The 72,089-nt window shown below is 44.2% G+C and overlaps 2 protein-coding genes across 10 annotated transcripts; one reads left to right on the top strand and one right to left on the bottom strand.

Annotated features, from left to right (window-relative positions):
• The first annotated feature begins 22,825 nt into the window (after positions 1-22,825).
• LOC127294530 (uncharacterized) lies at positions 22,826-49,792 on the top strand. 7 transcript variants are annotated; one of them, XR_007846721.1, is made up of 9 exons: positions 22,826-23,214; positions 23,561-23,677; positions 23,890-23,976; positions 24,430-24,666; positions 25,401-25,506; positions 25,624-25,828; positions 25,909-25,989; positions 29,313-29,413; positions 29,446-29,764. XR_007846721.1 is itself a non-coding variant. In XM_071818962.1 (9 exons), the coding sequence occupies exons 1-8, from the start codon at positions 22,928-22,930 to the stop codon at positions 47,450-47,452; spliced, it is 1,284 nt and encodes a 427-aa protein (XP_071675063.1). In that variant the 5' UTR covers positions 22,828-22,927; the 3' UTR covers positions 47,453-47,476; positions 49,532-49,792. The 7 variants fall into 7 exon arrangements, 5 of the variants coding, with proteins under 5 accessions (XP_051180330.1, XP_051180327.1, XP_051180328.1 ...); XR_007846720.2 differs by having other exon boundaries at positions 22,827-23,214; positions 25,909-26,036; XM_071818962.1 differs by lacking the exons at positions 23,561-23,677; positions 23,890-23,976; positions 24,430-24,666; ... (3 more) ...; positions 29,313-29,413; positions 29,446-29,764 and adding exons at positions 44,395-44,475; positions 44,684-44,773; positions 45,435-45,608; ... (3 more) ...; positions 47,349-47,476; positions 49,532-49,792 and having other exon boundaries at positions 22,828-23,214.
• Positions 36,032-39,662, bottom strand: LOC127294531 (uncharacterized). Of its 3 annotated transcripts, none has more exons than XM_051324372.1 (4): positions 39,102-39,662; positions 38,136-38,216; positions 37,577-37,632; positions 36,032-36,415 (listed from the first exon to the last, which is right to left on the bottom strand). In XM_051324372.1, the coding sequence occupies exons 1-4, from the start codon at positions 39,198-39,200 to the stop codon at positions 36,262-36,264; spliced, it is 390 nt and encodes a 129-aa protein (XP_051180332.1). In that variant the 5' UTR covers positions 39,201-39,662; the 3' UTR covers positions 36,032-36,261. The 3 variants fall into 3 exon arrangements, with proteins under 3 accessions (XP_051180332.1, XP_051180333.1, XP_051180334.1); XM_051324373.2 differs by having other exon boundaries at positions 38,136-38,213; positions 39,102-39,656; XM_051324374.2 differs by lacking the exon at positions 38,136-38,216 and having other exon boundaries at positions 39,102-39,661.
• Positions 49,793-72,089: the final 22,297 nt, after the last annotated feature.

Genomic DNA, 72,089 nt, shown 5'->3' with positions numbered 1-72,089 from the left:
CCGGTAGGGTGCCGGAACAGAGACTTCTATCCCCCGAATTGGAGTTTCGCGATGGCGGCGGCGGCCCTGGAGTCTTTATGGAGTTTCGTCAATTGGTATCGAGTTTTTAGGTCGAAAGGGCTTATATAGGCGAAGAGGCGGCGCAGGAGGGGCGACAGGGTGGCCCCACACCAGGCCGGCGCGGCCAGGGTGTAGCCCGCGCGGCCCACATGTGTGGTGGCCCCTGGCTCTCCTCCGACTCTCCTTCGGTGTTCTGGATGCTTCCGGGAAAAATAGGATCTTTGGCGTTGATTTCGTCCAATTCCGAGAATATTGCCCGAACAGCCTTTCTGGAACCAAAAACAGCAGAAAACAGGAACTGGCACTGTGGCATCTTGTTAATAGGTTAGTTCCAGAAAACGCATAAAAACATTATAAAGTGCAAGCAAAACATGTAAGTATTGTCATAAAACAAGCATGGAACATTAGAAATTATGGATACGTTGGAGACGTATCAGAGGGTATGGGTGAACCAATTCTCGAATCGAACAAGTTCAAACATATTTAACATACAAACTAGAGAACAAATTTGAAAACAAATAAATTATAAATTAGTTCTTGGCCTTCTTGTTAGAAGGCCCCGCCTCGTCGTCCTCACGGACGCGCCTCCTCCTTGTCACCTCCTCCTCCGAAGAGGTACTGCCGGACGACGCGTCCATCGAGCTTGAGTTCCAGTTGGATGACTGGTCAGTTGGGTCTTCGTCGTCGCCGGTGAACGGACAACGACGCTCCGCCTGCGCCCTCGCCTGGGCCCTTGCCTCCTTCCTTTCCGCCGCCGCATCGTCCGCCGCCTCCAGCGCCTCCCGCCGTGCCGACTTGGTGTCGGAGTCCTCCTCCTCCTCCTATCTGTCGATGGCAACGACGCCTCTCTCCTCCTCGACCTCCCTCGGCGGAGACATAGGGTCGCTGGGCGTCACAGCCCTATCCCACCAATGCCACCATCCCGGCGGCTTCCCCTCGCTGTCCACGTCTGACGGCAATGACAAGTTGTTCATGGTGGCTAGCCGGTGTTGGAGAAGAAGAAGAAGTATGGCCGCCGGTTGGACGTGAATTACAATAGGCACAAGGGTTATATTCAGCGGGGATTAATGGCAGCACGTATAACGAAGAGGCCTACGGTTGCTATTCCGCGGCGGTTCGACGCTCCATTCCGGCCGTTGGCGGGTTGATAGACACGGTTGCCACTCCGGCGGTTGACCTCCCGGCAGTTGTTGTGCTTTAATTCGCGCCGATCGAGCCAGGGTTGCTGCCAGGCAGGCCTGTGGGGGAAGCGAGCGTACGCTCGGTGCGACCGCGCAGCGTCCGTGGAGACGCAAATGTGTCGCATATTTGCGCCGCTTTTGCGTCGCCGCGGACGCCCCGGACACGATGTGTCGCCCCGCTGGAGCAGGGTGCAGGCGCATTTCTGGTCTGCGCGGACGCAAACGGTCGTGCATCGTCCGTTTGCGTCGCCCCGTTGGAGATGACCTGACTCCAGTCTGGTCTAGGTCTAGGCGACCAGGCCAGGAGCTCCCTAGATATGATCTTGGTTGTTTATTCGTTTATGCGTAGAAATTTTTATGTTTTCTATGCTACGAATCTCTACAAAAGTTAGCCGTTTTGGGCAAAAGTTGGGCCCGTCAGTTCCTGGACCGGTTGGACAGACCGGGGGACCGACGGCTCCGGTACATGCACCAGTAGACTAGGCCAAAATCGAGGGAGCCCGGAAAGCCGCCTGTGGCTGGCCATTCCACATGAAGGTAGACCGAGGAGGAGACCGGCAGCCACCGATACCAGGGCCGGTTGACCGGACCAAAGGAGGAGGCTAAAAGCCACCAAGGGTTGACCGGTCGGTCCTCCCATCGGTAGACCGAGCCACGGACCGGGAGCCCAAACTCAGATCAAAAGGCATTTTCTCGAAAGTATTATACCTCTCAACTCTTTTTGGTGTGATATTGATGCGGTAGGATGTGTACACTTGTCAATGGTAACATGTCCATCAAGTTCATCGAGACTGCCCCTCTTAATAGTGAGGTGTTTCCTATTGACTCAAACATAAATAAGAGATGGACAATGAAGAACACAGACACATCTCCACTTCACCGAATGGGCGGGGGGGGGGGGGGGGTGGACTAAAATCTGTGTATACACTTGTAGAAACTATTTGTTCACACTTTATCTCTGGTGTCATCATTAACCAATGTAACGGTTAAGGCTGAAACACCCTTACAACCTTGCCGTCCCCACCAGCACGGGCACGCTGCCCAAGCTTATGACCCATCCTCTTGGCACCCTTCGGTGGCGGGAAGGATGATATGGCGGGCGAACTCGATGGCCTCGAGGTGAGACAACCACTCTTTACCCACGGCGACTCTAGAGAGGAGAGAGAGAATGGCCTACATATAGTTGGCTGGGAGCGGTAAGTGGGTCGTCGACATTATGCCGGCCTCGGTAGACGAGCCAGCTCTTGGGTTGAGGTGCCGAAGCTTGGTAGAGGGGTCGAAAGTTTGAAAAAAAGGAGGATCATGGCAGACCAACTGGGCGTGTGCGTGATCGAGACGACAAATTTGATATCTGAAATTGGTTTTGGCGTTGAAGTTGCCTTGTTATGAATTACGTCGAGACTTGATTATGTAGCTTTGTAATTTTCTTGTACTATATACTGATTCTAGTGCGTGGAGATCCGTGCAGCCAGGATCTTTTGGTAAGATATGATGTTGTGTGCGTTCAGATGGATAGCCAGTAGCCATGCAGTCCTATGTGTTGTGCGAAACAAACGGGCCAGGACAAAGAGCCTCTTTTAACTCTGAGGGAGAGAGTGGAAGGTGTCGCTCCTTCTTTCTGGCTGCATGTGGGCCTACACTAATCAACGTGTCCATGCATGCTAGTTGATCGAACGTATATATGAATGTATATATGAAACTTAATTAAGCAAATTTCGGCGGCGTTGAGAAACATTACTCCTACATCGTCCCTCCGTAGTAGCAATGCTTGCAAGTTGCTCGATGTTGTTTGAGAATTGAGATGGAGTATCGACGAGACAAGGCCGCGCCGGATGGCATGCAGCGAGGTCACCATGAATGAAGCACTCCTACATTAACTTGCTCGATCGTTTCCCTGGAGAATAAAAACATCCGTCCTCTAGTCAATTCGGTCAATCCGATGGATGTGTATATTGTTCCCTTGATGATTTCTTTTCTCTATCTATCAAAGGAGTACTGTACTATACTTTTCAGTCTACGCAGCAGCAGCTACGGTCTGGCTGCCAGTAGCAGTAGAGGTACCCCAGTCGCACCCATCGTACGAGTCGACCGCAGTCGCATCTCTCGCTCTTCTCACGTGACTCCAGTCTGGTCTGGGTCTAGGCGGCCAGGCCAGGAGCTCCCTCTCCTCTCCTCTCCGCTCCTCTGACTGCCTAAAGCTAGGCCGAAAGGAACGTTTTTTCAATTCGCAAGAACGCAAGAGAGAGGGAGAGGGGGAAGAAGCAGCAGAGGGAAAAGGAAAAAGAACTGTACTGTAGCAGCGGAGACGCCTAGGTGCTCCGGCCGGAATATTTCCACAATCTGAAGCTGCTCGCCGCCGGTGGTGTCTCCGGGGACGGCGACTGAAGCAGCGCGGCCCTTGCTCTTCCTGCGCCAGGCAACGCAAGCACTGCGTCGTCCCCGGCCAAGGCTTCTCCAACTCAAGGTACACCCTACACTCTCCTCGATCACTGCACTCATCGCGGTTTTGCTGCCGCTCTATTGAGTTTAATGCGTCCCCCCTATCAATATTTCCGACGTTCCAGAGCCGCCGACAGGGTGCTCATCTCGGATGCAATGATCGAAGCTGCGCCCAACCTCCGTCGCTGCTAGCTCCTGATACGGGCCAACCAAATCCTGCAAGGGTTAAGGTATGATCTTCTCGATCGATCACTGCGTCAGACCCGCCGCTCGACTCATCTCCTCCATGTTACCCGTTGCGCAACAAAGTTGCCGGTTTTAGACTTCACCAGCACGGCGTTAAGCGGGACGGGAAACCTCTCAAATCATCTCTAATCGTTCAGTTCTGATAGCTAATGTAGACCAATGTCCCAATTAATCATGTGTTATGGTGGGATAACAATTAGCGGTTTCAAATCACTAGTCTACTTCCACACCTCTCCATCAAACGGTTCTGGATCCGGGCCTTCAATGCCTGGTTACTTTGTTTATTCAGGAAAAAAATTGTCCTTTCTTGCTTTTAACTGAGTCCATGTCAAATTTCCTTCTTATTTCTATTTTTTTATTTTGTAATTCACGCACTTGAACTTAATTTGCCGCCAATGTTATGCTTCTTGATAGCAGATGCCATTTTTATTACGTTTTCTGGTCCATTCTAACATACTGTGTTATCTTGAGTTGATGGTAATTTTATTTTTCAGATCTTTCCACGTCTAGGAGGCACCGGTGCTGTTTTCAGACACTAAAATCCCAGCGGCGCCTTACATTCGCCGCTGCTCTTGCTACGTCAAGAAACTCCTGCCCACCCAAGGTACAGTCGTCTCGATCACTGCGTCGGGGCGCTCTATTGATGTCCCCCTTTCTGCAACTCCATACAGTTTGTTTAATGCACAACAAAGTTGTCATTTTTTAGACTTCATTAGCACGTTGTTACTGTCACATAGTTAATGTCTACCAATATCTCAATTATATAATGTCTTATGATGCGACACTTAGCGCTCTGAAACCATTAATCTTATATTCTTATTACATACTTCTCCATGACAGAGTTGATGTCTTGGCCTTATTACTCCAACACTGATTCACAATTTGTTTCTTATGTGCTATTTTATTTATTGAGAAAAAATGTCTATTCCTGCTAAACTGAATTAATGCCATCTTATTCCTATTTTTGTACTTCATGCAGTTCAAATCTACTGTCCATGTTATGCTTCTTGATAGTAGATGACATTTTTTTATCACCCTTTCTAGTTCATTTTAAGATACTGAATTATTTTGAGTTAGTGAATAGTTACATACAAGGTTTGCTAGTAGTGGGTAGTTACAGAATACTAACAATTTAGAATAAACTAACATGCTTAAAACACTTAACTTGCTGGCTACATTAATTACATTTTTGGTGCAGTTATGATGATTGAATGATTATGATCTGCTAATAAATTGAGTTGCACTAGATTAACAACAAGATGTTTTACGTTTCTATGGATTTTTTTGCATATTTTTCTTTTTATGGCAGTCACAGGCTTTAGTATATAATAGACTAGCATGGTGTAAAATATATCCTACCGCTGCTTCAGCTTACAATTGTTTTACTACGTAGTGTATGGATCAGGGAGAGCATGCTGGGTGTTCTCGGGGAAAAGTAGAACACAAGATGAAGTCATTTCTCTCTGATGCTCTTCAGTCTTGGACTATTAATGATATTATGGATGACGACCTTCAGAAAAAAAAGGTTATTTCTTCTCTATTCTATAGGTGTTCTGTATTTGGATGACATTTTAGTGTGATTACATAAAACAATAAATAAACACCATATTGACATGATATTTTTAAACTAATTCAGGTTTTGCCCATACCTTCTAAATTCCAATCAGCACAAGAATACTTTGATGTACATTCACAGCTGATTGTTGAAGACGTTAGAGCAACCCTGAAATCGTCAGTCCTTGATATTAGGAAAACTCAGGTTCTCCATGTTTCTTCTGTACAAGAAATTGGCGGATCTATTCTTTTTCTAGATATTAATCTCACGAAAGCAAGATCCAATGACGAAGAGTGCCTTCATATTGCAAATGATTTCGATATGTTTATCCTTAGCTGTGAGTATCCTATAGGCTCAAACTTTACTGAAGAAACCTGTTGCCTTGGAATGGCCATGGATGTTGGCGAGGATACATATTACCAGAGAAGTTTCAAGGTCTTGCTATCAAAAAGCAAAATTCAGCCTAAAAAGTTGAAATTTGTCACTTTCCTGACTAACTTGAGAGTCAAAGTAAAAATATCCTCTGCTCTGTCTTTTGACGATAATCAAAGTGATGCTATTGAAGCAATTCTGAAGCTGCAAAAGATGGTAAGTTGCCCTTTTCAGATTGACTAGAAAGGTTTTTACTTGTTTTATATTTATGTATTTTGTAAATTTTATTGTACAAGTAATTGTTTGATATTGTTTTCTTTTATATTTGTTGCCCCCACACTATGCAATTCAAGACAATGTTAGATAAACATCATATATAGAAAATGATTTTAGCACAACAAAAAACGTCTTAAGGAAATATTTTGACTGGCGTGTTTGCGTGGCTTATTAATTACGTGCTTCTATATTTTTGTTTCTGTGCATTAATTATATGTTCTTTGAGAACCCTTCTCCGGCGAGTATTCCGCTCCCGTATTCTTCTCGAGTTGGTCCCTCCCCATCGTCTTAAAGCCCGTCCCAAGGCGAGTCCCTCCATCCACGGGTTCACGGAGTTAGGGTTTTGTTTCATCGCATCTGTGATCACCGATCTGAGGTGTGCTCCCATCATGACGACGTGTTTGAGTTCATTATGTTGTTTGGATAAGAAGCAAGAACCTTTTATTTTATAACAAATAAGTGAGTACTGCGATGATGACTTGATTGGTGTTTGTCTTCACATCAACAACTTTTGGGTAATTTTGCACAAAACACTCAGTCTAAAAGTTTATGGCTTGCACCTAACCCTTTTGTTCTCTTCCTTCTTCTGCCTTATCACTTTTGTATGCAGTTGCAATTTTACTTGAAACAAAATTGCTAATTTTATTTTTGTTCCGTATTTTAATTTAAGGATGAATTCATGAAAACATTGAGCATCTACTTTCCATGTAAAATTACAAGTTTAGCATTTCGGAACTTATACACACTTCTGCAAGTGTCCTGATTTATATTCATCCTATGTTAGCAAGCCACGGTTGATAACTTGATACTTCTCCATGAGCTTGTCCTTTTTGCATGCAAGTGTCCTGATTTGGAATTGGGTGTACGCGAGGTTATGTATTTTAGCTGTTTGTATCTATTATATGCTAAAAGCGCAATACGAAAAAATACATGTATTGTGCTTTTAGTATATAATAGATTGTATGTTTGCTGAAATTGTAAATTTTTGTTCTGTACACTTTCGGTACAAGATCATTTTTTTTAATTTTTTTTATAGTATAGTTCTTAATATTCTATTCTCATTGTTGTTTCATTTGCAGATCAACAAAAGATGTAGACATTGTGAAAAAGATGTTAGTTTGTCAAATGATATACCTGAAGACTTGCACACTATAGAGTCTATTGTTTCTAGGGTCATTTGTACTCACCTAAGTCAAGCTCAAATCGTGTGGACTCCTCCCGGTAGTGGGCATGATGTTATGATTTGTCACATAGTCAAAGCAGTAGTTAATCATGGTGATAGAGTGTTGATATGCTTGCCCACAGCAGCTAGTATCTGGGATTTCTTAGAAAATGTTGATAAAAGTTCAAATCTTGGTGATATTCTTGTTCTAAACAAAAATAGTGAATTAAAGAACAATAATACATTTGGGAAAGCTTTTTTGGGAAATAGATCCCATGAACTATATTGCTGCTTGTCATTTTGGAAGAGCTGGGTGAAAGAGATGCATTGTCTACTGGATTTGAGTGGGTATCATGCAAACTGTTCACAATCTGATGAATGCACAATATGCAGCAATGAGGGATTAATTAAGTTCTCATTAAGTTCCTTTGCAGAGAGATTTGAGAATATTGTGGGGCTTCTTAAAAGTTGCTTCAAATGCATTGTAAAGGAGCTTTCAGTGATATCCTTATCCGATTGTGATGCCAGGAAGGCAAATGAGTTGTTGGATGTCATACATCGCTTTGATCATCAGCTGCACAATCAAAGTTTGAATGACGAAACTGTCCAAGCAACTTTTGGTCTTCTTGATGTTCATGATGAAACCTTTGATGATGCCACTGCAAAGAAGTTGAATGCAACAAGGATAGACTGTCTACAATTGTTAGATACTCTCTTGACCTCCTTGAAATTGCCTCAGCTGAACAGTAGAGAGGAAGTAGATAAATTCTGCATTACTCACTCACGTGTCATAGTTTCGACTCCCGATTGTGCATCGCAATTGCATGGGTTGGATATGAAGCCATTCCAGGTCTTGATAGTAGGCCATGCAGGGTTAATCAATGAAATTGAACTACTTATTCCTGTTAACCTTCCACTGGTGCATGCTGTTCTATTAGGTGATGATCAGCATCGACAACCAGAACTTAAAAGCAAGGTATCTATCAAATCAATACGATCTTGTGTGGATTTATGATGTACTAGTAGAATATGTTAATGCAATGAATGTCAATTCAACATGAATGCATTGACTAGTGAAATAAAGTTTGACATATTGCACTGAACCTGAACATGGCGTTTTGATGACCTGCAGGGTGAAAGGTTTACATAACAACCATTTTTAATTATCTTCTGTCTAACTGAACCTAATGTCATTCATGTTCCCTAGATGTTAAATTTCGAGAATTTCTGTCACTAGTTTGGCTTTTGGTCATTTTTATGTTTTTTTACTAATAGACTTTTATTTGATAATTGTTAGCTTTGCGAAAAATCTGGATATGGAACAAGCTTGTTTGAAAGATTACGATCTCGATCTTCTAAACTATGTATGCTCAAGACACAACACACAATGGATCCTTTGGTTAGTGATTTTCCAAACAAAATTTTTTATGGTGGGAGAATTGTGGATAGTAAATCTGTCAAGTCACCTGAATACAACAAAATATTCAGAAAGGCAAGGTATCCCCAATATTGTTTTCTGGAAATTCCTGTTTTGAACAGTCCAGGATATGTTGGAAACATTACTTCCCAGTCTGCTGCTATTATGGCGCTTCTTGAAAGTATTTATGCAGGTACACATTTTTATACTTTCTAAGAGCACTATTATCTCTTAAAGATCATATATGTCAGGTATTAGAAAATGTGGATTCATGTGATTACGATTTACAGTCTACCCTTAACTAGTTTGTTACTTGCCTTGGTACAATTTTGATGGTGGTTGGTATGTACAGAGAGATACCACAACCAAAATTTATATAAAAAACATTTAAATGTAGCCAGTTAGCATTTAACAGCATCTCCCAAGCTTGTCTACCCATAGCCTTCATGCATCACCTACATGCCAGCCCTAGACCTTCTTCATGGGCCTAGTCAGGTCGCCAGTGATCTTTCCAGCATATTTGTATGCCATAGTTATCTGGTTAGGAGATAAGATTGCCAAATAAGGGTAAGATCCCTGATGTTCGGAAATATAGGACTAGTTCTATGGGTCCCAATATACACCTCCCAGTATAAAAGAAAACCATTTAGCTCGGCTCAGCCAGGGAATGAATCAAGCTAGTTATTTTACTTTTTTCTTGGAATACTTCTAGTTACCCCAGAAGGATCCAAGGATTTACCTTGAATAATACTAATTAATTGTATTTGTGTAGACGTGCTTGAGTTGGTTGGTATTTAGGATTTATACTGTCTATACATCATAGATGCTTAAACTTTTTAAGTAATAAAGCGCACTTTATCGATTTTTTTTACCATATTTAATAAATAATGGTATGTGCCACGAGTTTACTCTTAACTTTCTTGTTGTATTGTAGATATGAATGTTCCTGTTGGTAGAAGGCTCAAAGTCGGTGTTATATGCTTCTCAATCAATGATGCAGATGCTGTAAGAAGCCAGTTGAAATCAAAGCATAAACTACATGATAGCATTATTTTGGAAGTGAAGTCCATTGATAGCTTGCAGCTCGAACGGTTTGATTTGATGATACTATCAACCGCCATTCAAGACTATAATGAGTTTAAGATTGTTAAGGATAACAGTATAAATGTGGCACTTACATCTTCAAGGTATTACATGCGTCTAAATTTGATAGTAAATATAAAATTGTTCTCCATGTATTAACAATTTTTTCTTAGGCATTTGTGTTGGATAGTTGGGAAAAGTGAAGATTTGATGTCTATTAAGGGCATTTGGAGAAAAATAGTTCGTGATGCTCAGGAGCGGGTTTTATTTAGAAATCTAGATGAAAAATTATTCTCTGAGGCCGTAAAGATACTGGAACTGAATGACGAGGATAGTTGTATTGATAAGTTTGCATTTCCAGAAGAAAAATTGTTCAGGGTAAGTTTACATCTTGATGTCAAACCTCTTATTTAGTCATTACTTTAGGCTATTGTTTGAAGTAGTACCAGCCTAGTTCGTGGAGCGTTGCATCTCACCTATGGTTAACTTTATTTGATAAATGGTCGGATGTGTTGCTTTTTTGTGTTGTCTAACATATTTCATGTACTTATAATAGTAGATAGAGTGCAATACTTTGTTGTGTATGTTATGTGCCACACAGAAGAGCTAAGTTTTGAACTTCTACTCTGGTTGTTCAAATCATCATAAATACAAAAGGTGGTATGATCGTGCAATTTGGATGTGAAGTACACATAGAAGTTAGAGAACTATCTTTTATGCCCTTGTTAACATGTGTCTATTGCAACTATTATTCAATATTTCTGTCAACTGATAGTGTTTCAACTTTTCCAGCAGTGAATAATTAAGATGAATCAACTTAACTATATTCCTTATAACCAAAAATCCCCAATTTTTTTTCCGGAGGGACAATCTCTGATCAGAATAGTTTTTTGTGTAGTCAATTAAGGAATAATATAGGGATGCCAATCTTTTGCAGGTCGGTCAAGAAATTACATGGGTGGGAAGGCCGCACAAAACTAAATTTATTTTGGCTCATGTTCGAGATCAAAAGGGCGACTGTGGTACATGATAATATCACCTATATCATATAGTTATTTCAAGTTTTTGTTTTCATATTTTAACCTTGTTCTTGTTTACACCTAGATTCTTGCACAGTTCAAACAAGTCTAGGCACAGTTGAATCAATAAATAAACATCAGCATGCAAGTTTGGTGCCACCACAAGACTTCAACTGGAAGTTGTCTGCACAAGATTTAGAAGATCGATACCATAAAAAGGTTGGTGTAAAGTTAAGTGAGGAGGAGGATAACAAAAAGAAAGGAATACAGAGGCTTATAACTAACTTAGATATCTTAGAAGAACATGGCGTGAAAGGCAGTAACGGAGTTGAGTCTGAGGTGAGATTTGCTTAATATCTAATTCTTATTCAGTCGTGTAACAGTATGAATACCCTCTGAAAAATAGTCCCATAGTGTTCCTGAACTTTTGGGATATACACTTGCATATAACCGGGCTGTCGTAGAACTTATTGGATTATTTTTGTCTAGGTAGGACAACCATAATTATCTAGCATTTCCTTGTGCATCTCTACAGAGATTGCACACTGTTCGCAAACATGATGGAACATCAAGAAGCTTGTAGTGTAGGAGATATTCGCCGATCTTGGTAGGTGACATGGTGAAGAGGATAGATTTTGTCTTTAAGGTTGCATCCTCCTGAAATCCAATGCTACCAGAATCAAGTCATGGTTGTAATTAGTAGATCAGAATTTTCGTGGGAGTACATCTACATTGTCAAAGAAAGTTGTTAAAGAGTGAAGTAGAGAACGGTGGGTAGTTTGACAATGATACTAAAGAGGATTTAATACATTGGATTTGTTAGTTAACGAGTATATATGCTTACTGTTCAATGGCACTGCTTAGTGAAATTGGGATTTGTAATCTCAGATTGAATGCTATTTCTTTGCTACCAGTTTGTTTCATGTTCCACATTTTGTCATCTCATTACATGTAGCTAACTGTTGCATATTCTTGTACTTGTAGGATCGCATTTTTAAGATCTCATCTTACAGTCGGCTCGAGCTGAAGGAAGTAAAAACCAACATGGATTTCCTGATGAGTGGGAATATAATGCCATGCCATTTCCGTTTGTCACGGAACTACTTTTACCTGCAGCCAGGGGAGGTGTATCAGTATGACGAGAAACGCCCTTACATCCATAGGAAGTCTCGATTGCCAGTATCTCACGCTGTTATGATGGTTGGTGGTGGGAAACTGCCATTGCCCCATGCCATTCATGACCGTCCTCAGTCCCGGGTTCATACAATAATTCAAAACAGCGAGGGGGAGACATTTGGAATTGGGGGTAGGGGGAAGGTTCTTACGCGTTCTTTGAAAGGGCTCTACCATGTCAGGATTTGAGGACAAACAAACTTCCAAGTCCAGGTTTGTTTGTTTACCACTAGTTGATATGTTTGTTCCTTGCATATGCCTCATTTTCTACTTGTTTGCTCAATATGTTACTGTAAGAATGATATAATGATACACATCATCTAGATACTCTCTAATTTCTTCATCACTACACATTTTTTAAATAGCTTACATGGTCCTGTCTTTGCATGCATTTTCCATCTTTTTTAAAATATACCAACTCCTTGATGTTATTGTGATTCAACATCTTCAATGCATGACCTAAATATTTTATACATAATGGAAGAGGTTAATTGCGTCCCACCTGGCATGATGGCACAATACCTGAACAGATTCAATTTTTTGTATGCATGAAACACTGATCCATTAGGATCAAACTTCACAAAAAAAAATGATCTCCATGCTTAGCTGAATCGACAACCGGTTCAGAAGTAGAGTTGTTATGACCATGGTTGTACAAATAAGATTCCATCAGAATGCCAAATTCTTCTCCGGATGTCTCAAAATGTGGCCAACGTATATGCATTTTAAGTTTTTATCAGCACCCACGCTTGTAGGCTTGTAGCCCTCTTGGAAATGTTTTGCTTTCCAAGAGGCTTGTATTCTTTTTCTATGCAATGAAAAGAAACGCAATGTCATTGCCTTTTCTCAAAAAAAAAATGTTTTGCTTGAATAGAAATCACCATCCACTTCTAGAACCTTCGGTTGTTCCATATGACCTCCTCTAACTTACCATACGAATTCAATTTTAACATCCATGTGGTGGATTTCAAGATAAAATTGAACTATTAATGCACCAATTAATCGAATGCAGACATATTTTGCAAGGGAGAGAAAGTTTGCCCATAGTCAATTCCTTCGCCTTGTGTGTGACCTTTAGCAACTAGCCTAGCTTTATTTAAAAAAAGAATTAAACCAGAAGCATTTAGCTTTCTTTGGAATATCTATTTACATTCTGTTGGTTTGTGGTTGCCTGGTTGATAAAAAGAATTCGAAAACTGTTCTTGTTCATTGATATTATTTCATCCTTCAGAGCTTTCTTTTGTAGTTTTGATTCCGTGTAATTAATTGCAGCATTATAGGTTGTAGGCTCTTACTCTAGATCGGTGACTCTTAGACTATACGCCAAGAAAAACATTTCTAGCTTCCACTAGCTTATCCTTTTCGGGGTCATAAACACGATAACCTTTTTTTTTTTAATCTTATGCAATAGCCAGTAAAAACTACATGAGTGCTTGTAGGTTTCAGTTTTGTGCGGTGCTCATTCTGCACCCTTATATGTGTTTTACAGCCCCATACACCTAAATGCCAGACTGAAGGTTTCTGTCCTGTTCATAGCTCACTTTTATGGATTTACATGGGACACTGTTCAATGAAGAAACTGCGGAAACCAAAGCTTCGCCTGAATAGAATAATGAAAGATCTGAGTAAGTCATCATGGACCTAACCATATGCAGAACAGTTATGTTCCTTTGCCAGCAACATCATTTTGTTGGAGTGCATGGGATTGTTTCGTGAATAGTTCCATGCTCTTTAAAAAAATCATCTATTATAAAATAAAACACGAATAGAGAAAAGAAAGGCGGCGACTAGGGTTCCCCACCCTAGCCACTGCCGCCATCTTCCCCGTCTTCGCTGTCTCTGACCGTGAATCGACGCCTCCTCTGCTTACCGCTCCTGCGGCGGGAGGGGGTGGGGACCTCAGACCTGCCCTCGGTGCTGCAGTAGGGTCCCCAAAGTTAGAGAATGGTCAACCGGCAGCGACGTTATGGTGGCTATTGCGACGCTGTGTGTGACAAGAATAAGATATAGCCGCCTCCTCATCCACCTCGTTGACGGTGATATCGCCGGCGGCGTTGAGGAGGGCAGGGATTCGTCTAGCCGCTGCTTCCCTGGAGTGGTGGATCTCGTTCAGTCTACGCGTGTTACATGTTTGGTGTCGAAGGGTTCGGGTCAATTGAGGAGTTCAATGGCGATGACTTCCTCTCGGGGATGCTGGTCCTTAGGGGCACGTGCACAAAGACTTCCCGGCTGTCATCAGCAACGTCAGGCCGACTCTGGTAAGGTAGCAGCGACAGCGGTGCGGTCGGCGGCTCGTTCTGGCGGCGGTAGTGGTCGTTAGGCAGTTCAAGAACCTCGATGTAAGTTTGTTATGTTTAGGATGCTTTGTGCTTCTTCTGAACTTATATTATAGATCCGAATTCTTCTTGCAAAAAAAATCATCTAGTAATATTTCTTAAGTGTATTCTCCTCCTTAGAGAGACCTTAGAACTTCAACCGTTCTCCACTTCAGTTTTATATACTTTTAACATATCAGAAGCTTCTGACTTGTTCTTTATAAGATGAACATAAGTGTATCTCGTAAAGTCAGCAATGAGTCATACAAAAATTAACTCTTTTCCTTTAGTGGGAGGTGTTAGTCACCACAAATGTCTTAGGGACAGGTATTCGTCATCTAACCCGTGATACAACCCTCACATGTGCCTTAGTCCTCCCACTAAAAATGTAATATTCTAGAGCTAACAAACCTCTTAATTCTATATTTAAAAGTATGGCCGAGAAGTAAATGAAATAAATAAGATGTACGATATGCATCACTAACAGCTAGGTTCCTCATTGCACAGTTATTTTCACCAAGTAGAAAACTAGTGTTTGAATCTTCACATATAATATCTAGAACGCTTTCGCAAAAAAAATAAAAAAAATATCTAGAACGTATAGGTCACCCTTCTTAGAAACAGTATGGACTATCTTTTCATCATGAAAGAATTTAACCCTTCCTTTTGCAATCAAAATATTAAAACCTTCATCATGTAGTTGGTTTATAGAAAACAAATGCCTTCTCATGCTTGGTGAAACTAAATTTATGTTTTAGAATTCGATTTTGGATTAGCATGGAAGTGAAACAGATACTAGATTCAATATGTGATGTAGAGCCAGAATCTGTAACACAACTAGTTGGAAAAGTACCTATAAACATAGCTTCAGTAAAATTTAAGCATCTAGATGCATTATACCATCATAACAATGATCATCCCGATGCATGTCTTCAGATTAGTTTTGATTTATTTTCTTCGAATAAGGGATCACCCCAGCCTCTGCATTGATTGAAGAAAGAAGCCTCTGGTTAGTTTTGATTTGTCTCCTTGTGCTTATTTTCATGCTTCTTCCTGTTCTTGCAATCAACTCTACAGTGTCCATGATCGCCACCACTGGCATCTGAATATTCTCAAGCATTCCTTTCGTTCCTCCCTTGCCTCTCCAAGGTGTATCAGAGTTTTTTGGTACCCTGTCCCTTCCAAGTATTTCCGAGCCTCTTGAAGCTGCAAGTGGTAGCGCATATTAAGGCATATTAACACGAGGCTCATGAATATCTCCCTGATGCTCAAGTGGATCTGGAAACTGTACCAGGGGGCTGAGGGTCTGTGGGCAGACCTAATCAGAGCCAAGTACCTTCGTGGGAATGATCTTTTCTCTCCCGTGGTTCCTACCAAGGGCTCCCAGTTCTGGAATGCCATCCAAAAGATAAAGTGGTACTTCAAACTGGGGGCAAGGCACAATGTCGCAGATGGGAGACGGACATACTTCTGGCTGGATTGGTGGACTGGGAGGGGCCCGTTAAGGGACCTCTTCCCACGCCTCTTCCAATGCTGCGATAGCCCGTTTGCGACGGTTGCTGGGGTTCGGGACGCCAATGGGTGGCGCATCCGTTTCAGGAGGACCTTTGGACTTGCTGAAACGGTGGAATGGGAGAATTTGTGTAGGATCTTCGACCTCCACCCCTACACCACTGGGGAGGACGAGGTGAGGTGGTCCCTAGAGGCCTCGGGAGAGTTCTCCACTAGGTCAATCTATGGACGACTAACGCATGGGGCGGTAGTAACTCACTTCAAGGAGGTCTGGAAGACAAGGGTTCCTCCGAGGATTAGGGTTTTCCTTTGGCAACTTATTAGGAACAGATTGCCTTCCGGAGTTCAGGTGGCCAAACGTAAGGGTCCTACCAATGGTGCCTGTGCTCTCTGCGGGGGGCAGGAGGACTGCGACCACATCTTCTTCTCATGCCACCTTGCGAAGCTTATGTGGGCGGGAGCTAGGGAGCTCCTGCAATGTGATTGGAACCCAGCCGGGGCTGGTCAGTTCATTGGTCTCGTCCAGAATCTATCGGGGTCCTTGCGTAGGCTAGCTTGGTTCACCTTTGCGGCTCAATGTTGGGCGCTTTGGAACATTAGAAACAAACTAGCTATGGAAGGAAAAACAATCAACAACCCCGCTGATGCCTTCTTTCACATGCTTACCTATATGCAGAGGTGGAGGGTCTTCGTCAAGCCAAGGGACCGAGAGATGCTGGACGCGCTGATGGGCGAGGTTAGGAGCCTGCAGTCGAGACTTCGAGCAGGAGCCTGAGACCTGGACGTAGCGGGAGGAGCCTGCTGCTGTATCTTCCTTGGTATCTGATGTAATAGTCGAGTTGGACTCGTTGTGGGGAGGTTGGATGTGCGGTTTGTATGTCCTACTGCGTGGTGTCGGGCTTGAGAGCCGGTGTGTTTGACTTGTATTCGATGAAACTCGTGGTTGCCTTATGGCTTTATATATAAAGCCGGGCCGTCTGGCCTTATGTTTAAAAAAATATTAAGGCATCGTCCATAATGACAAAATGGGACTTCATAACTTTCCTGTGAATTAGGCAAATAGTTTGACACAACCATGACTTATCATTCTTCAGAAAAGGGGATACCCTAAATTTTTAATTGCTCAGCGATGGCACAAAGTTCACTTAGATGATCATTAACAGACTTATCTTCACTTTGATAAGAGAAACCTCACCAAAAACATGCTCCAGAAGCATATGTAAAGTTGTAGGTGCACTGTGATGGATCTCGTATTCAACAGCATAATGGTTGGTCACAGAGACAAGATAAACATGTTTGCTTTCCTATTACTATCTCTACTCCAGTTTTCATTATCATCAAGAAATGTACTTCTTATGGTCAATACTAGCATCATCATCTGACTTTCCCTTCAATTGCCGGCTTATTCCTCTTATGTGCGAGAGCTGATATTATATAAAAAAGTTGCAGGTTGAAGGCGCAATTGCTGCTGAAGCTGAAGAGAAATTCTGAAGAATCGTCAATTTCCTGCCAGAAGTGAATATCTTGAGAATGTGTTGGGAAGCAAATTCCTAGCCAGGAGAACACAAGTCATTTTTTTGTGTAATCAGCTGATCTCGTAGAGATAATTGTAGTATCGTGCACTGGTTATTTGATTCGCCATCCTGGTGACCCAGACAGAAGAACTGTAGTAATAGCAGGTTACTAGATTAGCCAGGCTGCGTCTCAAAGCATGTTGCATGCCGGCAACTTTAAGCTGCTGCCGAGATGGAATTGAAGGGATGGTAGCTGTTTTGATTGAGAGGTCAAAAACATTATTATAATTTCCTATATCAAAGCTGAAGCCATTTGCTCAAACCAGATCAATTCGGGTACTGTTTATGGGATCTTTTTGTCCAATCCAGCATTGCCACGATGTTGCCGTTCACTCCTCATCGCGCGTTGCCACGATGTTGCTCTTCACTGTTCATCACGCGCGGTAACGGTAGGTAGATCGAGTTCTTTTCTCCTTTTTTCTTTCCGTACAAATTTCACGATTACCCGTTTCTCCGGGTCACCCTCAGTCATTTAGTTCCGGTCATTGTATCTTTTTCGCATTATTTCATGCCTCGTTTGACCTGTTGTTTACGGGTTTCTTAGTTCCGGTCATTGTATCTTTTTCGCATTGTTCCATGCCTCGTTTGACCTGTTGTTTACGGGTTTCCGGTATGGCAGTAGCGCTTCGTGTGACTATATTTTCCTCGCCTGGGCTCGTGGCCTCTCTCGAAAGACCCCGTGGCGGTATCTCATCTCCTCTCGATCTCTCCCATGCACCGCTCCTCGATGAGCTCCAATGGCGCCGCACCTCTAGCAGATTCCCCCTGCCGACCTACTAACCCCCTCCCCCCCAATCGCGACACCGTTCTAGAACCCTAGCGTGACCTCTCCTGTCGGCGCCCCTCCAGCGCTGGATGGACTTTGTCTGCTCCCGTTTGCAAGCGGTAAAGTTCAGCGAGGCTTGGCCATCCCAGCTCCAACAACCATTCTTCCGGCACATCCACACGCGTGCATCTCCAGGCGCGCAGCCGGCCAAGGAGGAGACTGCTGTGAAGAGAAGTAGGACATCCATTTCTGATTGTTATTCAGGCTGGTCTTGATTTTGATCCCTGATTTTTCTTGATGTCAGTGTAGATTTTCGGTCTGGGTTTCGCCTCGTTTCCCGTGCTTCCCACCGCGTGCGAAACATTAGCGACGCGGCGCAAGATTTTGGTGCGAGCTGGGCTTCGGCGCGAGATTCGGCCGGTCCTCTCGGGCCAACTTTTGGCATGCTTTAAAATCGCGCGATGCAAATTTTTGGTGCGCTGGGCTTCCAAACGTCGGGTTTTTCGCCCAATTAATGCGAGAAAATAAATTGTTGGCAACCAATCAGGCCTTGTTACTTCTTTCTTCGTCATTGCAAAGAGAATCACATGTTTTCTTTTTACTCCCATCATCTTTTTAAACATATGGCTCGAAAGCCCGATTTTGAATTAACAAAGCTATCAACCGGCTAGACGTACAACGGTAGCAACAACAGATAAGAAAAAAACAGCGAAATACTGGGGTTACCAGCTTACGATACACCAAAAGAAGCAACAAAGAAGAAGAGAAACAAGCTACAAAACACTAGCTAACTAGGCAGAGAGCTTGAATCCGTCGATGGAAGCGCTGTCTTCTGTTGCAAGGGCACGGCGCCGAAAACTGCTCCGAACTAACAGATCTCCCAAGCTTAAGCAAAGCGCACCCATGGCCGTCAGAGCGTGGTTATCTTCCTGTCTCGAGATACTAAAGAGGGAGGACTTGATGGAGACGCCTCCAAGGAGGAGAGCGGCACCCAAGGGCGTCGCCGTCACCTGCACCGGCCGAGGCCTTGCCGGGCTTTCGCCCTAGCCCAACCACCACCCCTCAAGACGCAGCCTTGACACTTATCCTACGACACATTGCTCCCACGCCGTAAGGAAGAAACCACCGGCATCGCCTGCGGCATGACGCCGGCCTAGGAAACCACCCATGGGTATCTAGGAGGCCGCCCAAACTAGACCGAACATCGTGTATATGTAGCCACGGAGACAATGGCGACGACAAGCACAAAAAAGGTGGAGAGGGTGTGCCTAAAGCCAAAGAAGAGAACTTTGCGCCAACGGAGAAGCGCGCAAGTTAAGCCTGGCGGCGTGGTCCAACTACGAAAAAGGAGGGACATTTGGTGATGCCTCCAAGAAGGGACACGGCGTCGAGGACGTCGTCATCACCCGCAGCGGCCAAGGCCTTGCACAGCTTTCGCCGATGTCCCCCCATAACCCGAGGCCGGCCACCACCATGAGACTGCAGAGTGGGAAACAGAGCCGGCACCGCCGGCAACATTACAACCAGTCTTGCCAGCCCAGGGGACGCAGTGACCTAGACCCCGGGTCAACTACGCCAAGCTCAACGCCGACACAGCCGCGCACCGCCAAAATTGCCGCAGCAACCATAGCATGTACAAGCCGTCCATGCCACCTCGGAGAAGCCCCTGCCGTCCATGGCGAAGCACAGCGCCCCGCCAAGCATATGGCGAGGCGGCGACAAGAGCCGGATGCTAACACCGCCACCACCGCATCGCCCGCGCGCGACCGCGGCTGGCAACCATCAAGCATCAGCAAGCGCCGCCCACCCCTGGAGCAGCGTCACACCACTGCCTGGAGCCCTAGCCCCGGCAGCCAAGGCATAGCCCCAACTGTGCCTGAGGCGACACGGACCCAACCGTGCTGCCAGCCTGACTCCACCAACGCAGGGACCAGCAGCCTGAGCCAGGAGCTTATCCCGAGCAAATCCAGGCCCGACACCCACCACCACGACGGGAGGGCGGAGCCAGATCTGCAGGGGTCGGCGGCTACGGTTGATTCCGGCCAGAGACGATGCCGGAGCTGCACCGGGAGCCCGCAGCAGGCCTGGGCCACCGGAGACGGCGCGGAGGAGACGCTGTGGGCTAGGGTCCGCCCCCTGCATCGCCTGGAGGGGACGACGCGAGGGCGTTTTTTCCGAACAGCTGAACATTACTCCCATCATCTCGGGAAGGATGTGGCAGATTACAACTCTTAATCTGAAAGTCATCAGCACAAGTTCGATCAAGTTCATAGCAAGAAAAAACTTTCATATTATGTCTATTTGGTGTCGTAGATGTTGATTGTCAAACATTACATCGTTTGACTTTACTTGGGGGTGGTGTTTTGGAACATGGGAGCATATGCTCCCTATATTTTGAAATGCATCTTACACATATTTCAAATTTTTAAAAAATTGAAACAAAAAATTTGCACCTACATCTTCACGTGCTACGCACTCATAAAGTCGTTTCATAAAAAATGAACTTATCATGTGACGTGTGTAAAAAAGACAAATTTCAGTGCTGAAAACAATGCTTTTCACATATATTATGGAGATATACATGTAGAATTTTTTGTCAAAATTTTTCCACACTTCGAAATATGTTTTGTTGGTAGAGGGAGCATACGCACCCGGGAGCCGAATTGAATTTCCACACTTTTCCTACTAAACAGCTAGCTGTTTTGCAATTGGTAAACAGACAATTCTTAAAAAAACTTTATATGTTCGGATGCCGGCAACTTTATTAAGCTGCTGCTGAGATGGAACTACAGGGCTGCTAGCAGATTTGATTGATGTAGGTAAAAAACATGAACTAATTACGTACTGGAAAATAATTGGAAGAATATTTTCACAAGTGATCGAGTTAGGGTCGGCTCTGCCTGTTGTTTAGCTGGGCTAGTCGTCAGGTCGGAAGAAGTGGGCGTTTTGTTTTTCTTCTGCAGGCGGCGTAATGAGTTTGTTCGACCGAGTGCGTGTGGGTGTCGGTGTCCGTATTTGACTCTGGAACCGGCTTTGGAATCGGTGCTTGAGTTTACAAGTAGTAGTGCGTACTCGTCTAGATCGAAACCTCTGGTCGACGTGAAGAAAACAGATCCATGGAGCACACCCGTCGCCATCGTCCATGCGGCGTGGGCCAAACACCAGCTTCTTCCAGCAGCCACAGCCAGAGTCCAAGGTAGCAACCTACCCCTCTCCCTCCGCCGGCTCTCATTGCACCAATGCACCATCTTGTTTGACTGATTGCTACCTTGTTTTGTAAAAAAGAGGTCCCCAGAATAATGTACTGTAGTAGTTCAAACTTAAACTAGAATCACGGCAAAAGATATGGAGGAAAAAACTGAACTACTAACTACTAGTAATCTAGTAAACCTTGTCGCTATTGCTTCCTGGCGCTAGGTACTCCCTTCTTCTTAAATACAATACCACTTTGTTCTTATTTTTTTGAGGTAAAATTTGACTAAGAGCATCTCCAGTTATATCCTCGAAAACGTTTTCTAAAGGGATTGGAGGGACGCCGGACAAACTACATTCTCCAGTCGCAGTTTTCTAATGTTATTTTCGTTCGGCACGTCTTTAAATTGTGTCTGGCGTGCTGGGAACGTCCTTGATACATAGGGGCTCATTGTCGCCTCCACGCCCTACTCCGCCCCGCACCCTACTCCGCCCCACGCAAGCCCATCATTGTCGCCTCCAGGGCCGCCCCATTCTTCGTGCGCGCCGGCGGGGATGGGCTGGCAGCGGAACATCACCTTCTCTAGACGCTCGAACGCCACGGAAACCATCGGCGATGGCCACGGCGAGAGCGACAACATGCGCGACGACTCGTCTGGAGCGATGACATTGGCGGCGGTGTGACGCGGCGGGAACTCTGCCTCCATCTAGGCGACGTCGAGACTGCGGGGCTTGCACCATCACTGCTTGTAGCCGTCGGGGACTTGTCCGCGTCGGAACGTGCTCTCACGGCGCTCTGCCCCATGAGCAGCTTGCCAAGAGGAGCCGGGCCCTCCTCCGCACGCACTGGGCAAGAATGGAGCCATGCCGAGGGGAGCTGCGGCAAAGCTTGGATGGCCTTGCCACAGTGCACGATTTAGAGATGTGCCCACCAAGTGTTTGTGGTAAGTCACATAGAGAAAACTGCAAGTGTTCTTTTGGCATGGGGGCAGCGATTGAAAAACAACGTCCCACAACGTCCCCCAAATATGAAAAGCGTCCGACGCTCACGTTCCCCCAATATGAAAAGCGTCCGACGCTCCCCCCAAACGTGCCAGGACATGCTTCGGACGTCGTTTGGAGTCTCCGACTGAATATGCATTGCATGTCCTTCAAACTATATCATCGGATGCACATTTTAATGAACGGTATATTTTGAATGACATATAACTTATATTTGGTTGAATAAATCATTAGTCAAAATCTGACAGAAAAAAATAAAAGAACAGTTTGACCTTGTATTGATAGACGGATGGGAGCATGAGAAAGCAAGAGGATAGAAACGACTGACTAGAAAATGATAAACAAAATGTACAAATTGAAGTTCAATCTAAAACAATTACTATACAACCGACTAGAAAAAAAATAGAGACAAGCGGGTGCATCCATCCAAAGCTGTTGGAGTGGATGAGACACGCTGGATTATAAATAAACAAAGAAGAGAAACCCAGAAGAGTGAGACTCACACACAAAATTCCCCAAACAACACTAGGACTAGGCTAGGCTAGGCCCCCCTCTCGCCGCCGGCTGCCCTCGCCCTCTCGCCATGGACAGCGACGGCGACCCCCACCCTCACACTCCTAACCCTGCCGAGGAGAAAGCGAGGAAGAAGTCGATCAAGAGAGCGAGGAAGAGAGAGCTCCAGAAGCTGAAGCTCCAGCAGGGACCCAGTGAGCTACACAAGGAGGATCCCCAAATCTCCCCTCCCGGTGCCCTCCTTCAAACTCCTGCTCTCCGTCTGGCGGCCTTTCTCAAGATAAAGCAGGGACCCAGTGAGCTGCACAAGGAGGGCCGCCCTGAAACTTCTGGTCCTGCCATCGGGGAGCAAGCGGGGTAGGTCTTCCGGTAGTAAATTAATTAGCTTGCACGTGTGTGCGGGGGGTTTTAAAAAAGGATGTGATTTGTACCCATGTTAATCTTTCCTCGCATATCGAGTAGAGATTAGAATGCCATATTACCAAGGATCTCTGGTCATGCTCTGTTCCTTGACCCTGTCTTTCTAGGGAAGATGTTTGATTAGGGGCAGTCTCCAGCTGGCTCTCTTTGGTCTGAGCGAAAAAAATTCTGCACACTGAGAGAGGAATTTATATGCAATGCTACTTTATTATTTTAAAGAAGATAGTATTTACTTTTCCGTACTTCCATATCCATAGTTACTGACCAACAATGTTCTGATCAGGGTTGAGGATAATGCTGGCAAGGTGAGTGGCAGTGAGGGTCCTAAAGTTACAGATCTACCTGAATTCAAGGTGCTAGCACTCAATGAGGGACATCCTAAACCTGAATTGACTGATAGGTATGATATCATTGTTTAGTTATTTGGCGGGGCTTGCTTTGTTGAAATGGCAAATGCTGATTAGGGCCTGTTGTATTCTTTCATGCATTCTTCATATCATGCAAATATGTTTGATTCATCAACTTCATGAAAATTGCTGAAGAAGATTATGTATATCAAATAAACGGTAACTTTAGAATAAACACTGATTGTTCTCATATTTGTTTCTCTAGCTCCAAGGAAGGTGACACTGCCAACAGCGAGACTGAGTCAGAAGTTGTTGTGGAGGAGGAGCCCAAAGATGAATCAGATTGTGATTCGTACGTATGATGTTGATTCTGTTAATATGGTTGTTTATTTTGTTGTTGGCAATTTGTGACTCGAAAATGCATTAATATCGCAAGAAGGATCAAAGCTGTAAATTTTGACCTGTATACTTGGATCAAATATGCAAAAAAAAAAAGAACATCATGCCATAAACTGTTGGCATTCTAAGTTTATCCAATCAAGTGCTATTAGCACATAGCCAATTAGATATAAGCCCATCAAGTGCAGAATCTTGATCTAGCTCATAGCACCGGCAGGAAATAAGCCAACATGTGTTACTATTCATTTGCAGTAATGGTGCTTTGTTTTGTTTTATAGAGAGATGTTCACTAGCTCAATTATATTTAACAAATTTCAGTGTGCATGGCATAACCCTTTGTTTTATATGGCCTTTAGGCTCTGATTTTTTTGCTTGCTTTTAACCATATAGACATGCTTTCATTTAGGGAGGAGGAGTGGCGTAAATTCAGAGAGTACAAAAAGAGAATGTTTGATAAGGATTTTGCTCCTCAGAGTGCCACTCAAGCTGCTGCTTCTGATAAGAACTCAGCTGTTGAGAATGTCACTGAATATTCTGGAGTTGCCGAGTGGGCTGACCGATCATACTTAACATGGCAGAAGTCTTTGCTAGTTTGTTCAGAGGCTCAGCATACTATGGTGGCACCTTCAAGTGATGAACCACCGTTAAGTTTCCAATCATCTACTCTATGTTTTTTTCTCATCGTGTTATTTTCCTCTCCATTGCTTGACACCATCTGCCATTTCTTTCTCTACTTGTTACCAGTTTGTACAATCACGGTCATGTTTTGTACTCTTCATAGCGTTTCTTCTAATACAATCCAATGTGCATTCAGATGTGTCTTCTAGAAAAAGAAAATTGAAAAAAAAGCATTTTGATCTATATTTCTTATTTGGCACAATATCAATAATATTGTATGAGTTTCTGACTCCTCATTTCCTCTACACCATAGTGTTATCCTCACCACTGTTTTTCTAAGATACACATTCTCTAATCAGGCACACATTTTCTAACTAGGCAGTATATCTATGAGGTTATACCAGCCTTAAAACTACATATTGGTGTTTGCAACTTTGCACCACACCAGGGGCGGAGCCAGAAACAACCCAAGTGTGGTGCTAATACAGGCTTAGTGGTGATAATTACCTAGCATTTCATGTTTGTAACCTTGAAACGGAGGAATAACTTGTTGCAGTGTAGCTGCTCGGTCGGTGCTACAGCACCGGTAGCACCAAGCGTAGCTCCGCCACTGCACCACACATATATTTTAGTTGTTTTACTCCTCCAATACACAGTGTGGTTCTTAACTTGTGTAGACTATTGTTGATAACTTCATCATCATATTCTGTTTTGTATTTGATCTGGAAATGGCAGATTCTAAATTGCTTGTAAATACAGGTCTGAAGTATCTGATGAAGATATTATTCAAAATGGAGAAAAATGGATGAGTGACGAGGTGATGGTGGCTTTCAATGAATACATTAAAAGAACTGATAAACTCAGGGTCTGTATTATATTGTGTATTTTAATTATTTTAATTGCAAGTAAGTATCCTTTTACAGCATTGTAAGCCACTAACAATGTTGTTGTTTTTGTTGTTGTTGCTGTTGTCTTTCTTTAGGAACTTGAGTACTGTTTCGAGAAACTTTGCCATCAATGTTTTAACGTAGAATGTTATTTCAAGATTTTCCACCACTTCAATTTCACTGTGAAGACGAAGCACCCTAGTTCAGATGATTGGAAATCGATAACATACTTTGCTGAGTTGAAGGAGATATTTGGGGAAAAGTATTATTTCTGTTGCCCATTGGAATCAAGTGAAAATGGTATTAACTCTTATCTAAACGAAGGATCTAAGAATAACTGCAACTTTGTAATACAATCTTCTGAGTTCAATTTTTTTCAGGTCGATGTTATGCTTGCAGGAATCAAGGGGTGTATGATCTGATGCATCCAGCTACAGGTGGATTTGAGAGGGGTTTACCGGGTACTGTATTCCCTTATATGTAGGTGGTTATTGTATTCTGTTAGAAGGTAACGCTATGATGCTTTTCAAGTATCGGTAATTAGCTATAATATTTCTAGCTAAGCAAAAACTATCTCATTGGAGTAAGGAGGATGGATAGATGTCAAAATCAATCAATAAAAATAAAATGTAAGGTATAGTGAATTAATTCGTAAAAAAAGACTCGTGAAATACCTTCATCGCACACATCGAAGCTTGGTGTTCTGTGAACTTGCATGCATGTGGCTTTGGCAAGGATGAAATCATTTGTAAGTCATAGATTGAAGTCAAATAAAATTGCTACCTTTTTTATCTAATGTAGCAAGACTCGGGAGAACCACCGAAGGCAACAATTCTTTGATTCTCTCTCTCTTGAGCAGTTTGTAGGCAGTATATTGAACCGCTTGCACATAGATCGGTGTCTGTGTAGTGGTCGTTGATGGGACGTGGGACATGTCTTTACGTATCTGCTAATTTAGGAAGTGCGCTTGAAGGCAGTGGCATGAGTAGATAGAGGAAGAGGAAATAGATAAGAGCCGAATGGGAACGGGTTTTCCCTGTAAATTTTGGAGATCGCTGGACTGGTCACACATCTTAGATCGAATGACTATCACTAATTAGGGTGATATGGAAGCATTTAGTAGCAACAAATAATATTTAGCTGCTCTTAGTCGGGTTTATCTATATCTATATCAAGAGTAGCGTGTTCATCTTTAAAGCCCCTCGCCCCTCCCATGTTGCTGCATGAATGGTAAGAGATATCTAAGGGCGCCTTTTGTTTTGAGCAAAAGAAAAGATTACTATCTCAGCATGTAGCTGCCACTTGATTTTTTTTCCGTAATAAGTAGTCATGGATATTTGTAGGAAGAACAATCTTATCTGTGGCATGAAAATAGTAAATGCAGTAGACAAATGAGCATTGTTGCTCTTTATATAGGTGCTCAGAATGGACCCATGGATAGCGTGTGGGCCAACTAAGCACCGCGTCCTTACATATACTCACAAAATTTGTTACTAACAAAATATTAACTCAACAATATGGTATAATCTTAACATAGCACTAAAAAAAGTTAAGGATCTTATAAACATGTGATGTGTTATTCACATTTGCAATGCTGATCACACAGCAAACCACACCTAAATTCTAGGAATCTAATCACCAAGCAAAGGCATCAGGGGGCTTCGCGTATGGTCTGCGGGATAAAAGATTTTCCATTTGCCTTTATAGACACACGCTGTAGGCATTACAAAGAAGGAACACCAGAAGATTACATCAGTACTAAAACAACAGAGAATGGGAGCAGCACAAAACTGAAGCCTGAAATGGGTCATAGAGATGATTTGCTCGGGGACGCTGGTCCTTAGGGGCACGTGCACAAAGACTTCCCGGCTGTCATCAGCAGCGTCAGGCCGACTCTGGTAAGGTAGCAGCGACAGCGGTGCGGTCGGCAGCTCATTCTGGCGGCGGTAGTGGTCGTTAGGTAGTGTTGAAGAACCTTGATGTAAGTTTATTATGTTTGGGATGCTTTGTACTTCTTCCGAACTTATATTATAGATCTGGATTCTTCTTGCAAAAAAATCATCTAGTAATATTTCTTAAGTGTATTCTCCTCCTCAGAGAGACCTTAGAACTTCAATTGTTCTCCACTTCAGTTTTATATACTTTTAACATATCAGAAGCTGCTTCTGACTTGTTCTTTATAAGGTGAACATAAGTGTATCTCGTAAAGCCAGCAATGAGTCATACAAAAATTAACTCTTATCCTTTAGTGGGAGGTGTTAGTGACCACAAATGTCTTAGGGACAGGTATTCGTCATCTTTCCCGTGATAGAATTAAGGTGTATCAGAGTTTTTTGGTACCCTGTCCCTGCCAAGTATTTCCAAGCCTCTTGAAGCTGCAAGTGGTAGCGCATATTGAGGCATCGTCCATAGTGATAAAATGGGACTTCATAACTTTCCTGTGAATTAGGCAAATAGTTTGACACAACCATGACTTATCATTCTTCAGAAAAGGGGGTACCCTAATTTTTTTTTTTTGAAACGGGGGCAAAAGTTTTGCCCCATTCGATTAATTAAGGAGAAGAGTTTGACAAGAAAGTCCGAACAAACAAGAAAAAGTACAAGGACTACTCTCGCGGCATGATTTGACCCAAGCGTTTAGCACCGGCGATAACCCACAAGCGGGCCTCTCTCTTAATCTTATCTAGGATTACATCGTGGTTGGCATACTTGTTGTTGAAAACCCTTGCGTTGCGCTCATTCCAAAGCTCCCAAGTGACAAGAAGAGTTAGCGAAGAGATGGCTTTGCGGTTCGGCAAGTGGGAGCTTGTCATGTTGCGCCACCAAAGCTCGATGGATAGGCCGGCCCACCCATTCGGGGTAATGTCCGTGTTATGCAACCACTCCGCCACTTTGTCCCAAAGACGCGTAGTGAACCTACAATGGATGAAGAGGTGTGCCGCCGTCTCGAATGTTTGCTTGCAAAGGGGACAAAGGCCGCAATTTGGCCACCCACGCTTTTGAAGGCGATCGGCGGTCCAAATGCGGTTTTGGGCAAGGAGCCAAGCAAATAATTTGGTTTTGGGAGGTGCCCAAGTCTTCCAAACCGACTTGTGGAGATAGAAAGCGGAGCCGATGAATTGCACCTCATAAGCCGATTTAGCAGAGTAATGCCCATTGCCGTGAGATTCCAAGTAATGTCATCATCCAATGCGTCATGAAGTTGCACCCCTTGACAAAGAGTCCAAAGGTCGAGGAATTGCGAGAAGTGTGCCATGGTGAAGTCGTTGCCCAACTTGATCATGTTGACCCAAGCATTTCCATTTAGAGCAAGATTGACATTCCACCTTTTGCGCTTAGATGCGTCAAAGATTACCATGGTGAAGTCGTTGCCCAACTTGATCATGTTAACTTTCCTGTGAATTAGGCAAATAGTTTGACACAACCATGACTTATCATTCTTCAGAAAAGGGGGTACCCTAAATTTTTAATTGCTCAGCGATGGCACAAAGTTCATTTAGATGATCATTGACAGACTTATCTTCACTTTGATAAGAGAAACCTCACCAAAAACATGCTCCAGAAGCATATGTAAAGTTGTAGGTGCACTGTGATGGACATAATGGTTGGTCACAGAGACAAGATAAACATGTCTGCTTTCCTATTACTATCTCTACTCCAGTTTTCATTATCATCAAGAAATGTACTTCTTATGGTCAATACTAGCATCATCATCTGACATTCCTTTCAATTGCCGGCTTATTCCTCTTATACGTGAGACCTGATATTATATAAAAAGTTGCAGGTTGAAGGCACAATTGCTGCTGAAGCTGAAGAGGAATTCTGAAGACTCCTCAATTTCCTGCCAGAAGTGTAGGAGGTAGATGGATATCTTGAGAATGTGTTTTTTTTTTTTGAGAGGATCTTGAGAATGTGTTGGGAAGCAAATTGCTAGCCAGGAGAACACCAGCCATTTTTTTGTGTAACCAGCTGATCTCGTAGAGATAATTGTAGTATCGTGCACTGGTTATTTGATTCGCCATGCTGGTGAGCCAGACAGAAGAACTGTAGTAATAGCAGGTTACTAGGTTAGGTTAGCCAGGCTGAGTAGAAACGTAAGTATCCTCAAAGCATGTTGGATGCTGGCAACTTTAAGCTGCTGCCGAGATGGAATTGAGGGGATGGTAGCTGTTTTGATTGAGAGGTCAAAAACATTATCATTACCTATATCAAAGCTAAAGCCATTTGCTGAAACCACATCAAGCCGGGTACTGTTGTTTATGGGATCCTTTTGTCCACTCCAGCGTTGCCACGATTGGGATCCTTTTGTCCACTCCAGCGTTGCCACGATGTTGCTTTGCACTCTTCATCACGCGCGGTAACGGTAGATCGAGTCCTTCTCCTTTTTCTCTCCGTGCATATTTCACGATTACCCGTTCCTTCCAGTCACCACATGTTGTTTAATTCCGGTTGATGTACCTTTTCCGCATTGTTCCATGTGTCGTTGTTTGCGGTATGGCGGTAGCGCTCCGTGTGACTTTGAGTGAATATTTTCCTCTCTTGGGCTCGTGGCCTCTCTTGAAATACCCCGTGGCGGCATCTCTTCTCCTCTCGATCTCTCCCATGCACCGCTTCTCGATGAGCTCCAATGACACCGTTCCTCTCGGGCCAATTTTTTGCCTACTTTAAACATCATGCGATGCAAGATTTTGGTCCCGGTGGATGTGAAAAAATGGATTATTAGCAACCAATTAGACCTGTTGTCTTAGAGCATCTCTAGCAGAGCACGTAAACACGCGAACTAAAAATACTGAGTTCAAAAATTGCTGGCACAGAACACACCGTAAACGAAAACTGTAAAACAACATATTCCTTAAATATACCATTAAGGCCCACCTGTCATTTTTTTTCCTTTTTCCCTCATTTTCTTTTTTGCTCGGCCATCTTCTTCCCCGTGGCTTCTTCCTCCGGAGCTCGCCCCGACCGCCACTAGCGAGCCACGCCCGCCCCGCCCCTGCCGTGCCTGCCACGCCCCGCTGCGCCCCACCCTGCCCCCTGCCCCTTGCCCCTGCCGCCCACGCCTTCTGCCCGCGCCCCGCACCCGCCAATGCTGCGCCCCACACCCTCCATGCCGCCGCACCCTGGCCTGCCGCGCCGCCCTGCCGCGCTTCGACCCGCCCCGCCCTACCCGCCTCACCCCACGCCGCCGCGCCCTGCCCATGCCCCTCCTCGCCCCGGCCAGCCCCTGCCCCTCCTCGCCCCGGCCAGCCCCGCCCTGGCCTGCCCTGCTCCAGCGAACTCGATCCTGCCCCGCCCCGCCCGCGGACGCCTCCAAGGCCGCCCCGCCCGCGCTCAGCGAACTCGTGGCCGGATTTTGCCTAATTTTGGTCGTATTTCGGGAGTCCTCCGGCGGAACTGCAGTGCTTGCGAGCTGAAGTTTCAGCCCGCCAAAACGCCACTAGGAATACAGGTTTGCCTTCGGTTCGACTTTCCAGCCCCTACAAATAGGGGGCGGAGTTTATTTTTCGGGCTTGGCCTGTAAATTTTTTTCGGTTTCGTCCCGTTTACAGATCTGCGCCGATTTTCAAACCGAACCCGTAAACTGGTGGTTATTTTTCGATTTTGCCCAGTTTACAGCTAGAGATGCTCTTATTACTTCTTTCGTCGTCATTGGAAAGAGGATCACATGTTTTTTTTTTACTCCCATCGTCTCGGAAAGGATGTGGCAGATTATAACTCTTAATCTGAAAGTCAATCAGCACAAGTTCGATCAAGTTTATATAGCAAGAAAAAACTTTCATATTATGTCTATTTTAGATAATAGGCAAAGATTTGCCCGACTTTAAATTAATAAAGCCACGAAGGTATCAAGGATTCAGATACAAACTGCTGGGCATTACAGCTTGGCCACACACTAAGAGGCACACACGACTAAAAGTTTCAGGATGACAAGGTAAGGTGCAACACAAGAACACAGCAAGGCCTCCATGAAGTCCTGACCGTCCCAGGGACCCGCACCGTGGCACGGACTACTCCATCACGTCGACATTGGCTTGAGCGACGCGTACATCTCCCTTAGCTCGCGTGCCATCCAGTTTATGCCCTCCTTTTCTCTTGACTTGCATTTTAGGCTCCACAGCTGCAAAAAAATGATGATTTTGTAAATAATGTCAGCTGGGTTAGCAATAGTTTTCTTTTCAATGGCAAGTTTATTGCGCACATTCCACAACGCCCAAGACTGGGCAAGGAAAAGGATCCACAACAGTCTTCTGGGGTAACCCGAGAAGCTAGAAAGGATGGCGTGAAATTGGGCGAAGTTGGCGGGGCGCCAGTTGCACCCGAGCAGCTGGCGCGTGACTGCCCACGTGAAGCTCGCCAAGGAGCAGGAGAAGAAAATGTGGCTAGCATCCTCCGGCGCACCGCACAGAGGACATTGACCATTGGACGGACCGTGGCGAGAAAGGATCTGCAACCCCGAGGGCAGTTTATCGAGCGCTAACTGCCATGAGAAGATTTTGATTTTTAGCGGAACCGTGGCATCCCACATGTCTTTAAAGTGGGCAATAGTCGTGCCCTTCGAAAGCATAGAGTACATGGATTTCACTGAGTAGGATCCGGTTTGTTCCAGGTGCCAGGAGATCTTGTCTTGACCAGTGGTGAGATTCACCTCAGCCAAGATACTTTGGAGCTCGTCCCACAGCCGCAGACCCTCCGGATCAAGTGAGCGGCGAAAACGGACTTGCAGGGAGTTTTGATAGAGCGCGTCAGCGACCGAAATAGACTGGTTGTCGCAGATGGCAAATAACAGAGGGAAGGACTCTAGGAGGGGGCCCCTCCCGCACCACCAGTCCCTCCAGAAGTTGGTTCTATTGCCATTCCGCACCTCGTGCTTTGCGCCAACCTTGAAAAGATGTTTAATTTTGTGAAGGCTTTTCCAGAAAGGGAAACCTCCATGACCTGATCCCGCAAACAGGTCGGAGGCGTCAGCATACTTAGCACGGATGATACGGGCCCAGATCGTGTCCTCTTCCTGATAGAGCCTCCAAATCCATTTAAGCAGCAGCGCCAAATTCATCTTTTTGGTATTGAGCAACCCTAGACCTCCATCTTCCTTGGGTCTACACACAGTTGGCCAGTTAACAAGGTGGTACTTCCTCTTTGGTCCCGCTCCTTCCCAAAAGAACTTAGAGCGGTGAGAATCGAACCTCGCATGAATCCCGTCATGGAGGAGGAACAAACCCATCGCAAACATTGGGAGATTATCTAGGCACACATTAGAAAGAATGAGTCGTCCCCCTGACGACATCAACCTTCCCAGCCAAGGTTCAATTTTGATGGCGAGTTTCCGCACCAAAAAGAGCCACTGTTCCAGGGTTAGCTTTCTGTCGGAGATAGGAAGGCCCAGGTAAATGAAGGGGAAGGTGCCAACCTTGCAGTTTAGCTTGTTAGCAATAGAAGATCGCTCTTCGAACCGCTGACCCAGCACAAAGACCTCGCTTTTGTGGTAATTGATCTTGAGCCCAGACATATCCTCAAAGCACATCAAGAGGAATTTAAGATTGGCAATATCCTCATCCGAACCCTGGATGAGGATGAGCGTGTCGTCTGCGTACTGAAGGTGGGAGATACCCCCGGGCAAAAGGTGCGGAACCAGACCGTGAATGTGTCCGGCCTTGGTACCAGCAGAGAGAATACCAGACAGGGCCTCGCCAATGAAGTTGAAAAGCAGCGGTGAGAGGGGGTCTCCCTGGCGAACCCCTCTCCTATTTCTGAAAAATGGCCCCACTTCACCATTAATCGAGATAGCAGTTTGTCCCCCAGAGACAAGTTGGGTAATCCTATGGATGTAGCCTTCGTCGAAACTTTTGCAACGTAGAACTTCCCCCAAGAAGACCCAGTTCACTCTATCGTAGGCCTTTTCGAAGTCAAGTTTGAGAAGCACCCCATTATGCTTTCTCTTCCTCAGATCGTGGATAATTTCCAACAGCGCCAGCGGGTCGTCGAGGATGTTTCTTCCTTTGACAAAGGCAATTTGATTGGGGGATAGAATCCTATGAGCAATCGGATCCAACCTAGAGGCATAGGCTTTGGAGATGATCTTAAAGATTACGTTGATCAAGGCAATCGGTCTGTATTGTGTGATTTGGTCTGCGCCCGGAACTTTCGGAATAAGCGAAAGGATTCCAAAGTTGAGCCTAGAGATGTCGATGCGCTCCAGCACAAAGTCATTGAGAATGTCCAAAACACCAAATTTGACCTGCGGCCAGAATTTCTCGAAGAAAGCAACAGGAAAGCCGTCCGGGCCCGGGGCAGTGTCAGTCTTCATGTCTTTAACAATGGCTTCGAGTTCAGCCTCAGAGAATGTGAAAGCCAGGTTCACATTCTCCTCCTCTGAGACCCGACTGTACCTATCCCAGGTATCCGGCGCCAGCCCACACACCCTTGGGGCTGACGAGCCAAGCAGGTTCCTGTAGAAATCATACACGTGTTGCTGGATGAGCTTCGGGTCCGTGATTGTCCCGCTGTCCGAGATTAACGCTGAAATATTGCATTTCCTTCTTCTGCCATTGGCGATGGCGTGAAAGTAGGCTGTGTTCGCGTCACCCTGCAGAGCCCACCTGACTCTGCCACGCTGCCTCCAGTGCTCCTCTTCAATCTTATAAATATGCAGCAGCTGCTCTTCTAGGTGATATCTAGATGCCCAGGCGTCTTCGTCAAGACCAGAGGTGTCAGCCAGCACATCGAGCTGGGCAATCTGAGTCAAGAGTGCGTTCTTTGTAGCCTTGGTGTCCCTACCAAGGTTCTGGTTCCAGCCCCTCAAGTACTGTCTTAGTCCCGTCGACATGAAGGACCACCAGTCAATGATGTCGCGGCCGCCCACCTTGGACATCAACCTGGCCCAGGTTAGCTGGATCAGCGGGATAAAGTCGGGGCGCTCGAACCAGCTAGTCTCGAAGAAGAAGCGGTTGGAACGGAAGGGGAAGCCCTCCCCGGTGTCAAAGACAAGCGGCGTGTGATCAGAACCAAGGCTGGTCTCGGCAGACAGAGAGCAAAGTGGGAAAATGGCTTCGAAGGATGCAGAGACAAACACGCGATCAAGGGCAGAGCGGACATGGTTGAGCTGATGATCAGACCAGGTAAATCGCGCCCCCGTGCGCGGAATTTCCCTTAGGGCCCATGAAGCAATACTATTGTTGAAGAGATCGATAAGCGTCCAGTTAAGATTGTCATTGTTCTTATCTTCGGCAGCTCTGATGAGGTTAAAGTCCCCTCCCATGAGAATCGGAAGGGCACAGTTGGCGATTTTGTCCGTAATCTCGACCAGGAACCCCCTGGAGCGAGCGTGGTCCGTAGGACCGTAGATACCAATGACCTCCAGCTTTTTCTTGGTAGCACGATGAAGAATAGATAGGCTAAGGAAGAATTGACCCCTGTCCATTCTCCCCACCTCAAACATACTGTCCCTAACTCCCAAAAGCATGCCTCCCGATTGGCCGTTCGCCGGGAGCCAGGACCAGAAGAATTTCTCGCCAACTTCAAGGCTGGCAAGCTCGGCGTCCGTGAAGTCTTGTTTAATGGTTTCTTGCAAAAGAACCAGATCAATGTGGTGAAGCCTGAGGTAGTCTTTGAGCAGGGTTCGCCTCCCCCTTCGGCCGAACCCCCTGATATTCCAGAAGAGGGCCCTCATTGGCGAACCAGGCTAAGCGCCCGTGCTTGGCGGGTTATCGGCCGGTGCCCACAGGGGTAGGTCTGCGAGCGATTCTCCTCTTCTTGGGAGCAAGCTTCTTTGTTTTGCCAGGGCCCGAGCTTGGTTCCCCCTCGGAACCTCCCTCTGGACAAGTACCTTCCTCCCTTTGGTTAGTACTTGCCCGCGCTGCCTCTTCCTTGGCTTTAGCCGCCTCCTCTTCAATCTTTCGTCTGGCTGCAAGCAGTTCAGCTTGGGCGCGTTCACGAGCTTGGAGCAGAGCCACCGCTTGGGCAGGTGACCCCTCCGAGGATTTGAACAGGATACAACTATCTCACTACAAGAAATATGTTGACTTGCGGCCCTCCATTTTTGTCACTAAATCGTCATTATTTTTCATCTATGACGATTCTATGACGAAAAATTGATCGTCAAAAACGGAGCGTCAGGAATCAACTACCATGACCTTTTATTTGAGATCGTCATATTCGTCTATGACGATATTAGATCGTCATATAGGCTATGACAATCCAATATCGTCATGGACGATCTAGCCACGCCACATCAGATCCTACGTGGCCAATCCGACGTGGCAAAATTATGACGAAATCCAATCGTCGTAGATTAAAATCAGCCCGGTCCATTTAGGTGGTCTACATGGGCCAAGCCCATTCATTCTAGCCTTTGTTGCTTGGGTTTTGGCCTTTTTCAATCCATTTGTATTTTGAGAGTTAAGCCTTTTTACAAACTTTTCTGGTCAATTTGCCTTCCGGGCCTTAGCAATTTTACAGCGTACGATTCATTTTTTATTGGGCTGGTCACACCAGTCATCTGCTCAATAACTAAACAACAGATAATTTAATCAAAACTGAAAAATACACAAAATTATTTTGAAAAGAGACATAATTAACACACAGTTCATATCACATGTACAAGCCAAATGTAGAACGAAATGTAAACCCAGCGCATGACCACAATCCTAGGCAACATCCATCATCGGCAGAAGACAAAGGATGTCCTTCCGGCCGGCTAGAACTCAGCTCCAAACCTCCAGGTCTCCTTTATGCTGCTACATCATCAGGACCTCTTCCGTCCACCAGCGACATGGCAACATGCCAGACTTCTCCCCATGTGCACCGTTCCGTCCAGCATCACATCGCAACAGGTGGCTACTTACCAACACCAGTCCAAGAAAGCTTCCACCGTAGGCTATTACATCCATCCTGCAAGACGATGACCAACCAAAGGTGAAGCCAACAATCAAAACCATTTAGGAAACAAACTGGCCGCAATAACAGTTTCACAGTTCACAACATTAATGCTTCCAAACAAAAAAAATGCATCAGATTGCAATACATATCTGCCTCTATCTACTACAAGTGAAATGAGAATATGACCACAAGTGCAATAAAAGAGTGGCACCCATGTAGATAGTATAGCCAGATAACATCAGGCAACCAATAAATTCGAAAAAAGAGAACTGAAGTACAATATTTTCCATTTACACAGATCATTATGACTTAACAAAGTAAAAGGAAGGTGCTCTTAGATCCTGCTACTAGGATGTGTTCTCAGTTTTTGCTAAAACAGACAACATTCTAACATACAGCAAACTCCATTGCACCAAGTGTTTGCAACGTGCATGTGCATAGTAGATAGTACATGCTTATTATTTACGAGGACAAACATTATATGCTCTCACAAGTTACCACATCAGTTAGTCTGATAGAGATCCAGTTTACATGACTGCCAGCAACTAGTATCAGTTCATCTCGTGAATAAAAGCCAGTAGCTAGAAATGTGCAATTTAGTCAAATGAAGATCTATCTAGAATCATATAGGGAAACACCACAATTTTTTTTAGAATTAACTACAAAGAGAGAGGAAGGGGAGAGGCGAGGGAGCATATGATCTCATTTATGACATTGGCGAGCTCATGTGGCTGCACTCACTGCTTCGCTAACACCAGCACAGCATCTCAATGCACGATTTTAACAAACTGAGTCCACATTTCAGATTTCACATGCTACATAAGATAAACTGCAGTTTTATACTAGATTCTTGCTTGGTAGGGGTCTTCGGTTTCAATAATATTGCCACATAAGAGATACAAATTAAGTGTAGAAACACCAAGTTACATACGCTACATCACTTTTAACCGGCCCTCAAATATACACACATGTACCACAGTACAGGAAATGCATGACTTGCACGTTACAAAATACCAGCCAAATTAGCATAAAAGGAACACAATACGACATCAAACACTTCATTTTAAACAGAAACAGATGGAATCACAAACAAGAGGATTCACATGACAAGACCATAGCAGTTCAAACAAAACGAGCGTGTATAGAAGCAAAGGCGGAGAAAACAACGCTTACCACTTGGTGGAACTTGAACAAAGCTTCTCAACCTTAGTGACGTAGGGAGGTTTCTCCTATAATGCAAACAGCAAAGTTAAGTACAGGACATCAAAAGGACAAAGAGCACAAAGAGCAAATCACCAAAATGTGTATGTACAGCAGTACAGGTGCATCATCTATTCAATCTAAAGCTACAGATATGCGGGAATTTGAACAAGGTGACACGATTGCAAAATTCCAATTGAAACCGCAAAGTAATTACAGAGTAGAAATAACAGTAGCAAACTAGCTTCAAAAAACTAGGCATATTAAGCTCAGTAACTTCAAAAAAACAGAGAATGTTCTAGACAGTAATCAAGACCACGGACATAATTGTTTAAAGCAGCCACATTATTATGTACAACACAAAGTAGATACTGTCCACATATAACCTACTGATGGGCATTGTCTAGATATTTCATACACTACTTGAAGGTTGCGGCAAGCACAAGAAATTAGAGCAGACCGCAACTGTCTTGAATAAATTTTGGCTTGGATGAAGATACAGGCTTAAGAAAACTAGCTAAAGAAAACAGACCTCATAAGATCTGTTTGCTATGTCGAGACGCATATCCCTGTGTCTATCATGAATCTCGACACCACCATAGAAAATAGACTGCTTCAAGAGCAAAAGGGTATGCAAATAGAGTTAGTCCTAAAAATAATAGCAAAGATAAGGCAATAAATTCTGCACTTTTATATTCAAATACTGCTCACTCTACAAGTTGAACATTCATGTAATACGAAACAAGAGGCACTTCGGAGAACCTATTCTCTTATGATAAGATCTGCAATTTCAGAATGTGATGTGCTGACTAAAATCAAAATCAAAACTAGACTTGAGGTACTTTATGAAAATAGCAATCAAGATGGAAAGCTAACTAAGGAGTAAGTGCATGGTCCATTAGGATTAACTACTGACAATCTGGTTCAGCAAGGTTCTATAATGTTTAATAAGTAGAAAGGTGTACTAGTAAGATCGTTTAGTTTCTTTGTGGTCGAGGTACTAATAACTGATAATTAAAACAACAATTGGCAGGTCTCTGATTCTGAAGTACGTAGTTTGTTTTAGTCTCATAAATCTAAAGAGAATGAATTGTAGAACTATAGTAACGACAAAGTAAGGACATATATATGAATCAAATGGATTATTATTTAGGATTATGAGGTAGTTTGGTTCAGTAACAGAGTTTGGGCCTGGACAAGACCATTCCATTTAGGATTCAGACAAAAATGGGAGCAACCCAAACAAACGGAAAGCTACTTAGTTTCATATCTCCTAACTGGGAAATCATGAGATCTAGTGTTGTAAATTATCACTCAGAAAAAGTTCACTCGCATTACGCAGATGGGATCTAGGCATATGAGTTCTAGGATGGTAAAACGGGAACAAGATCAGGCCCATTGTTACTGAGATCTAGGTATGTGAAATGAACGCACCAGCAGGAAAGATCTACCGAAACAGACGATAATAGAGGAAGAACAGCAGGTCATACGTGGTCACCTCGGCAGCGGAGAAGTCGTCTTCGACAGCGAAGCCGCTTGGGACGCGGATCTCGAGCAGGCAGATGTGGCCAAAGAGGGTAGGTAGCCAGGTAGCCATTACAAGCTCGGTGTCCAGTTCTTGAGGTACTCCAGGGGCGATGGGTGAACAGGCTGTTGGCTGATGATCTGCAAGTCGAGCTTCCGCCCGTGAATGGACCTCGATCAGGTCTTGGGCTGCCTGCAGAAAGAGAGATTGGGATATAGAAATTAATGGGAGAGAAAGAGAGGGGAGAAGGGAAATAGAGAGGACAGGGGCGGCCAGATCCAGCGGCAGAGAGCTTGGGGTCGCGGGTCACGATGGCCTCCAGATCTGACGCCGCGGCGCCACGGCGGCGGCCTTGGCGGGTTAGCTGCGGTAGAAAGAAGTACGGGAATGAAATCGAATGGGTGAAGGGTGGGTGGCGGCGGGGGGAGTTGTCCAGATGGGTTAGGGTTAGAGAAGAGGAGGGTGGATGGCGCGAGGGAGAGATGTGCGCGGGCACTTAGGGAAATTTTCATTTCGCCACGGCGCGCGGATAGGCGGCCGGTGGCTCTTTCGGATTTCGATTCCGCGGGTGTTTTCCCTCAGGAATTTCACTTCGTACCTACCCAAACGAGTGTAACTGTCTCCGGGACCCAGCTTCGAGGGCCCATATAGTATTCCTAATAGAATATCCTATTGACCTATAGGTCCCACACGTCAGTGTTAGGTTCCAAACTAGTGATATCTAGACACATAAGTGGAAATTGACACATGGACATGACATGTAGGTGAAATTGGTGAGGTGGCCATCCTATCATCTGAACGAATCCCGTATTAGCAATTACGACGATCTAAATTGGTCATCATCGTCTAAAAAGAAGGTCCTAAGTTGTGTCTTCTAGATTATGACAATTTCACCTACTGAAACTACGACGTTTTCAGCTAAATCGTCGTAAGTTTCTAGGGTTTTGACCCTCTCAAACGGCTTACGACCATCTGTTGAGAAATCGTCATATAATCATGACAATTTTACCCAGGGTCACTGAGAGAAGGTCACAAGTCAACACATTTCTTGTAGTGCCTCTAGCCACCTTAACAAGATGCTCAACCGGAGAATCTTGGAAAGCAACAAAGGAAGAGGGGAAGTTGGGATTACCTAGGGCGGGCGTGGCGGAGGACGGGGTAGCGGCATCTTCGATGGAGCACTTGGACATGGAGTTCTTCTCGGCAGTGGCGCGAATGGCACGCTCCAGAACCGGGCCTTCAGTTGCCCCTTTAGATCTCGCACTTTTGCGTAGGGCTTCCGCCGGAGGGGCCTTAGATCGCGGCGCTCGGGCAACCGCAGCCCCCAGGGCTGGGATTGGGGCATCAAGCAGCAGAAGTTGGCCCGAGGGAGGTGAGCCACCCATAGTGAGCGCAGGTGCGTGATGGAGGTCCAGTGTTGGAGGAGGCGCAGGGGTCTCCTTCGTGGCATCAGCCTCAGCCGCTTCCAGCATCAGCTTCCTAGAGGGGCGATCATGGTTGCTCTTGCTCCTGCGTTCGCTGTTCCGCCGATATTCCTGATTCGACGAAGCAGAGGGAGGGGTAATCCAGCCCACCTCCACCCTATCAGCATCGGACAACCTCAAAGCTTTCCCAGGTGTCGGGGAGACCCTCTCTATTTGGTGTCGTAAATGTTGATTGTCAAACATTACATCCGTTTGACTTTAAAAAAACTTTATATATTTGGATGCCGGCAAGAGTGGGCGTTTTGTTTTTCTTCTCCAGGCGGCGTAATGAGTTTGTTCGACCGAGCGCGTGTGGGTGTCGGTGTCCGTATTGGAGTCTGAAACCGGTGCTTGAGTTTACAAGTAGTAGTAGTGCGTACTCGATAGTATATAGTGCGGCGCCGGCCGGTTCGTATAGATCGAAAGCAGATCCATGGAGCACACCCGTCGCCGTCGTCCACGCGCCGTGGGCCAAACACCAACTTCTTCCAGCCGCCACAGCCAGAGTCCAAGGTAGCAACCAAATCCTCTCTCCCTCCGCCGGCTCTCATTGCATCATTTTGTTTGACTGAAAAATAGTGCTCCCATGGTTTTTTCTATGCAAAAGAGGTCTCCAAAAATACTGCAATATAGTAAATATTAGCTCCTACGGTTTTGTAATATTTGTCATGATTTTATTTCAAACTTCAACTACAATCACGATAAAAATTATGGAAGTAAAAAACTACACTACCAACTACTAGTAGTCTCGTAAACCTAGTCGCTGCTGCTTTCTACCACTATTGATGCCAAATCCCTAATCCTATTTGGGTATGAGAAAGCAAGAGAATAGAAAAGAATGGGGAACCAAAGGACCAGAAAATCATAAACAAAAGGTAAAAAATAAAATCTATACCGACCTATATATAATAATAATAATAATAATAATAAAGAGCTAAAGTTTCTACTAATATTTTCGTCCAATTCGTTTTAACCTTATCCTCCCACCAAATCACATAATTCTAGTTTGCCTCTGATTGAGTGCGAGGGAGGGGAGGTACGGTCGCAGGGGCTTCTATCTCTTCTCTCTTGTATGTATTTCTTAGCACGAGAGAGAAGGACGACCCGGCGCCGTCCTTCTCCCCCCCGAGAACGACCGCCCTCGCCAATGCCCAAAAGGCTCAGCTCTATTCCGGTTCCATATGCGCGCCTCAGCTCCATCAGGATTGAGTCGAGGGGAATGGATGTGCCATCGCCGACGTGGATTATAATCAGTGGTTGGCTAGAGCAGATGAATCAATCGCGTCTAGCGCTGGGAGTACCATGGCCAACCTAAGCCCATCCTTCGCTGCACTTGTCGGGCACTAGACAGACTGGGAATTGGTTGACCCCGCTAGGAACATCGACGATGTTGGGACCAATTTTCCGGATGATCGCAGCTGTCTCCATCGATTACCAACGTGTTTTTTAACAAAGGAGGGGTCAAGAGACCCCCGGTGGCAAATTCATTCATACACACGTGGCATGTGCAAAATTACAAGGAGGCCCAAAGCAACACTTGCCCCGAAGAACCTAATATCTGAAAATAAGGCCTCCGTATTTACGTAAAACACCCTAGAACATAAGATGAAAAAGCAATCGGGTCCCTGGGTGCCTCCACCACCGGCTGTCGGTGTTCTCAAGGCGCCGCCGTCGAGGAACAAGGGCAAGATGCTCGAGTGCCCCTTTTTGATGAAGATCCTCCACCGCTGGTCACCATCAAGCCATCGGGGACGTACCACTTGGTGAAGAAGAAGCGCCGAGCTCTAGCAGCGAAAGCGGAGAAGAGTCTCCGAAACGGAGGTTGAAGAATGGCTGTCATGCCGGCCGAAGGTAGCAAAGGCGTGTATGCCTCTAGCTTGGATGAGCTGTCGACGTAGTACCGCCACAGCAAAGGCCGGTGCCTGCTGGAGAAGATCACAGCTCCACCGCACCACCATGGCAGGACGGAGAAGAAAACGAGGTAGAGTTCCGAGATGGGTATTTGATGTGATGGGCCAGGCTTGGACCGAAATTTAAGGGCCGACAGTTGGGCCGGGCATGTGCCTAGATTTTTTGGGCTTTGTTAGGCTCGACCCGAAGCCCGGCCCGACACAAACAATGGCCATGTATAATGCTAGGTGCTACGATGTGGTGCCTGCTGCATCACTTCATAAAAATTCAGAAGCGGCACGCATAGGCACATCGATGAGGAACCCCAAATAGTGAGGCTCACACATACCACCCATTTCACACAAAATGGGGGTGTCTGTCTCTCCTACTTTAGCGATGTGGCATTTGCAACGGATAGCTCCGAAAGGGGTGTAGTGTAGACAATTGTTTAATCGGTCTTATGGTTTGATGTCCGTATGCAAGAATGGTTCTTTTGCAAAAAACCCTAAAAGCCACGTAAAATTTGCAAATAATAAAGTAGAGGCGTCTATCTTTGTGTTGCAAGGGGCTTGTAACATGTTATGGTTATGGTGTAAGAGCATCACTAACAGACCCTCCATCTAGCCCCCGTCCGCATAATAACTGCCATTTTGGGGTGTTAGAGAGAAAAAGGGCCGATTCAGACACCGCATCGAGCCCCCATCTGGAATTTTTTTCCACTCTATCCAGTTTCGTGTCGCGGGAACTCCAATTATCCAGTTTCGCGAGGCCTTCCGAGAGCGAACCCCATCCCAACTCCCGTGTTGGCGCCAAGGAAATTTCAGCCCGTACGAGCGCCGTAGTCTACCAGAATTCGTCGGAGTCGCCAGAATCAGGCCAAAATTGGTCGGAATCCGGAGCGGGAGGCCGGCGGGAGCGGGCGGGCTTGGGGTTGCTTGGAGTGGGGCTGCTGGGCATGGCGCGCGGGCGGCCGGCCGGCGGCGTGCGGGAAAGGGTGGCGCGCGGGGGACGGGCGCAGCCGGCGGCTAGCGTGCGACGGGCGCGGCCGACGGCTAGCGTGCGCGCGAGACGGCCTACGGCGGTTGGGGGCTGGCGCGGGCGGGGCCGGCCAGCGACAGGCGGGGCAGCACCCAGGCTGAGGTGGTTGGGGACGAAGGGAGAGAAAAAAGGCTAACTGTGGGGCCATGACGGAATTTGCTGTTTTAGGGATTTTTTTTGCGCTGTCTCGGGCCTCTCGGGTGCTGCGAGCCGTTATTTCAGCCCTCAAAACGTGTTTATGGTGGCTTTATACATCTATTTAGGATTTGCGATTTAGGGGTCTGCTAGAGATGTTCAACCACACTAGGACTAGGCTAGGCCGCTAGTGTGACACCCTCTCGCCGCCGGCTGCCCTCGCCCTCTCGCCATGGACAGCGACGGCGACCCCCATCCTCACACTCCTGCTCCTACTACCCCTCCCGGGGAGAAAGCGAGGTGAGCAAGCAAGAACTCGACCAAGAGAGCGAGGAAGAGAGAGCTCCAGAAGCTGAAGCTCCAGCGGGGACCCAGTGAGCTACACAAGGAGGATCCCCAAGTTCGCCAAATCTCCCCTCCCGGTGCCATCCGTGGCCACCTTCAAACGCTTGCTCTCCGTCTGACGGCCTTTCTCAAGCTAAAGCAGGGACCCAGTGAGCTGCACAAGGAGGACCGCCCTGAAACTTCTGGTCCTGGCATTGGGGAGCAAGCGGGGTAGGTCTTCCGGTAGTAAATTAATTAGCTTGCACGTTTGCCGGGGGGGGGGGGGGGTTAAAAAGGGTGTGATTTGTACCCATGTTATTCTTTCCTCACATATCGAGTAGAGACTAGAATGCCACATTAGCAAGACAATACTGTTAGTGCAACCTAACTCCATACAGATCTTCCAACCTTTGCAGGTCATTCGAACCCGAACCACCTCGTCTTCGCCACAGTTTTCTCTACTCACAACGCCCCAGGCGATCCAAGCGAGCTACAAGGTTTTCCCCTTTTAATTACAGTTACCGCAATTGTGCCTAATTACCATCACCACTTCGCAACCTATTAGTTATATATATTATTATTATTATTCACACTAGCCTTCAGTCCTTCTTGTACAAGATATAGAATGCCCTGCTTATTATTGCAGTATCACCCATCATAATAATCAGTAACTAATCAGCATATTACCTTGCTTGTTCTGGCCAGCATTGAGGAGCATTTCAGAGACGTGAGCAGGAGGGAATTTGAAGCATTGACACTTGATCACTCACCTCCTACACCTGACTTAACTCACAGGCATGGCCATTATATGTTGCTTCTTCTCTTCTCTTTTTCTTTCATGGCTGTTGGTTCTTCTCTTTAAATGATGACAGCATTGTTGTATGTAACCCCCACGGATGGTTAAGGTCCCTTACTCCCTTTGATCACATGATTATAAAATCACCTACAAATTTCATGTAAGATAAAATGAGCAATAACACAGGTTATAACCATCTTTCTACCGAAAATTCCAACACTTCCAGGGTTTATAAATCTATCTCGGAACTATTTGAGTATATTTTACCGAAAATTCCAACTATTTGAGTATATTTTACCGAAAATTCCAACTAGTTACAAATTATAAATTTGCAGATGCAGCATTGTGACACAAAGAAATAAATTTTACATGTGATGCATGAATGATGAATCAAATATTTTCTAGATCAACTGCTTTTCTCGTTCTGCCCCTGGCCCGTGTGGTGGTATTTAATCCCTAGACGCTGCATGCGACATACTAGGTAGGAGAGAGAAGAGAGCACGGGTAGTGTGGGAGAGGTACTGTTGTGAATGTTTGATTAGATTTTCTCTGCGCAATCATACGGAGATGGAGGGAGAAGTTGTATATGCAATGCTACTTTCTTGTTAGAAGCTAGTAATTATTTCCCATACTTCCACTGACCAACAATGTTCCGATCAGGGTTGAGGAGAATGCTGGCATGGCGAGTGGCAGTGAGGGTCCTACAGGGGATCTACCTGAACTCAAGGCACTAGCGCTAAATGAGGCATCCAGGGAATGTGACACTGCCAGCAGCGAGACCGAGTCAGAAGTTGTTGTGGAGGAGGAGCCTGAAGATGAATCAGATTTTGACTTGTAAGTATGATTTTGCTGCTGTTAATATGGTGGTGTACTTTTTGTTTATAATTTGTAACTCTAAAATGCATTAATATAGCAAGAAGCATCAGAGCTGTAAATTTTGACCTGTATCACATGTGCCAAAAAAAAAGCAGAACTTGCCATTGAACTGTTGACATTCTAGTTTATTGTTCAAGTGCTATTACCACATAGCCAATTTGATATAAGCCGATCAAGCACAGAATATTGATCTAGCTCATAACAGCAGCAGAAAATAAGCCAAACATGTGTTACTGTTCATTTGCAGTAAGTGTGCTTTGTTTTGATATAAGCCCACCAAGCACAGAATATCGATCTACCTCATTGCTATTTAACAAAGTTTCAGTGCGCGTAGCATAAACCTTTGCTTTATATTGCCTTTAGGCTCTGATTTGTTGCCTGCTTTTAACCATATAGACATGTTTTCCTATAGGGAGGAGGAGTTGCGTTTACTCGAAGAGTACAAAGAGAGAATGTTTAATAAGGATTTTACTGCTCAGAGTGCCACTTTAGCTGCTTCTTGTGATAAAAACTCAGCTATTGAGCATGTCACTGAACATTCTGAAGATGCTGGATGGGCTAGACGACTATACTTACTGCAGGATGAGTCTATAAAAGCTTGTTTAGATGCTCGGCGTACTACGGTGAAATCTTCAAGAGATGAACCTAGGTAAAGTTGCCAATCATCTGCTCTGTTTCTTCTCATTGTGTTACAATCCTCTCCCCATTGCTTGGCACTATCTGCCATTTCTTTCTCTACGCATTACCATTTTGTACGATGATGGTCAGGATTTATACACTTCATAGCGTTTCTTCTAATACAATCCAATATGCATTTAGAATTTTAGATACGTGTTCGAGAAAAAAGGAAGTTAAGAAAAGCATTTGTCATCTATTTTTTTATTTCGCATAATATCAATAATATCCATGTATGAGTTTCAGCTCCTCATTTCCTCCACACCATTATTTTTCTAAGATATATAAAGGGAGGGTGCACCATACCAGACTTTTTCTAACTAAGAAGTATCCACGACATTATATCAGCCTTAAAACTACATATTGGTATTTGCAACTTTGCACCAAACATAATTTTTAGCTGCTTTACTCCTCCAATAGACCGTGTGGTTCTTATAATGTATAGACTATTGTTGAAAACTTCATCATCATATTCTGTTGTGTATTTGATCAGGAAATGGCAAATTCTGAATTGCTTGTATATACAGGTCTGAAGTATCTGACAAAGATATTATTGAAAATGGAGAAAAATGGATGACTGAAGAGGTGATGGTGGCTTTCAAAGAATACATTAAAAGAACTGATAAACTCAGGGTCTGTATTATATTTTGTATTTAAATTATTTTAATTGCAAGGAAGTATCCTTGTACAGCCATGTAAGTCACTAACAATGTTGTTGTTGTCTTTGTTTAGGAACTAATGTACTGTTTCGAGAAACTTTGCCATCAATGTTTTAACGTAGAATGTTATTTCAAGATTTTCCACCACTTCAATTTCACTGTGAAGACGAAGCTTCCTAGTTCAGATGATTGGGAATCGAGAACATACTTTGCTGAGTTGAAGGAGATGTTTGGGGAAAAGTATTATTTCTGTTGCCCATTGGAATCAAGTGAAAATGGTAGGAGTATTTACTCTTATCTCAAGGAAGGATTTAAGAATAACTGCAACTGTGTAATACAATCTTCTGAGTTAATTTTTTTTCAGGTCAATGTTATGCTTGCAGCAACCAAGGGGTGGATGATTTGAGGCATCCAGCTACAGGTGGATTTGAGAGGGGTTTGCCGGATACTGTATTCCCTTATATGTAGGTGGTTACTGTATTCTGCTAGAAGGTAACTCTATGATGCCTTTTCAAGTGTCGGTAATTAGCTATAATATTTCTAGCTAAGAAAAAATTATCTCATTCGAGTAAGGAGGAGGGATAGGTGTCAAAATCAATCAATAAAAATAAAACATAAGGTATAGTGAATTAATCCGTTGAAAAATCGTCAAATACCTTCATCGCACACATCAAAGCTTGGTGTTCTGTGAACTTGCACGCACGTGGATTTTGCAAGGTTGAAATCATTTGCAAGTCTAGGATTGAAGTCGAATAAAATTTCTGCCTTTTTATTGAATGTAGCAAGACTCGGGAGAACCACCAAAGGCAACAATTCTCTCTCATGAGCAGTTTGTAGGCAGCCTATTGAACGCTTTTACATAGATCGGCACCTTTGTAGTGATCGTTGATGGGATGTGGGACACGTCTTTACGTATCTGCAAATCTAGGAAGTGCGCTTGAACACGAGTAGATGATCTACATGACCTGAACAATGGGTATCACATTTGACAGTTTATATCGTACAAATGTTTTCTAGTGTTGCCTGAGTGAACTATAGATGTTTATTTTCGTGGAGATCTATCTCTACAAGGATGTCTGACATGTGATAAAATAAAAATCATATAAAAAACGAAAAATGCAAGGTACAGTGAAGTATCTCTTACAGAAGTCATCATGCAAATACCTTCATCTGCACACATCAAAGTTCAGTGTTCTGTCAACTTGCAGACGCGTCGTAAGGCTGAAATCACTTAAGTCAGAAAAAAGGAGTTTTTAAATTGTTTTACTGCATGAGACGAACATAATACCAACCTTCATACAACTGGTGAGGTGGAATTTTACGAGCTATTCTCCCAATCAGTCTGTAGGGAACACGAGACATGTCTGGAGCTCCTTCGTGCCATCAGTGTTAGGGTCCAAGCCAGCGACGTGAGAAGGTTAGTAAAGTAGGAAGAATGAAGAAAAGAACCGGTACCGATTGTCTCCTTCATCAATTGCTGGACATAGAGAGAATAATAGGAAGAATTGAGATCCTCGTCTGTTGCTTGATAGAGTGAAGGAGAGAGTATAAACCCTTTTAGGAGGGGAGGGGGCTGCAGTGTGCCGATGCCCCACACTGTATAGCTACACAACAAAGTTCCTGTTCCTAGATTTTGGGTAGAAACCCGAGGGGCAGAGCTAACAACTTTCAGCTCCCAAATACCAATATGAGAGAGCGTGGAGTCGTAGCAGAAAACGAACTATATTATGGAGAAGCAACCTTTCTATGATCCTCCTGACTCAAAACAAACTAGCCCAGAGGAGTTTTTAAGGTGACTCGCAATTGCCCTGAATTATCCTGGCACCTCCCTGTTCTTTCCCATTTCTCTTCCCAATGCCTCATACAACCTCAGAAACTGGCCATGGCCATCAGAAACCACACGAATTGTCAATTCTTGGAAGCTGTGAGCCCAGCGACGCCCACTACCATAGCAAATTTGAGGCAACCCGTGACGACCTTAGACACAACTTGCGCCGCTTCTCCTGTTGAGGTTATGTGCGTCCCAAAGCCCAGTCTTAGTTGGTCCAGCTCCACTCCCTTGTATTGTTCTCACGGTATGGACTCTTGTATGTTTGTCCCGTTGTGATGTGCCGTGCTGGCGAATCATAGCAAATGAACTGTTTTGTAGCTTTAGCCTTCGCCATGGTATGTGTATCGAAGTAGTAGTTTTTGTTTTTTTTTCCTCCTAGTCAAGGATGATTGTAAAGTTCTGGAAACATACAGAAATTGATCTTCATATTTAAGAGGAATGAGACATAGATATATGTGAAGTACTACAACAAAAAGGGTCGCATAGTCTATTTGGTCCCAGAAACCGTCTTGGGAGCCAACTAAATGGTTCTTTCGGAGCAAATTGGGATCAACTAGCTATATTTAATGACTCTTACATGGGTTTGCATATACAAAGAGGTATGTATATTTCTTTAGCTACGATGTGCAGTTTTAACTCCCTTTTTGCCTTTTCCAGTCGCCGAAGATGTGCTGCTCTCAAGATTGATGCCACATCTTCTATCTGCATATATGCAGGTAGTAGCTATGCTGAACTTGAGCCGTCTGTAAGACTGGAGTCAGCTGGGAGTCAAGCTTCTTCACTGTGGAACTTGTTCTAAATGTGCTGCTGTCGTTCTCTTAGATAAATCATTTTAGTGGATCTTAGACATTTAATATGCTATTGAGTTTGATGCAACTAGCGATTCTCACGGAGGCCACCTGGGCTCACAGTGATAAACATTTTTTGAGCACACTGTGAGCTTAACGCCTGTACTTATGTCCCATACTTTGTTTTTTCTTTTCTTTTCTTTTTTTGAGCTGAAACACCCTGCGTTCCATTAACTTGTGGTCGGGACAATTCGTCGGCTACTGCACGAGATACATGGGAAGAGTCATCAATCACGACGAATGGTCGATTAGGTGCTCAGGAGCACCTATACTTGCCAGCACATGCACTAGCTTATATTACATAAACGAGTACAGAGTTCTAATCGGTACTCGATAAATCCCAACTGAAGTAAACACTTTTTTTTTTTGAACTTCGACTTCCTCGATTTTATTCCAAAGCCGAAACAAGTTCTAGATAAACTAGCTCATCCAGAAAAACAGGGCATACATCGAAGCTGCTCAAGGAAGCATCAAGGCGAGAGTGGCGTTCACATCAATGTGCTACCTTATTTGCTTCTCTGTGAACAAAAACTAAACTAAAACCTTGGAAAGAATTAGTAATCCTCTTCATTTCAGTGAGAATGTGAACACCCACAAATCTCACGATAGATTTTGAGTTCCACGTCATCACTATAGCCTGACAATCTGTCTCCACACAGACCTGTCAGCTTTCAACTCGTTTGCCTTCTGAATAGCATCTCGACAAGCAAGTAGCTCTGCCAAGAACGGGTCAGTGCCATCATACTTTCTACACTCTGCGTACATGAACGAGCCACTCGAGTCTCTGGCTACGAAACCTGCTCCAGCTATTCCTGACACTTGATCAATTGCTCCATCAGTGTTCAACTTGATCCACCCTTGATCTGGTGGTTTCCAAACTTGCCGAACACGTTCAGTCTGAGCTTGCTCAGGTGGTATCTCTAGCGCCCTGATCAACTCATCAACCAGCTCAACTGATTTAAGTGGTTGGAACTTCACCTCCTCGTGTGTATATTTGTTTCTGCTGTTCCAAATAGAACACATCACCGATACCGCTATCGCTGCTACTTCCTTCGACAGCATGGAGCTATCCAACATATCCTCCCGCTAAGTATTAGGATGCAACAGCGAGTGAAAATTGATATGGCATAGTCTAGCCCCACCAAAGGTGAAGACCTTTTGCATGGAAATTGGCTAGAAATGGCCTGGCAACTAGAGCAAATATGGTAAGAAGGAAGATGATCACAAAGGGCTCCTGTCCTATCTGCGGTGCTGAGGATGAAGATACCTTCCATGCCTTAATTATTTTCCCTTATGCTCGAAGCCTATGGGGCGTGATGAGGCAATGTTGGGATCTTCCAAGTGAAAAGGATATAGATAGGGATGGGAAGGACTGGATACTTCCACTCCTGAAGAATCTAAACGAAAACCAACGGCTGATGGTCCTAATGTTCTTGTGGCGATGTTGGCATGTCCACAATGAACTTACGCACGATAAGAAGCCCCCCGGTCGAAACCTCTAAAAGGTTCTTATGCGGCTATGTGGAAACTTTGTTGACCTTTAAACAGTTTCCTCAAGCAGATGTTGTCAAAGGAAAACAAGTGATAGACATTTCGGGGAAAATGCAGAAACGGGAGAAGAAGAGCAGTTTGCTTCAGATAACAGAGAAATGATGACTGCCAGAGATGGGACAATGAAGCTCAATGTGGACGGAAGCTGGGTCCAAGGCTGTGGATAGGTAGGTACTGGAGTAATCATGCGAAACCATGTAGGAGAGACCATGTTCTCCGCCTGCAGATCACTAAAGGTTTGTAACTAGAAGCTAGTGATGAAGGCCTGGAGCTGGCCTTGAGTTGGTCGACTGAACCCATAATTGTTGAAATGGACCACTCTACGGCCATCGCTATGATTAACAGAAAGGAGAAGGACCGGTCTGCCCTAGTGCACCTGGTAACTAACATCAAGTATAGTATAGGAGAAAGAGATGTTTTGGTTAAGAAAGTTGATATAAGCCAAAATGGTGCCAGCCATAGCCTCGCCCATCTTGGATGAACTTCAGGAAGGACTCAGTTTGGCTTAGAAGTGTTCCACCTGAAACTCCGGACTGTGTAACCGCCGATTGTAACATTCCTATAAGTTAAGAAAATCTCTTTTTTCCCCGCAAAAAAAAGTATTAGGATGCAACTTGGGGAGTTTGAACTCGAAAAAGTTTTTTTTTCCTCCGACTAGAATTTCTTAGCATGATCACAAGTAATTAGTGCATGGTATAAACCCTCCTCTTCATGACCACGCATCGGACATATGCTCAGTTCTTTCAGATGTGTCCTCTTCAATTCTGCTTGAAAGGCAGGAATCCTTTCAAGACTCAGCCACCAAAAAATTCTAATTTTTGGCATCAGTCTCAACTTCCAGAGAGCTCTCCATTTAGGCTCCCCTGTTGGAAATAATGTATGGGCTAACATTAAAACAATTCCAAATTGATATTTCACACCAGATGACAGAGATATATCTAACAAGAACGGACATGTGATCATGAAACATAAATCTATCATGGCACACATGATCTACATAGATCTATATCACGGATTGCATAAAATAATAGAGTAGAAGATTGAACTCTTACAGCAGGGGTTGATGACGACAAGATTGTAGTGCAGATGGACGTAGTTGACGAAGAGTCGATGAAGACGATCATTGATGTAGATGAAGAAGATGAAGAAGTCATGTGGATGCACTGCCCAGAAACTTTATCGCCCGGCTCCCTCATGCAGGACACCAATCGCCGGGAAAAGTCCGGAGACCACTGCTTTCCTCACCTTGGTGCACGGCAGGAAGAGGATCGGCAAAGATCGGTGGCGGCGGAACAGAAGAGAACAATTGGGTTGTGTGTATATATGGTGTCTTCTGCTGAGAGGGACGTCTCTCTCTTATCGACTCGGCTGGATAACCCACACGCAGCACGTTCTGCCTATTTCCCAGGATCCATCCCCCTGGGATATCTCCACCAAGAACGAACTTCGAACTGCATGCAAACGTGCAAGTCTATCATCGGTTCCTGCATGAGACAGACGCGGGTGGATAAAGATAAAGGCGCTCGATAAAATGAATAAAAAGAGATGCAATTTTAGTACACCGCGGTCGCGCTCGCCTCGCCAAAGCCCAAAGATCTAAAGTCACAAGTCACGCGTAATAGAACGCGGATAAAGCGAAACGCGAAATGTGAACGAGCGCACGCATGTGTGCGCGTGTGGTGTACACTTAGCATATCTCTCTCTAGTCTTCTCACTCAAGGGCACCATGAGAGGCCTCTCTTATAAGCTGCTCAAAATCCTCCCCCCTTAGCAATGTGGGACTAAACTTCTCACATGGCTGTCCACCCTCTTGACTTCTCTCCAATTTTCTGAAATTTCGTTGGGCCCAAACTGATTGTAGGCCCATTAATTCCAACAATCCCCACCAAGAAGTTAAGGGTTAAGGTCTGCAACTTGCTCTCACCTGGCTTTTATATACCAGCTTTGCAGTATAGACCTGTATCGGATTGAACTATACCTAGCACTCCATGATCCACTCATTTTACAACTAGGCAATGGACTATGCCTTGAATTGCCAGCTTTGTGTAGAAGAGATTCACATGAAGGCATTGCTAATACTAGGCTGCCTGGATCCATGCCTAGTGTTTGGAGCATTAAGGTTGTGCTCCCTAGTCCTTTAATGAGCTTATTAGAGATCACCCAAGTCTCATGTACTACGACCTCACAGTAAAACTCTCATAGGTGTGTTCTTTCAAGAATACCCTGCAGGACGGTATCTTGCCGAAGTGTTTCAGCCTTAGAACACATTAAGATGAAAGTCAACCTCCCATGCAATATTTAGAGTACTCATCTCGACAGGAAATGGAATATACATATGTACTCTCTCATGTTGCTCCAACAACTTGTTTTCCCTTTTCCTAATTCACGAGATCTCCGATCACATAGGCAGGGTTTCTATTGTCATGCAAATCAGGTGGGTCTCAAACCCATTTCCCACGATGCTCCATCTATCACCGCACGTGATAGACCCTTTGTGAAAGGGTCCGCCAGATTTTTGGTAGTGTTAATATAGTAAACAGCGATTACTCCTTTATGTCTCAAATTCCTGACGGATTTGATACGCCTCTTCACATGTCTTGATGATTTCAGGTTATCTTTTGACTCTTAACCTTAGTGATCACAGTTTGGTTCTCACAGTTCAGAAGAATAGCCGGAATTGGTTTTTCAACCGTTGGCAAATCACTCAAGAGTTCACGCAACCACTCCGCCTCTATAGTGGCTGAGTCTAGTGCTACAAGCTCAACCTTCATAGTAGACCTCGTTAAAATAGTCTGCTTGCGAGACCTCCAAGAGATTGCAACACCATCAAAAGTGAATATGTATCAACTAGTGGCCTTGATGTCATCTGCATCAGAGATCCAATTTGCATCACTATACCCCTCTAGTACATATGGCTACCCAGTATAATGCAGCCCATACGTTGTGGTTCCTCTCAAGTATCTCATCACTCGTTCTAGTGCAATCCAGTGATCATTTCCCGGATTTTAATTGAACCAGATCAATTTGCTAACAACATATGAAATGTCAGGTCTGGTTGTACCAGCAAGATACATGATGGAACCAACTATTTGAGAGTATCTTAGCTGCTCAACCCCCTGTCCTTTATTCTTTCGAAGTTTTAGACTAGGATCATAAGGAGTTGAAGATGATCTAGAGTCCTCAAAGCTGAAGCGACTCAGGATTTTGTCCACATAATGGGATTGACTTAGCGTAATCCCATTCTCATTCTTATGCAGCTTTATGTTTAAAATAACATCTACCTCTCCCAAATCTTTCATATCAAAGTTTTGAGACAAAGACAATTTAACATCATTTATAACATCAATATCAGTCCCCAAAATTAATATGCCATCAACGTACAAACACAAGATAATACCCCTACCCCCACCATATTTATAGTGCACACATTTGTCTGCTTCGTTTACCATGAAGCCTGCCGAAGTGAGAGTTTTATCAAACTTTTCATGCCATTGCTTTGGTGCTTGATTGAGGCCGTAAAGCGATTTCTTTAATCTACAGACCATGTTATCTTCCCCGGTTGCTACAATACCATCATGCTGCTGCATATAAATTTCCTCATCCAGCTCTTTGTTTAGGAATGCTATTTTCACATCCATTTGATGGACTAGAAATTTATGTGAAGCTGCAAGTGCAATAATCACTCGAATTATAGTCATCCTAGCGACAAGAGGAGTAGGTATCAAAGAAATCCTCCCCCTCTTTCTGGGTAAAACCCTTGGCCACAAGCCTAGCCTTATATTTTTTAATGGTACCATCTGGTCTCAACTTCTTCTTGAATATCCAATTGCAACTAATAGGTTTATAACCCATCGGTTTTGGACAGTTTTCGCACGTTTCATTATTGAGAATGGAATCCATTTCACTTTGGACAACCTACTTCCAATGGTCATCATCCAAGGATGCATATGCTTCAGAAAGAGTTCTAAGAGTGTCATCCACGAGATATACAATGAAGTCATTTCCAAAGGACCTTTCAGTCCATTGACGTTTGCTCCTTCTAGGAGCTACTTCATTGTTATTCTCCTCATTGGAATCTTCAGGTGTTATCAAATGTGTGGGTTCAGGTTCAGGTTCAACTTCTTTAATAGATTGACTAGTGGATGCACTATTTTCCTTCATCGGGAAGATTGTCTCAAAGAAAGTAGCATCTCGAGATTCTATCACAGTATTAGTGTCGACGTCTGGAACCTCAAATTTAACCACCAAGAATCTATAAACATTGTTGTTATGTGCATAGCCCAAAAAGATACAGTCAGCAATTTAGGTCCCAATTTTGTTTCTTACAAGCTGGTACATTAACTTTGGCTAAACAGTCCCAAGCACGTAGGAAACGCAGAGTTGGCTTATGTGAGACATACTCTCCTCCTGTGTCTGACCTTGAACGTTTAATTTTCTTCTCTAATTGGTTTTCTACTTCAACTTTATAGATCTTAAAACAATTCAATGCTCCATATTTTGTTTTTACTAAGTAAATATAGCACCACATAGTTGCATCATCTATCAATGTCATCATATATATTTTACCTGCCTTAGTCAAAACTCCATTCGTCTCACATAAGTCTGAATGAATTAAATCTGAAGGTGAAAGGGTTTTTCTCCCCGATTGGTTTGAAAGGCTTACAAGGTTGCTTTGCTTGCACACAATCCTTACACTTAGATCCTCGGACTATGGGAACATTCGGAATTAAATTAAGCTTACGTAACCGAACAATGCGATCAAAATTTATATGACATAAACGAGAGTGGCAAACAACAGCATCTACAACATGTATTCCGGAACAAGATAAAGTGTTCATGACATTACATTCGTCAATAATAGAGAGGCAGAACAAGCCTCCGCTGTTATAGCCTCTCCCAATAAACAAACCAAATTTCGAAATAATAAATTATTCAACTCGAAAACTAGCTTGTAGCCATCACGACACAGCAGCAAACCGGAGAGAAGGTTCCTATTTATTCCTGGGACGTGTTGAACGTTCTTGAGTGACAAAGTCTTTCCTGAAGTGAGCCTCAAGTCAACTCTACCGATCCCACACACAACTGCCCGTGTCCCATTCCCCATCACGATGGTGGAATTGCTGCAAGCCTGATAAGAAGAAAACAAGTTATAGTCAGCACAAACATGCACATTAGCTCCAGTATCTATCCACCAATCGGTGGTCTGACATGCAAGAAGGATACTAGTAACATACCCAGATCCTCCACCTGCCTCGCTATCAGTGACATTCGCAGAGCCCTGACCACCTTTCTTCGTGCCTTTAGGCATGCGACATTTCCTAGCTATGTGCCCAGGGTCGCCACACAAGAAGCAGTCGAAGTCACCCTTTTCTTTCTTCTTGTTCTTAAAGCCACTGGTCTGTTTTGCCTTCCCTTTGTTCTTGAAGTTCTTTGTACCAGAACCGCCAGCACCATTGTGCACAACATTAGCATTAGGGACCGACTGTGGGGGGATTTTCTCGACGTCCTTCGCTCTAGCCTTTTCCTCAACATCAAGAGTGGCGATGAGAATTTTGAAAGTCATCACCTCCCTCCTGTTTTTAAGAGTAGTGGCAAAGCTCCTCCAAGACGAAGGTAGCTTGGCAATAATAATGCCCCCCACCACAAACTTATCAAGAAGAAAGACACCAAAATCGGCGAGTTCCCCACCAGAAGCTGGATCTCATGAGCTTGCATCACAACCGAGGTGTTATCGGCCATCTTAAAATCGTGATACAACTCATTAACATAAAGTTTGTGTCCAGCATCCGACCCTCCATACTTTCTGTTGAGTGCTTCCCACACAAGAGAGGGACTGGCTTAGTTCATATAGATGTCACAGAGATGATCGGTCATGAGTGAGAGAAGGCAGCCCATGGCCGTGTGAGAGGACACCTCAAACTCACGCTGATGATCTTGCGTGAGTGGCCTCTCAACCGTGGGTGAGATCACAAACCACAAGTTCATGCTCATAAGCCAGAACTTCATGCGGTCTGCCATCTCTTAAAGTTCTCACCGCAAACCTTTCAGGTTTTATCACATCGCTAGGTCTAGCCATTACACAGTAATAAAGTTTCTCGACTGTTGGAAATAATGTATGGGCTAACATTAATACAATTCCGAATTGATATTTCACACTAGATGACAGAGATAGATCTATCAAGAACGGACATGTGATCACTAAACATAAATCTATCATGGCACACATAATCTACAGAGATCTATATCACGGATTGCACGAAATACTAGACTAGAAGATTGAACTCTTACAATAGGGGTTGAGACGACAAGATCGCAGTGCAGACGGACGTAGTTGACGATGAGTCGATGAAGACGATCATTGATGCAGATGAAGCAGATGAAGCAGTTGTGCGGATGCACTGCCCAAAAACTTTCTTGTCCGGCTCCCTCGTGCAGGACACCAATCGTCAAGGAAAGTCCGGAGACCACTGCTTTCCTCGCCCTGTTGCACGGCAGGAAGAGGATCGACGAAGATCGGTTGCGGCCGTGCATAAGAGAACAGTTGGGTTGTGTGTATCTAGTGTCTTCTGCCGAGAGGGACGTCTCCCTCTTATAGACTCGGTTGGATAACCAACGCGCAGCATGTTCTGCCTATTTCCTAGGATCCGCCCCTAGAATATCTCCGTCACGAACGAACTTCGAACTGCACGCAAACGTGCAAGTCTATCATCGGTTCCTGCGAGAGACAGACACGGGTTGATAAAGATAAAGGAGCTCGACAAAAAGAATAAAAAGAGATGCAATTTTAGTACACCGCGCTCACCTCGCCAAAGCCCAGAGATCCAAAGTCACAAGTCATGCGTAATAGAACACGAATAAAGTGAATTGCGAAATGCGAGCGAGCGCACTGCACGCGCGTGTGGTGTACACTTAACATATCTCTCTCTAGTCTTCTCACTCAAGGGGACCATGAGAGGCCCCCCTTATAAGATGCTCAAAATCCTCACCCTTAGCAATGTGGGACTAAACTTCAGATGGCTTTCCACCCCCTTGACTTCTCTCCAATTTTCTGAAATTTCATTGTGCCCAAACTGAGTGTAGGCCCATTAATTCCAGCATCCCCTCTATCTGAAGCTTCAATACGCTATTCATTGTTCATGCCATCCTCCAACAGAACTTTATAGGCTGACCGAACAATGAAATTTCCCGTCCTATCAAAAGCCTAAGCCCACACATCTTCATGTTTTGTCCTTGGCCTCAGCATGCTTAGGATAGCATCTGCATAAGGGGAAAAAAACCTTCGTACTAAAGCTGATTTCCATTGGTTTGTATCTTTAACAATTAAATTTGCCACTAGTTGAACTGGCCAATCAGGTACTCTACCCATTGGGCGCATCTTGTGAGTCCCATTGATCCCGCAATCATGCCAGTTTTCCGAAGTTGTCCCATCTCCAATCCTTCTTATTAACCCCCTTTTCAAAACTTGCCTTCCTTTGATAATTACCCTCTAGGTTGGGGATGCACTATTTGGGCAGTTAGCATTAAGAACAACACCCTCTTGATAGTACCTTCCTTTGAGGACCCTAGCACACAAGCTATTAGGCCTCTCCAATAATCTCCATGACTGTTTCCCTAGCATGGCATCGTTGAACAGTTGGAGGTCACGGAATCCCATTCCCCCTCTGTCCTTTGGATATGACATCTTCTCCCAGGCTTGCCAATGCAGCCCTCTTTTATCAAGTGATCCAGCCCACCAATATTTTGACATGAATGCCATGATATTTTTGCACAGTCCTCTAGTGAGCTTGAAGCAGCTGATTGAATAGATAAGAAGCGCCTAAATCACTTATTTCAACAGAACCTCTCTCGCCGCACACGAGAGATGCTTCTCACACCATCCTTGTACCCCTGACCTTGACCTCTCCACTAGATGATCAAAGTGGTGGTCAGTAATGCGTCTATTCGAGGTCGGTAATCCCAGATACTTCTCTGTTATAGCTTCTCTACCAATTTGCAAACTTGTCCTTACTACTGCCCGCACCTGCTCACCACAGTTTGGGCTAAAGTAAATGGAGCTTTTCTGCATATTTGCTCGCCGCCCTGATGCTCGACTGTAAATTTCCAAAATCTCATGAAGCGGCATCGCACTCCGGGTGTCAGCCTTCAGAAACACCAAACAATCGTCATCAAACAGAAGGTGGGAGATCCAAGGGGCTCTAAAACCCACTCTTAAGCCTCTGTCCACCCACCCACCATCATAGCTTTTTAACAACGAAGATAAACCTTCCCCACAAAGCAAAAATAGGTATGGTGAAATGGGGTCCCCCTGGCGGATCCCACAAGATGGATGAAACGGTGGCAATAGCTCCCCATTCACCTTTACCTGAAAGCTAAAATAACACACACACTTCATTACTAAGGAAATCCATGTATCATCAAAACCAAGATTTTGCATGATTCCGTGTAAATACGCCCATTCCACTCGATCATATGCTTTCATCATATCTATTTTAGTGGTGCACCACCCTTGCTTCCCCTTCCCGCGTTTCATCGAGTGAATGCACTCATATGCTGTTAGAACATTGTCTGTAATAAGTCTACTTGGTACAAAGGCACTCTGCTCCTCTGCGATGATCTCATCAAGAATCTCCCTCAACCGAAGAACTAACACCTTGGAGCATAATTTATAGATAACATAACATAATGATATCGGTATGCACTGTGCAATTTCTTGTGGATTTTTTACCTTTGGTATAAGCACAATGATGGTCCGGTTGATCACCTCCGGCATATGCCCCCCACCCCTGCAGAAAACCCAGGACTGCTGCTACAACATCTTCATGGATCAGCTTCCAGTGCCATTGATAAAAGCCGGCATTGAAACCATCTGTCCCTGGCGCCTTGGATGGTTTCATAAAAAAACATAGCTTTCTCTATTTCGTCTGCACTAAATGACCTGCATAACCATTCCCTCATCTGCTCTGTTACCTTCACTGGAACATGGTCCAGAACCCCCCTCAAATCAATGTCATCTTGTGCTTGATACAAATTCACATAAAAATTATTTATGATGCCATTGATCTCCTTCTTCTCTTCACACATGACACCATCCTCACGTTTTAGAGTTTTTATTCTATTTTGATTTCTCCTAACAAAGGCTCGTGCGTGAAAAAATGCGGTGTTGCGATCACCTGCTCGCAACCAGTCCACTCTAGACCGTTGCCTTGCCATTTCCCCTCTCGCTTATTTTTGCCTTGGCGTAAAAGCCAGTAAACCTCCACTTCCTTTTATCACCCCCAACATTCACCACGTGAACATCAATATGTTGGTCTGAAACAATATTCGCATACACCTCTACTTCTTTTGACCAGAAGAGAACCAATCCACCACTAAGGCCATCACTAGCCATGGGTACACAACCAACAAATTAACCCCAACCTTGAGGTCAGATTTCTTACTCTTTCACTATCAATCTTTGTCTCGCTAACAAACACTAGCGCGGGAACTTCCAACCTTATTAGGTCGTGTATTTCTTGAACGGTCTCCGATTTTCCAAGCCCACGGCCGTTCCAAATTAAGCAACTCATTGCGATAGTTGGGGCTGTCCACCAGCCTCCGCCTCTCTATTTTCAGTCTCCCGTAACGCCTCCTTCTTCTTTTTAGACTCCCTACTATCCTCCTTAGAATTTTGAGCCGAGTCTTCACTAGCTCTCTTCTTATTCAGAGTTTCCTGATCCAAAAGCATCAATTGGTTACTCTTCGATGGATTTGTGCCCTCCCTCTGGTTATTCTCTATTTGGCGGTACACTTGATTTTTAAATCAGCCTCGGCCCCTATAAGAGATGCTTCCAGCGCCTCCACCTCTTGAATTTAACTGATATATTGCAGCTTTGACTCTTCCTGTAGAAATCTTCCCCGGAGTTGACCTCCTCCCCTGGTTCAACCACATCCTCATATACTACATTCTTTTCTTGCCCTCCTCCAAACGAGCCCCCCCCCCCCCCCCCCAGAAAAGACGTGTGTCCATTCCCCTAGCTCCTATTTCTCCTCGGTGGCCTCAACTTCTCACTGTAAGGCAACTTCCCATGCTCATCACGTTCAGCTGGTGTTGGACAAAACACATCTGCATGCCCCGGCACACCACAGGAGAAGCAGAAGTATGGCAGGTCTTTGTACTGAATGTAAAACACTGCCTTAGACCCATCCTTTGCTGATTCCAGCACACCACATCTCCTCAGCGGTTGATGGACATTGATCCAAATCCTTGTTCCTAGAAATTCACCAAAGGTGCACCCCTTCGAATCAACATCTAGCTTGACTACCTTGCCCATCATCTTGTCGATTCTCTCTGGCCATGGTGGCCTCAAACGGTTGAAAGGTAGATTAACCACCCTTGCCCATATCTGCATCTTGTCAAACTTCACATCAGTTGGTCGTGATCACAGATCAAAGAATTCCAGCACCACACCATTTTTGTTCACAATCCACGTGCCTCCCTCCCAGATTCGATCACGCTTTCTCCTGCCCTAAAAATGCCAAAAACACATTATCTCCCGCCGATCTAAAGGTTAAACCCCTCAGGTTACCCCAAGTTGGGCGTAAGGCCTCCGAGATCATGGTAACATGAAAGTCTTCTTGAAACAGAAGTTTCCCAATCAGTGCCCATAGAGTTTCCTCCCTTCCATCATCTTCCCCGTCCACTATCAACGTAGCTTTCTCTTTCTCTTTGTCTATCAATCTCATCCTCTCCATCAGATCCTCCACCCTTACTTGCTCTTTCATGTTGGAACTTGACTCCTCTCTATCCACCGCCTTTCCTGTCGATACCCCAGCCATCCCAATCGAGCCAAGGGTGGGCAGGAACGTAGAGGTTCCCCCTTGATCATGCCGAGCACAGATCCCGAGATAGCTGAGATTTCAACATATGTGGAAAACATGGAACAAAAACACTGCTAGATCGCCCCGGAGATTGTAAATCGCCCGTGCACCGCCTTGCCACTCGGAACCCTAGAAAACGTTTCGGGACGAGCATAGGTTAAGCTTGGGGATATTTATGCATGTAAAATGCATACATGAACTTTGTCCTTTATCATATTGAATTACCACATATTTGCAATATATATGATAATAATATCATTTTTTACATTGATTTATGGGGATTTACAATTGATCCCCTTTATTTGGTTTATAACTCTACAAAATAGGAAAACTCTATTTTGCGTAGTTTTCACTTTCAGAGACCTATACGGAGTCAAATTGACTTGGGATTATTGGAGCATCACTTTTTCATTGGGAGAAGCACCTTGGGCCCTAGAACCACACCTGGAGAGGCCTGAGGCCCGAAAGAGACCAGGTGGCGCGCCCTACCTTGCTGGGCGCGCCACCCAACCTCTTTTGGCTATCGATCGTCTGGTTACTCTGATTCTTTCTCCCACCGACGTATTTTGACCTAAAAATCACTATATATATGGCTCCGAATAGTCCTCGGGTGCACAAACACAGAAACACAAAAATAGAAGCTGCTGTAGAGAAGATTGAGGGGGGGGGACTCCGCCGGGATCATCGCCAGAGGGATCTCTACCTTTTCCAACGTCTTCATCATCATCACCATGATCAAGAGAGAATAGTCCACCTCTGGACTACGGGTTTGCTAGTTTTGGTTCCTATATTGCTAACTATGTCATTAAAGGAAAGATTCAGATGTATAATAATGAGGCCATGATACCACCTAAGCTTGGGGATGCGTGGATCCCCAAGATTTTAATATCTATTGACAAAAAAACACATCATGCCATTCTAGATTTAGGATCTAGTTATCCTGTCATATCAAAAGAGCTATATGAATTACTTAATCTAAAAAATATGGAAAAATACTCTATTGATTTATTATTTGCTGATTATTCAACCAAAAAGGTTTAAGGAAAATTAAATGATGTAATAGTTGAATTGCATATGACATATGTACCTATTGATTTCATTGTTATGGACATGAGGGGAAATATCTCTAGTCGTATAATCCTTGGAAGACCTTTTCTGAGAACAACAGGAGCTATCATTGATTCTAAAGACGGGAATATCAAGTTTAAATTCCCACACAAGAAGTGTATGGATCCCTTTCCAAGAAAAAATGAGGTAACATTTATGCTACCACATAATTTCCATGACACTTGAATCAAGTAAGTAAGCCTAGCTATATGGCTATAAAGAAAGCACTTTACGGTAGGCAACCCGAGATGTTTTTATTTTTTATTTTTATTTTACATGCTTGATGTAGCATGTTAGTTTATTTTATTTTACACTCTAGTTTTTAAATAAAATATCATTTTTTACCCATTATGATGTTTAAAGTTGCAAACATAATATGGATTTGCTGATTTCTACGCTGCACTTTTTGGTGCACGATTTTTGTATTTTTTGGTAACTCCTAAAATATTGATAAAATCACAGTATCTGTAAATTTTCATCCTCTATATGCACATAAATTCGTTTAATTTTTTGAGGTGTCTAAGCCATGCCAAAAATTCAGTTTTGCTGCAGCAAAAATTCTGGACAGATTCTGCCTTATTTTGTTAGATCCATTCTTTTGAGTATCAAAATGATTTTTACTTGGATCTTTTATACTATAATGATTAGAACATTATTTGATATCCGGTTCGTTAAGATATAATTTTATTCTTGAGTAAAATAGCAGGAAGCATGATTTCTTTGTACCTCTAACATCACCCCATAGAAAAGAATAAGCATAAAAGTTTGTGTTGAAGTTTTTTCACGGGGAATGGAGGAATATCACACTAAGATGATTCAAATATGATGAATATCATAAGCTTGGGGATGCCCATGACAGCCCACTGGAATCATTCAAAAACTTCTGGTTGGAGCACCTCTAAAATCTGTTGTTTGAGCAACATCGAATTTTCTTAAAAACTTGAAGCACCGTCCTTGTTTATTTGTGTCTAGTTTTGTTTTGTTTTATGATAGGAACATAAAATTTAGTGTTTATAATTCATATGCATGAGCTACTGGACCAAACCATTTATCTATGAATTTTTAAAGTAAAATAAGTTGCATGCTTATAAAAGAAAAGGAGGAATGCCTAAAAGGTGAAATTTATTTTGTGTATGGTATTAGTTTCACATGCTCTATGGAGTGATGATTTGTTATGTGATTATTCAGTGTTACTTCTTGCTAGTATACATAGATGTTTAAATTTAAATATCATTGTTTGATGATGAATGAATAGTTTATGGATACTATTGCATGCTTTTAGACCTCTTGCTAGCCAAAAGATTTGAATTCTTACACAAGCATAGACTTGTTTCCAAGCTCAAGTCAAATACAATTTCTATCATACCTACCTATATAGAACTTGTTATTCCAAGTATAATGTGCGTGTTTTGCCTCCAACCTTTTCAAAATTTCCTTTTTGTGTAATATAAAGCTCATAAGAACTAAGGTTTGGTAGGAAATGCCACTATGCATGTTGTTGGTTAGACTGATTATGAGTAATGAGCTAGACCGTAACCATGTTTACTGGGGAAGTCTTTCAACATTGCACTTTTGGGGTACTGCACCTTGCGTTGATCATCATTTATTTTGTTTTTTTTGATGACTATCTTTTGTGGAATAAATGGTGGTTATTTTAAGCAAGTATATGCATGCATTGTTAGAGAAGAGCAATGGGCCGCTAATCGAAGCCATGCCTAATCATGGTGAAAGTTTCAGAAACGAGCATCCTCAATAGGAAGAGTGAAAAAAGTAAGAGAAAACAAGTTGTGAAGAAAGAGAGTGAGAAAAGAAAAGAAAGAAAAAGAGTATGAGAAAAAAGTGAGAGAGAGTTAGAGAGGATGCTCAATGTCTGTTATTCATGTTGTCCCCGTATGGATGGCTATAGTTGAGATACCCATCTCCTTTGGTCCTTTGTACAGGCGGCATGAAGGTACCCCATTGCGATACTTGGTTGAAACATGTATGTAGAAAGGTCTTGGTAACCTGAAGTTGTGAAACGAGAGGTGTAGTCCTTAGCATTCAAGAAAGTGAGGCAACACTTACTCATAAGAGGTCAAACTCATGACACATAGATATATTCATACATGAGATACTTTTTATCCCATCCTTATTATTATTGTTGACATGAATTGCATATCTCAAAACCATGTTTTATGCTCTCTACTTTTTATTTTGTTGGAGGTTTAGCACATACATTCCCTGCTTACTTTCTTGTGTTCAAGAGTCAAAAGAAATATTCCTGAAAAGAGAGGACAAAGAGTCTTCCAACATTTCTATAGGTTTTTTCTAACCATGCTTTATGATTCATATTACTTATCATTCATGATCCTTACAATCCTATTCAGTATTATGTATGCTTTGTAGAATGTAAGAGTTATCATTTGATGAGTTCATATTACTTATTGTATTTCATTATTGACTGAATCTTGTGATACTTTGCATGATTATTTAGAAGCTATATATTATAAACTCCAAAGTTCATGTTAGTTTTATCACCTTCATGCTCGGGATGAGCATAGGTTAAGCTTGGGGATGTTGATGCATGTAAAATGCATACAAGAACTTTGTCCTTTATCATATTGAATTCCCACATATTGCAACATATATGATGATAATACCATATTTTACATTGATTTATGGGGATTTACCAATAATCCCCTTTATTTGGTTTAGGAAAACCCTGTTTTGCTTTTCACTTTTAGAGACCTATACGGAGTCAAATTGACCTGGGATTTTGGGAGCGTCACTTTTTCATCGGGAGAAGCACCCTGGGCCCTGGAACCACACCTGGAGAGGCCTGAGGCCCGAAATAGACCAGGTGACGCGCCTTGCTGGGCGCGCCACCCAACCTCTTTCGGCCGTCGATCGTCCGATTGCCTTGATTCTTTCGCCCACCGACATATTTTGACCTAAAAATCACTATATATATGGCCCTAAAGAGTTCTCGGGAGGAGAGCGCCACACAAACACAGAAACATGAAAATGGAGGCTGCTGCAGAGAAGATTGGAGGGGGAAACTCCACCGGGATTACCGCCGAAAGGATCTCCACCTTCTCCAACGTCTTCATCATCATCACCATGATCAAGGGAAGCCCACCTCTGGACTACGGGTTTGTGGCAGTAGCTTGATCTATTTCTCTCATGTTCTTTATAGTTCTTAGTGCCATATGAGATGCCTATCATGATTATGGCTATATTTGTAATACCTATGTGGTGGATCCTTATTCTATGATATTGTGCTATGAGATCTGTTCATATTATGTGTAATATGTATCGATAGATGCATATTGTGTACCCCGTTCTTATGTATTTGTTCTGATCCAACATCTATGCAAGAGCGTGTGTGGGGTAATGTGTGTATTAGATGGAGTAGCATGATTTTAGTGATTTGATAGTGACAATATGTTCAAGATCTATTATGGTTTTGCTTTTTCTTTTGCTACCTCACTAGGGATAAAGTGAATGCATGTGCTATGTTCTCCACGTGACAGTAGTGATGATCTTGTTTGTTCAAGGTAACATATTTGATATGCAAACTTCATGTCAAAGTACTTATGGCTATGCTCTGTTAATTCTTAATACAAGATTGATGAAGTTTCTTTCTTGTGAAGTATAAGAGATATGTTAGGCATTATCTCTATGTTAGGACGTGATGCCCATATTAATTCTGATCTTACGCATACTATTATTTGCACATTCATATCTCATTGATGAATTGTTATTTGTTCACTACAACTTAAAGAGAGAATAGTCAAGTGAACCCATGAATCCCGGTCCACTTTTTATCATAAGAAACACCTTTATATTGCTTTTATCTTGTTTTCTATTTGCTACACTATTTTAATCCGAAAATACAAATATTTACTCTTCTGATTTGCATCCAAAACACCAAAAACAATCAACCCCTTTACATTTTTTTACTTAGTTATTTTATCTAGTCTAGTTTTATTTGCTTTATTTCTACTTGTGTTTATTTACTTACACGAAACGTTGTGCTTGAAAACCACACGGTGGAGTTGGGGACACAAGGCTTTTATTTTGCTTGCAGGATTCCTAGAAGAAGGGAGAAGAGAATACTTTTTGTCCAGTTTCCGAGAGTTCGATATAAACCCTCGAGTCACCCTTGTGGGGAAAATACTCCACCGACACAACACTCTGCACTTGGAGTCCCAACATCATCACCGTCACGTGGCCTACTACGGTCAGGTTTACTCGCAGTCGCGCAACCTATTACTGGCCGCCGACGTGACCTGAGGGGCCAGCATCATCGTCGGAGCGCATGCGGGCTTTGCCAGCAGCGCGCCGCTCCCTTTAGAGGAGGTTCTGCTCCCGGAAGGAGGCAACGTATTTCCGCCACCGGCATTCGACGACCTCCGCTAGAGTGGAGTCCCAGTGGGCTCGCTGCGCAGCCCCCTCGCCGCCACCGGCATTCGACGACCTCCGCTAGAATGGAGTCCCAGTGGGCTCGCTGCGCAGCCCCCTCGTCCCTCGCCGTGATGGTGTCCTGTAGCTCACGGTTGTCCCGGTCAATCCGCGTTTGGTCTGGCCCCGCCAACGCCAACGCCACCAGGTCCGAGCGTACGAAAGATTGCCTCATGGCCATCGCATCACCGCAAGCTTGCGCCTCTTCCGCAAGAACCCGACAACAATCAACGTCCTAAGGGAGGCTCTCGAATGACGCTAGCAGCGCCCCCAGCTCAGCGTGCACAAATGCGCCCTCTTTGTTGCCGTAGGGGAGGAAGTCGATGTCGTGATCGTCCTCGTCGTCCATGTCGTCGATGATGGCGTCCTCCATGGTCGTCGTCTGCGGCGCTAGCAGCTCCTCGAGCTCCCCCACCAGGCGCACCCTAGCATACACGCTCGCCGCCGTGAGCTCTTCGCTGGCCTCCGAAAGTTGCGCCTGGAGGTTGGCCATGGTCGCCACCTGCACCGCCGACTCCTCTGCCATGGCCTCCGCCGCCTCCACTGCCACCGCTTCCATCGCAGCTTCCTCTGTAAAGGCCTCCGCCACCTCCGCTTCCGCCGCCGCCGTCTCCGCCTCCAGCTACTCGGCTGCGCAAATGACCGTTTGCTCCTCGTCGAACGCCTCCGTCGCGTGGACATAGACGAGGTCAGGATCATCGGGGAAGACGCCACAGGCCATGTGAAAAATGGGAGCCTAGATGCGGTTGTGCTCGGCCATGGATGATTTCTACGGTTGGGTCGGGGTGTGCCCTCCTCGAGCTCTGACCTGCACTATATATAGTGGCGGCGGGACGGGAATCACCGACAGCGCGCAAAGCAGTGGCGAAACGCGCCAACATTGGCGGCACGCGGGAAGCACCGCCTTTGCACGCGAACGGGTAATAGCCGGCGGCATGCCTCTATGGGACGTTAACCGCCATTACCGACCTTGACACTGTGAGCCAAAAAAAATGCGTGAGCCCATTAGAGATGTCCCCGGGGCAAATGTTCTGCGTGACCCTATACAACCATTTTGTTATCCGCGGGCCGACGGACGCGTGCGATCACTTTGGACGGCTGCGGCCCGTTCAAGATGACTTTATAGTCGGAAAACCAATTCTGAATTTGGGTGTAGTTGCTCCTGATTGAATAAAAAATCAACAAAATAGTAAATAAATTTAAACAAACTGAAATTTTTGGACAATGCGCATAAACAAGTGTCCTAACTTCACACCAAAAATATCCGAGAAAATACATATATACTGGTCTGTGCAAAAAAGACAAAAGTACGGAACATCTAGATTTATTTCTTACATCACTTCGATCTGTCTTTTTGTACAGACCACTACATGTGTCTTTTCTCAGAGATTTTTGGTGTGAAGATAGAACACTTGTTCAGGTTCATTATCCAAAAAATTCATTTTTTTTTAATTTTTTTTCTATTTTTTCTGAATTTTTTTATTGAATCAGGAGCATCTACACCTAGGTTTGAGCATCTCTAACAGGGCCCATAAAACCCGTGTCAACACCCAGATTTTTAAGTCCAGATGCCTATTATACCATACATTGTAATCCGAGGAAGATTGTTGTTGCGAGACATAACAGTTGATATCATAAGTCGTCATTCATTACAAGCCATAATCGTCTTACAAAAGTAGATCACATGATCCCATATTACACAAATAGTTGATCTAATGATCAACGAACACAATACATAGCGGAAGCGTAATAGTAGTGGACTATCTAATTCCACAGGCCAACGCTTGACGTCAGAAGAACTCCTAGTTGTTGTAGACGTCCTGCTGGCCGTCATCCTCATACTGCTGCTCCTCTTCATAGTCTGGCCATTTGAATAGCCAGGGACACAGCCGTGAGTACTTTTAAAGTACTCGCAAACTAATACTAGTGTAAGTACCATCAATTTTATTAAGGGGTTGCTAAGCTCTAGGTTTATTTGCATAAAGCCAATTTTAGTTCATAAACATTTAATGAAAGACTCCTCATTTGCTAACTAACTCAAGTGGGAATATTAGTGTCATTCCCACAACTCACTTGTGATTCAATTCAAGTTCACCATTCATGTCACCATTCATTTCATCATCCAGTTCAGAAAACATCTGACAACGGAACAGTATGGCCTTTCCAATCGTCCGTAACCGTGGACACGACTATTCGAATAGGTTTACACTCTGCAGAGGTTGCACACTTGTGCCACAACATTTGATTACATCCGTCAGGGATAACCCTGAATAATCATAACTCAGTACGCGGATCATCAACCCTAACCTTTCACTTACATATCCTAGTATAGGCACCTCTCCCCATGAGCTTGGCCTCCCAGTGAAGACAAACCGTCAGCCTGGGAATTGCACAGGGCTTGGGCCAGACATTCACCTCATTTCACGTCATTTCACATCATTTCACTTTCAACGGAGGCAGCCTCGACATAACTCCTATGACGCTTGTTTAGAGGGAACCCATACTAAGACACATAAACTTCCAGTTATGCCCTACCCGTAATCAGGTATTGTGGGGGTACTTGTAAATTGGAATGGTATCGCATGCGAACCCAACCATCAGTTTTTTATCAAATTCATCATGTCATTCAAGTCACATTCACCTTCACAATCTTTCAAAGTCATTTCATTTCACATGTTCCCATCTAGAGTAGTCAATTTTATTTGTTAGCACTAGCAACTAGTCATGAGGGGTGCTAACTAGCTTTGATTGCTCTAGGCTAAATTTGATGCTCTTGTGCTACTCTAGACCAAGTGAATCATGAATCAAAAAGTAACTTTGATAAATAAAATTCAATAAAGCTTGTAAAGTAAAACTTGGGATAGGACCATTAAGCATAAAATGAAATGTGGTGATGCCTTGCTCTTGTAGATCTTTGCACTTTGCAAGAATATTAGCTTGCTTTGGTTGGTACAGTGGTCAAAGTACTCTTCCTCTTCCTGGTAGTAGACCTCCTCCTCCTGGTACTCCTCGGTACTAGCGTCTATAAACGAATACGAGGTATACAATCACCAAACAATTCTTAAGGCTAGACTAAGCACACACAAGGTTCACACAAGCTATTCTAGTATCACCATATTATTATCATGGTGGTTGACTTTGTTTTCTTCTTAAGAAAAATAATTTCCTCTCATTACAAATATTGATTAGGGTTTCTATTTAATTCTTTGGAGAAATAATTTCCTCTCATTGAATCTTATTAAAATTTAATCTCCTCAATTAATAAGTGTGAGATCATGTTGACCAAGGTCAATACTTCACATTTATCATTTGAGAAAAATGATTTAAATGAGGTACTATACCTCATGCAATTTAAATCTTACTTTGATTTAAGATCCTCAAGTGAGCTAATATGAGACCATGCAACAAGGGTCATCTCATTACTTCATAACACTTGGGAAGATGATTTAAATGAGGTGCTACACCTCATAGATTTAAAATCCTAAATTTGTAAATGATTTAAATGGGCTAGTATTGACTACATAGCCAATTTTTGATTCTAGCCCATGATCATATGAAGCAACTATGTCACATTTTTACATAAACAAATATAGGGTTTGAAATGTGAATTATGAGAATTTGAATCACCTAAAAATTCCCCATGGTTGATTTTTAATAATTCTTTGATGTTTGAAAACCTACTGTCTTGTCATTTTTATCACAGAAATTCTATAAAGAATCTAGGGTTGAATCCCGTGGGGTTTGATAGATATTTTCATAGGCTTTCCAGAAATATAAAGTTCATCAAATTTGGTTGAGTGGATTTGAAGTTATTTAATTTTTAGCAACGCACTAGTATTGAGTTTTACTGGAACTATTTAAATTGAATTCAAATGAAATGGGCTAGGCGGGAAAAGAAATGGGCCAGGAAGGGAGAGAGGGAGTTGGGCTGGCCCAACTGCGTGTCTGACGCGAGCGGGCCGCCTGACAAGGTGGGGCCCAGGTGTCAGTGGTTGATTTAACCCAAAACGGTATGATCGACTGGGAGCCACAGGATTAAAAGGTGATCGGACGGTCGTGGTTCGTTGTCGTCTCCGACGAGAACCAGAGTTACTGGCGGCGAGGGTTTGATCCGGCGAGCTCACCGGCGGTCGGCGAGGCTGGGCGTCAGTGTAGGAGGAGGTTGTCGACGACGACGAGGTCAACGGTGGTCGTGGGAGGAGCTGAGGTGGCGCCAATCGTCGTCGCCGTCTCGCTACTGCCGTGGCGGTCGTCGGTGAAATTGGAGCTACGTGGTGGCGAATGTGGAGAAGCAAGGGGTCGAGGAAGCTCAGAGAGAAGAGGGGAGGCGACTGGTGTGGAGAAATGAGCGAGGGGTGCCCTCCTTTTATAGCGGCGGAGTGTGGCCGTGGTGCTGCAGCGAAGTCGTCTCCAGCTACGTCGCTACAGGGGCGCTGGGGCACTGGCGCTGACGCGGGTGGTTCGGCGA

This window comes from Lolium perenne, chromosome 4 (genome assembly GCF_019359855.2).
Source record: "Lolium perenne isolate Kyuss_39 chromosome 4, Kyuss_2.0, whole genome shotgun sequence".
Classification (NCBI taxonomy): Eukaryota; Viridiplantae; Streptophyta; class Magnoliopsida; order Poales; family Poaceae; genus Lolium; species Lolium perenne.
This window is presented reverse-complemented; position numbering and strand designations above follow the sequence as displayed.

Excerpts from the sequence above, each read along its gene's own strand:
- LOC127294530 (XM_071818962.1), top strand. The coding sequence starts at position 22,928 with ATGGACAGCGACGGCGACCCCCACCCTCACACTCCTAACCCTGCCGAG. Across the intron at positions 46,300-46,852 it reads TCTTCAAGAGATGAACCTAG|GTCTGAAGTATCTGACAAAG; the intron begins GTAAAGTTGCCA and ends TTGTATATACAG. Across the intron at positions 47,263-47,348 it reads ATTGGAATCAAGTGAAAATG|GTCAATGTTATGCTTGCAGC; the intron begins GTAGGAGTATTT and ends ATTTTTTTTCAG.
- LOC127294531 (XM_051324372.1), bottom strand. The coding sequence starts at position 39,200 with ATGGCTACCTGGCTACCTACCCTCTTTGGCCACATCTGCCTGCTCGAG. Across the intron at positions 38,217-39,101 it reads ACGACTTCTCCGCTGCCGAG|CAGTCTATTTTCTATGGTGG; the intron begins GTGACCACGTAT and ends TTGCTCTTGAAG. Across the intron at positions 37,633-38,135 it reads TAGCAAACAGATCTTATGAG|GAGAAACCTCCCTACGTCAC; the intron begins GTCTGTTTTCTT and ends TTTGCATTATAG.